The following is a 72,089-nucleotide window of genomic DNA, read 5'->3' as shown; positions in this document are numbered from 1 at the left end:
TATGATCTTAGCAGACGTAACTAAGATCCAGTTGCTGTTCTCACACATTCTGAGGAGTAAGGTACTTCAGAGGGGGAATGGCGTGCAGGTTTTCCTGCAAATAAGGTATGTGCAGTAAAATATTTTTCTAAGGAATGGAATTGACTAAGAAAATACTGCTGATACCGAAGTAATGTAAGTACAGCCTTTAAATGCAGTGAAAGCGACTGGTACCAGGCTGATTGATAGAGATATATGCTAAGGTATGTGCAGTAATATATTTTTCTAAGGAATGGAATTGACTAAGAAAATACTGCTGATACCGAAGTAATGTAAGTAAAGCCTTAAATGCAGTGATAGCGACTGGATCAGGCTTATTAATAGACATACATACTCTTATAAGAATGTGTTTTAAAACGTTTGCTGGCATGTTTAATCGTTTTTTAACATATGTTTGGTGATAAAACTTATTGGGGCCTAATTTTTCCACATGGCTGGCTTAAATTTTGCATAGAAACAGTTATAGGGAAGGTAATCCACAGCTCAGCTGTGGCAGTTTTGTCGTGTCTGTTTAAAAAAATGTCGTTTTTTTTTTTTATCTGTTTTTTGCATTAAGGGGTTAATCATCCATTTGCAAGTGGGTGCAATGCTCTGTTAACTTATTACATGTACTGTAAAAATTTTGTTTGATTTACTGCCTTTTTTCACTGTTTTTCAAATTTTGACAAAATTTGTTTCTCTTAAAGGCACAGTAACGTTTGTTATATTTGCTTGTTAACTTGATTTAAAGTGTTTTCCAAGCTTACTAGTCTCTTTATTAGTTCTAACATGTCTAACATAGAGGAGGCTCTGTGTTTATTATGTTTAAAGCCATGGTGGAACCCCATTTTAGAATGTGTACCAGATGTACTGATTTCATGTTAAACAATAAAGATCATTTTTTGTATTTAAAAACATTATCACCAGAGGATTCTGTCGAGGGGGAAGTTATGCCGACTAACTCTCCCCACGTGTCAGACCCTTTGACTCCCGCTTTAGGGACTCACGCTCAAATGGCGCCAAGTACATCAAGGGCACCCATAGCGTTTATTTTACCAGAGGATTCTGTCGAGGGGGAAGTTATGCCGACTAACTCTCCCCACGTGTCAGACCCTTTGACTCCCGCTCCAGGGATTCACGCTCAAATGGCGCCAAGTATATCAATGGCGCCCATAGCGTTTATTTTACAAGACATGGCAAAGGTTGTGTATAATACACTGGCAGCAGTATTAGTCAGACTACCTGAAATTAAAAGAAAGCAAAACAGCTCTGGGGGTAGATACAGAGCATACAGACGCTTTAAGAACCATGTCTGATACTACCTCACAATATGCTTAGTCTGTGGGTGATATTTGTGACTCAGGGAAGATGATTTAACCTGATTCTGATATTTCTACATTTAAAATTTATGCTTGAGAACCTCCACTTGTTGCTCAGGGAGGCTTTAGCTGCTCTGAATGAATGTGTACAATCGCAGTGCCAGAGAAATTGTGTAGACTGGATAAATAATATGCAGTGCCGGTGTGTACTTATGTTTTTCCAATACCTAAAGAGGTTTACTAAAATTTTTCATAAGGAATGGGATAGACCAGGTGTGCCGTTCTCTTCCCCTCCTATTTTTTAGAAGAATGTTTTCTAATAGTTGCCACCACACAGGACTTATGGCAGACAGTTCCTAAGGTGGAGAGAAGAGTTTCTACTCTAGCTAAGCGTACCACTACCTCTGGCGAGGACTGTTGTGCTTTTTTAGATCCAATGGATAAAAAATGTTTATTCAACAAGGTTTTATCCTGCAGCCCCTTGCACGCATTGCTCCTGTCACTGCTGCTGCGGCGTTCTGGTTTGAGTCTCTTGATGAGGCTTTACAGGCTCCATTGGATGAATATATTTGACAAGCTTAGAGCACTTAAGCTAGCCAATTCCTTTGTTTTCTGATGCCTTTGTTCCTTTGACTAGACTAACGGCTAAGAATTCTGTTTTTTACTATACTGGCGCGCAGAGCGCTATGGCTTATATCATGGTCAGCTGTCGTGACTTTAATAAATAAGCTACTTAACTTCCCTTCAAGGGGCAGACCCTATTCAGGCCTAGTTTGAAGGAGATTATTACTTATATCACTGGAGGAAAAGATCATGCCCTTCCTCAGGACAGGTCCAAATCAAGGGACAAAAAAGGCCTAATTTTCGTGCCTTTCGAAAATTCAAGGCAGGTGTGGCATCAACTTCCTCTAAGGCAGACAACCGGACCTGGAACAAAGATAAGCAGGTCAAGGAGCCTGCTGCTGCCTCTAAAACAGCATGAGGAACGGACCCCTATCTGGTAACGGATCCTATAGGGGGCAGACTTCATTCTTCGCCCAGGCGTGGGCAAGAGATGCCCAGGATCCCTGGGCATTGGAAATTATACCCCAGAGATATCTTCTGGATTTCAAAGCTTTCCCCTCCAAAAAAGGGGAGTTTTTGCCTTTCACATTTATCTGCAAACCAGATAAAGAAAGAGACATTCTTGCATTGTGTACGTGACCCATTCAGTTCCAATAGAGGAACAGGGACACAGTTTTCCTCAAATCGGTTTGTGGTTCCCAAGGAAAGGAAACCTTCAGACCTATTTTGGATCTAAAAGATCTTAAACAAATTCTTTAGAATTCTATCATTTAAGATGGAAACTATTCGTACCATCTTAACTATGATCCAGGAGAGTCAATAGAGGACTACAATGGATTTGAAGGATGCTTATCCTCACATTACGATGCATAAAGATCACCATCGGTTTTTCAGGTTTGCCTTTCTAGACAGGCATTACCAGTTTGTAGCTCTTTCCTTTGGGTTAACTACAGCCCCTAGAATCTTTATGGAGGTTCTGGGGTCACTTTGGCGGTCCTTAGGCCGCGGGGCATAGAAGTGGCCCCTTATTTAGACGACATCCTGATACAGGCGTCAAACATCCAAGTTGCCAAGTCTCATACGGACGTAGTACTGGCATTTCTGAGATCGCATGGGTGGAAAGTGAACAAGGAAAGAGTTCTCTATCCCCAATATCAAGGGTTTCCCTCCTAGGGATTCTGATAGATTTTGTAGAAATGAAAATTTACCTGACGGAGTCCAGGTTGTCAAAGTTTCTAAATTTCTGCCGTGTTCTTCATTCCATCCGCGCCCTTTGGTGGCTCAGTACATGAATGTAATCGGCTTAATGGTAGCGGCAAGGGACATAGTACCGTTTGCACGCCTACATTTCAGACCACTGCAACTATGCATGCTCAGCCAGAGGAACGGGGATTACACAGATTTGTTCTCCTGTTAAATCCGGACCAAGAAACCAGAGATTCTCTTCTCTGGTGACTATCTCGGGTCCATCTGTCCAAGGGTATGACCTTCCGCAGGTCAGATGGGACAATTGTTACAACAGATGCCAGCCTTTTAGGTTGGGATACAGTCTGGAACTCCCTGAAGGCTCAGGGATAGTGGACTCAGGAGGAGACCCTCCTTCTAATGAATATTCTGGAACTGGGAGCGATATTCCATGCTTTTCAGACTTGGCCTCAGTTAGCAACTCTGAGGTACATCATATTTCAGTCGGACAATATCACGACTGTGGCTTACATCAACCATCAAGGGGGAACAGAAGTTCCCTAGCAATGTTAGAAGTCTTAAAATAATTCACTGGACAGAGACTCACTCTTGTCTAAAAGCTATCCCAGGTGTTGAGAACTGGGAGGCAGATTTTCTAAGTCGTCAGACTTTTCATCCGGGGGAGTGGGAATTCCCTCCGGAGGGGTTTGCAAAAGATCAAGCAGGAGAGTGCTTTGGTGCTTTTGACAGCGCCTGCATGGCCACGCAGGACCTGGTATGCAGATCTGGTGGACATGTCATCCTTTCCACCACGGTCTCTGCTTCTGAGACAGGACCCTCTACCTCAGGGTCTTTTCAACCATCTAAATATAACTAATCTGAGATGGACTGCCTGGAGACAGAACGCTTGATGTTATCAAAGCATGGCTTCTCCGAGTCAGTAATTGATACCTTAATACAGGCATAAAAGCCTGTCTCTAGGAAAATTTAACATAAGATATGGTGTAAATATCTTATTGTTATGAATCCAAGGGTTACTCATGGAGTAAAGTCTGGATTCCCAGGATATTATCTTTTCTCCAAGATGATTTTGAGAAAAGGGTTGTCAGCTAGTTCTTTAAAAGGACAGATTTCTACTCTGTCTATTCTTTTGCACAAGCGTCTGGCAGGTATTCTAGACGTTCAGGCATTTGGTCAGGCTTTGGTTAGAACCAAGCCTGTGGTTAAAAATGTTGCTCCGCCATGGAGCTTAAAGCTGGTTCTTAAGGTTCTTCAAGGAGTTCCATTTGAACCTTTTCATTCCATAGATATCAAACTTCTATCTTGGAAAGTTCCTTTTTGGTAACTATTTCCTCGGCTCATAGAGTCTCCGAGTTATCTGCGTTGCAATGTGATTCTCCTTATCTGGTTCTCCGTATGGATAAGGTAGTCCTGTGTACCAACCTGGGTTTTTACCTAAGGTGGTATCTAACAAGAATATCACTCAAGAGATTGTTGTTCCATTCTTGTATCCTAATCCTTCTTCAAAGAAGGAACGTCTATTACACAATTTGGACGTGGTTCGTGTTTTAAAGTTTTACTTACAAGCTACTACAGATTTTCATCAAACATTCACCTTGTTTGTTGTCTATTCTGGACAGAGGAGAGGTCAAAGGACTTCAGCAACCTCTCTGTCTTTTTGGTTAAAAAGCATAATTCATTTAGCTTATGAGACTGCTGGACAGCAGCCTCCTGAAGGGATTACAGCTCATTCTACTAGAGCTGTGGTTTTCACTTAGGCCTTTTTTAAATGTGGCTTCTGTTGAACAGATTACAAGACGGAGTCTTGGTCTGCGTTTCATACTTTTTCAAATTTAACAAATTTGATACCTTGCTTCTTCGGAGGCTATTTTTGGGAGAAAGGGTTTTTTACAGGCAGTGGTAACTTCCGTTTAAGTACCTGCCTTGTCCCTCCCATCATCCGTGTACTTTAGCTTTGGTATTGGTATCCCATAAGTAATGGATGATCCGTGGACTGGATACACTTAACAAGAGAAAACATAATTTATGCTTACCTGATAAATTTATTTCTCTTGTAGTGTATCCAGTCCACGGCCCGCCCTGTCACTTTAAGGCAGGTAATTTTTCCATTAAACTACAGTCACCACTGCACCCTATGGTTTTCCTTTCTCTGCATGTTTTCGGTCGAATGACTGGTAATGGCAGTTAGGGGAGGAGCTATATAGCAGCTTTGCTGTGGGTGGACTCTTGCAGCTTCCTGTTGGGAAGGAGAATATATCCCATAAGTAATGGATGATCCGTGGACTGGATACACTACAAGAGAAATAAATTTATCAGGTAAGCATAAATTATGTTTTTTTGCAGGCATTAGACTTTTTTTCAGCCGGCTCTCCCCGTTGATTCCTATGGGGAAATTGTGCACGAGCACATTACACCAGCTCACCGCTAACGTAAGCAGTGCTGGTATTGGAGTGCGGTAATTAGCTAAATTTTGCTCAACGCTCACTTCTTGTCTGGTTTGTAAAAACCCGTAATACCAGTGCTGTCTGTAAGTGAGCGGTGAGCATAAACTGCTCGTTAGCACCGCACAGCCTCTAACGCAAAACTCGTAATCTAGGTGTAAGTTTTTCTCATAAATGTAAAGAAAAAACTTAAAACATAAGCAGAGGAATCAAACTGAAACGGCTGCCTGAAAAACTTTTCTACCAAAAACTGCTTCCGAAGAGGCAAATACATAAAAACGGTATAATTTAGTAAATGTATGCAAAGAAGATCAAGTTGTTGCTTTGAAAATCTGATCAACTGAAGCTTCATTCTTAAAAGCCCACAAAGTGGAGAATGATCTAGTGGAATGAGCTGTGAATCTCTGAGGCGGGGCCTGACCCGACTCCAAATAAGCCTGATGAATCAAAAGCTTTAACCAAGATGTCAAGGAAATGGCAGAAGCTTTCTGCCCTTCCTAGAACCAGAAAAGACAACAAATAGACTAGAAGTCTTCCTGAAATCTGTAGTAGCTTCAACATAATATTTCAAAGCTCTTACAACATCCAAAGAATTTAAGGATCTCTCAAAAGAATTCTTAGGATTAGGACACAAAGAGGGGACAACAATTTCCCTATTAATATTAAAATTCACAACCTTAGGTAGGAATTTAAATGAAGTCTGCAAAACTGCCTTATCCTGATGAAAAATCATAAAAGGAGACTTACAAAAAAGCGCAGATAATTCAGAAACTCCTACATGCCACGACATTGGCAGAGTACCAATGGGTGAAACGTATCCCCCGTGGCCTCAGAATGAACACTCGCCAAACATTGCTGAAAGACAATCAAGATTATTGTCGCAAGATTGAACACATTTTGAACAAGTGTTCGTTTGATTTAATAGTACTTACCATGGAGTACCTCCAAAAGGATCTGGACAAGCTGAAAGAATTGATCTCTAAACTTGAAGATGAAATCCGACAAACTGTAACCACAGAAGCATATGATAAACTTATTATTGACAACAAGGAAATGCTGACAGAACTACGCAAGAAGATTGAGGAGCGCAAGAGGGTGAAATTCCAGAGAGACAAACTATTCGTCCAATCGGGTATACCGCTGGATTTTCGATCCCCAAGGCAAAGAACACCACGTCACTTCTGGGTTGAGGAGACAGTATCGCCAGGGCGCATTAACGGGTAGCAGCTCGGAGTCGCCAGTGGATTTTTCCCAGGGAGAGGGGGAAGGCAGTCCAGGCGGTGGGGCCATAAACACCACAACCACAATCAAAGGCGTCAAGGTAGCACAGAAATCTGGCAAGACAACATCCCCACAGGGCGACCAGATACAGTTGTCAATATATCGGATTGTCCTTTGAGCGAAAGAGAGTCCGCAATCCTACAGAGAGGTTTATCTTTTTGTCCTTATAGCGATTGTTTTTTTGTTTTGTTTTTTACCTGAGAAGGGACATTTACAGTTTTTTTCGTCATATAAGATTGAAATACTGGCATGCTAACAATTCGCTGTGAGATACCCCTAAGGTGGACTCAAGTAAGCAATGTTTGTCTGTTTTATCTGTAAACACAATGGACACTAAGCTACATAATGAGGTGAATAGTGATATTTTGTCATCAACATAGAAATCTCTCAATCTCAAATATTTGGATTTATTTAACAAAAGCTTTTTTTGTCCCTCCAATATGCACTTTAGCATAGAAACCTTTGAATGGTTAGTGCTGGCAGATTTAGACAAATTACAATTACAGGTTAAAAAATTTAGTGATAAAGCCAAGTTGGTAAATTTTACATCACCGGATCAGGTAGCCCTTAAAACTAACAATAAGGTAATTTTGAAACCATCTGATAAGGATGGGGCAACTGTCATTCTTAAAAAACTAGACTACAAAATGGAAGTATACCAACAGTTAAACATGAAGAACGTATATGTTAGCGTTGCAGGGAACCCCATATTTAAAATCAGTAAAGAGATTCAAATGATTATCAAGTTCGCATTAGATAATGCCATTATCAATGTTAAAACCACTACATTCTTGCAAGTGAAAGATCCTATAACACCGTGCTTTACATCTTACCTAAAATTGACAAGTCCTTGATTGCTCTACCAGGGCGCCCGATTGTGGCTGGGACTAATTCAGTCTCTTCAAATATCTCTATATTTTTAGAGAAAATATTGAGACCCCTGGTGGAACAGTCGAGTACATTTGTGAAAGATACAAATGACTTCTTGTTGAAATTGAATAACCTGCAACTTCAGACTGACAAATTTATTTTGTTCAGTCTGGATGTTGCAAGTCTGTATACATCAATCACACGAGAGTGGTTTGGGTGCTGTCAAACATGCCTTGTACTCTGCGGGTACCCACTCAAGGATACAGATCTTTTTTATTATGCAATTGCTTGAAGTCATTTTGTACAATAATTTTTTATTTGAGGATACTTTTTATCTTCAGTTGCAGGGGACCCCTATGGGCTTCAGCGTCGCCCCGAATTACGCCAATATATATATGAACTCCTTTGAGAAGTTGGTTTTTGAAAAGCCTTTGTTTTGTCAGTGTGGCGCTACATTGACAATACTTTTGGAGTATGGTTGGGCGACTTTGGAACCCTTGAGCTTTTTGTTGCAGAGTTAAATAGCTCTACGACGAATATTAAATTTAAGCTACTTTATAGTGAGGTCCAAATTGATTTTTTTGATGTCTCCGTATTTAAGGATGGTTTCGGATTTAAGACCGATATTTTTAGAAAGGAGACAGACAGCAACAGCCTTTGTCATTATAATAGTGCCCATCATCCCTCACTCATTAGGTCATTACCCAAAAGTCAAATGTTGCGGATTAAACGCATTAGAGCAAATGAATCTCATGTTCCACTTAGACTTACTGAAATGGGTCACAAATTTTTGGAAAGAGCGTATCCTAAGGACTTAAATATTATTGAGGATGTACTACCCATGAATAGGGATACACTTTTGAAACCACAACTGATGAAGAATGTTAACAAAAGCATTACCTTTGTATCCGAGTTTTCCAGACAAAGTCAGGCAGTATCTAGAAATATTCTCAAACATTGGGGTATTCTAAATAGCTGCAATCCCAACAGAGGAGTTTTGACAGTTCCCAATCCCAGCTTATATACGCAGTAAGAGCTTAAGAGATGTATTAATTAAAGCTGACATTGGGTCTGGCAAAAATCCATCACAACATTTGTTCCCCGTTTGGGATGTATTAATTGCAGCTCTATCATCAAAAGCCCATATTTTCTGCACCCCCACCCTGGAGACAAATATCAATTTAAAGGTCATTTCACATGTAATACTAATTATGTGGTTTTTATGATAGTGTCCATGTGGGTGAATTCTCAACACGTATCCGTGACCGTATCACGGAACATAAAAGCAATATTAGGTGTAAGGTTTTAACAGCTCCTGTAGCTTATCACTTTTCATCAGATCAGCCAGCTTCGGTTCCAGATTATCCAACAGGTCAAAACCCCTAGGAAGGGTAGCAATAGGGATCTATTGCTGAAACAGCATGAGACCTTTTGGATTTTCCAATTGGATACTCTGGAACGCAAAGTGCAATTAATAGAAAGATTAACTGGTCTGAATTTTAATAGAATATTTTTGACATTTGCTACATTTATGTAAATTGATTTTCTCTCGTTTTTTCCTTTGTATAGGTATTTAGCATGTTTTACTAGTTTGATTTTGCTGGGCTGATGTCTGTGTAGTTTAAGAAATATACAGGATGTGTTGTAAATATAGTTATCTTCTTTTAATGTATATGTTTCTTAAAATATATTTTTTTCTCTCTAGGAGACTTCATAGCTGTTTTTTACAGATTCATCTATTGTTTCACTAGATGGCACTGTTAGCATTCAAGAAGTTATGTGAAGAACGTAAGGGTTAAGACTAGCTAATTGCCTATTTAAACAGGTGTATCTGTCTGCATTTTTATCACATGATTAAGGGGCATGTCCCCCAAAACGTTGTTTTGGACATAAGTTTATAATAAATAATTTGTTGCAGTATTGGAGACCCTCCACCACTTTTTGACATTCCTCTATAATAAAAAACTAAATTCCTGACTGACATTTAAGGCCTTCAATAACAATGCTCCACCGTATCTCTCAGACCGTGGCCTCTAGTTATCAAAGTCTGGCGCACCTGATCCGACAGTGCAGATCGGCCAGACTTCGCTGAATACGGCTATTGAGCATTGCAACAGCAGCTCACAAGAGCTGCTGGTGCAACGCCGCCGCCAGCAGGGGGGTGTCAATCAACCCGATCGTACTCGATCGGGTTGATTTCCGGCGATGTCTGTCCGCCTGCTCAGAGCAGGACGACAGGTTTTGGAGCAGCGGTCTTTGTGACCGCTGCATCATAACTGCTGCAGGCCCGCCAGAAACACGGAGCTTGATAAATATGCCCCAGTGTCTCCAGATACTCTCCCTCCACTCCTGTTACCTACTCACATTCTCATCTACAGGACTTCTCCAGAATGGCCCCTATTATCGCTCTGCCTTGCTCCACAAAACTACCCCTAGTTTTCAGTTTCAAAGCGCTCCTTAAAACTCTCTACTGTTCAGGGATGCATACAACATAATCTAACTTTTTTACCTCAGTTCCACTCCTCCTTTGTCATCCCCTTGCACCCCCTTAGAATCTAAGCCTACGAGCACAGCTGTTTTGTAGATTGCATTCATGAAAGGCGATTTACAACATTGCAACTCTTGGCAGGGCCATCTACGCATTTGTCTCCTATAAATGTTGCATTTCCACATTATTCCTATGTTTATAGCACTGTAGTATCTGTTGGCGCTCTACAAATACCTGATAATCCATGAATATTAGGTGACATACTCCAACAGCAAGGGTTCATAACACATATGAACAGAAGTTAAAGCTATATGTTTCTAAGACGGACATTTTCCAATCAATATAGCATTTTAAAAGCCTGGGAGAGAGTGTCCAATGACCTATAGTTTTAAACAGACAAAACACAAAATTATTTTATGAATAAAATACAATTTTAAACAACTTTCTAATTTACTTTTATCACATTCTTTGTTTTCTTGTTATCCTTTGTTGAAAAGCAAGCTCAGGAGAGTGCATGTGTCTGCAGCACTATAATGCAGCAGTTTTGCATCAAAGATATACATTAGCAAGAGCACTAGATGGCAGCACTATTTCCTGTCACGTAGTGGCCAGACACGTGCAAGCTACCGATCTAGATATCTCTTTAACAAAGAATAGCCCTTCGCTGCTGCGCTTTTTTTGAGCCAATTGAAATGTGTGTTTATACAATAGAGATATTACGCCCCAATGGATTAAATGTGCATGCGCTGGTTACTTGGCTTGCCGACTGTGCACATTCATGAGTCTTGCACATGCAGTTTTCCTTCAAGGGAAGCCTTGCTTACAAAAGAAGAGCAATAGCGCAAGTCTTTGAGAGTGTCTCGGGAGCGCACTTCTTACCTAGACAGCTCTTTGTCACTAACTGAAACCGGCAATGGAGGGGAGATTGAGGAACATGAATAGCGTGGTAAGAATATAAATAAAAAAATTTAAAACAAACAACAAAACCCAAATGCTCAAGATTTATAATAAAGTTAGTGGTCTACTTAATCTGATAGCGTATTATTCAATATGTATTGCAGAACGCATACATTTACCATAATGTTAACTTCTCTGCCTGCTGTGTGTACAACTCCGAAGCAGTTTAGAAATTGAGTTAATTGTCCCTCTGCACCGTTAGACATGTGCTTCACACATCAACATAGTTGTCAATGCCACACTTTTAGAGGACCAGTAAATACAGTAGATTTGCATTAACAAATGCACAATAAGACAATGCAATAAACACTTAGGGGTAGATTCATCAAGCAGCGGATGCTGCAATCTACCCCCGAAGTTTCCAGTTTGCCGGAAAGCAGTGGTCTGAGGTGGCAGACAGCAATCATGACTGACACCCCCCTGCTGGCAGTGAATGTGCAGGGGGCGGCATTGCACAACCATTTCACCAGAAATGCTTGTGCAATGATAAATGCCAACAGCGTATGCTGTCTGCATTTATTAAGGTCAGGCGGACATGATCCGGTACAGCAGATCTGCCGGATTATGTCAATCCAACATTTGATAAATCTATCCCATAATCTGAACTTCAAATGAGTAGTAGATTTTCTTCTGAACAATTTCAGTTATGTCAATTTTCACACCAATTCATTTTCACAAATGCATATACGTATATTCTGTGAATTCTTGCACATGCTCAATAGGAGCTGGTTACTCAAAAAGTGTAAATATAAAAAGTTTGTGCACATTTTGTTAATGGAAGTAAATTAGAAAGTTGTTTAAATTTGCATGTTCTATCTGAACTGTACTAGCCAACTTAAAAAGGTACAGTGTACCCTAAAATTATCCACCTTTATTTTACCAGCTGGGGTGTATTAAATTGTTTACAAATAGCTAATTTACCTTTATTTTGACATTTATAAAGAAAATTTATGCTTACCTGATAAATTTCTTTTTTGACACGATGAGTCCACGGATCATCTTAAAGGGACAGTCTTGGCCAAAATAAACTTTCCTGATTCAGATAGAGCATGTAATTTTAAACAATTTTCCAATTTACTTTTATCACCAATTTTGCTTTGTGCTCTTGGTATTCTTAGATGAAAGCTTAACCTAGGAGGTTCATATGCTAATTTCTTAGACCTTGAAGGCCACCTTTTCAGAATGCTCTAAAACAGTTTTTCCCCACTAGAGGGTGTTAGTTCATGTATTTCATATAGATAACATTGTGCTCGTGCAGTTGAAGTTATCTGGGAGCAGGCACTGATTGGCTAAACTACAAGTCTGTCAAAAGAACTGAAATAAAGGGGCAGTTTGCAGAGGCTTAGATACAAGATAATCAGAGGTTAAAAGTATATTAATATAACTGTTGGTTATGCAAAACTGGGGAACGAGTAATAAAGGGATTATCTATCTTTTAAAACAAAAATTCTGGTGTAGACTATCCCTTTAATTACTAATGGGATATTCACATCCTGGTCAGCAGGAGGAGGCAAAGATCCCCACAGCACAGCAGAGCTGATAAATAGCTCCTCCCTTCCCTCCCACTCCAGTCATTCGACCGAAGTTAGGAAAAGCCAAGGTGCAGAGGTGTCTGAAGTTTACAATAACCCACAACCTGTCTAAAAGAACATTTAGCAGGTAAGCATAAATTTTCTTTTCTTTTTTAAGACACGATGAGTCCACGGATCATCTTAATTACTAATGGGATTCAATACCCAAGCTAGAGTACACAGATGATACGGGAGGGACAAGACAGGGAACCTAAATGGAAGGCACCACTGCTTGAAGAACCTTTCTCCCAAAAACGGCCTCAGCCGAGACAAAAGTGAGAAGAAAAAAAAAAAAGTTGCAGCCTTGCAAATCTGTTCCACAGTAGCTTCATTTTTGAATGCCCATGAGAAAGCAACCTCCCTCGTGGAATGAGCCGTAACTCTCTCTGGAGGCTGCTGCCCAGCAGTCTCATATGCAAAACGTATGCTACTCCTCAGCCAAAAAGAAAGTAGTAACCATAGCTTTCTGTCACGTTTTCCTGAGAAAACCACAAACAAAGAAGAAGACCGACTAAAGTCCTTAGTCGCCTGCAGGTAAAACTTTAAAGCACGGACCACGTCCAAATTGAGCAGAAGTCGTTCCTTCAAAGAAGAAGAATTAGGACACAAAGAAGGAACAACAATCTCCTGATTAATGTTCCAATCAGAAATAACCATAGGAAGAAATCCTAATTTAGTACGTAAAACTACATTATCACAGTGAAAAATAAGGTAAGGCGACTCATACTGCAATGTCTAGAGCTCTGACACTCTGCGAGCAGGAGAAATAGCAACAGGAAATAAAACTTTCCAAGATAACAACTAAATATCTAAGGAACGCCTAGACTCAAAGAGATCCCTTTGAAGAACTTTGAGAACTAAATTAAGACTCCATGGAGGAGTAACTGGTTTGAACACAGGCCTGATCCTGACCAAGGCCTGACAAAAAGATTGTACTACTGGGACATCCGCCAGACATTTGAGTAACAAAATAGATAAGGCCAAAATTTGACCCCTTAGGGAGCTCGGTAAACCCTTCTCCAAACCCTCTTGGAGAAAGACAAAATACTAAGAATCCTAACTCTACTCCGTGAGTAGCCCTTGGATTCGCACCAATAGAGATATTTACACCAAATCTAATGGAAAATCCTTCTAGTTACAGGCTTACAAGCCAGAATCATGGTCTCTATGACCGAATCAGAAAATCCCCGCTTAGATAAAATTAAGTGTTCAATCTCCAAGCAGTCAGCTTCGGAGGAACTAGATTTGGGTAAAGGAAGGACCCCTGAATCAGAATATTTTTCCTCAACGGGAGTCTCCAAGGAGACAGATGTCATCTACACCAGATCCGCATATCAAATCCTGCGAGGCACGGCCAGAGCTCACCGAAGCCCTCTCCTGCTTGATTCGAGCAATTACCCGAGAAAGAAGAGCAAACGGGGCCAATAGGTATGTTGGACTGAAGTCCAAGGAACCGTCAGAGCATCTATGAGTTAATTCTGGGGGCCCCTGGACCTTGACCCGTATCTTGGTAGCTTGGCATTCTGACGAGATGTCATGAGATCCAATTCTGGCTGACCCCACTGGAGAATCAGATTGGAGAACACTTCCGGATGGAGTTCTCACTCCCCCGGATGAAAGGTCTGCCTGCTCAGAAAATCAGCCTTCCAGACATCTACCCCTGGGATATGGATCTCCTATAGACAACAAGAGTAGGCCACGACCCACTGGATTATTCTGGTTACCTCAGTCATCGCTAGGGAACTCCTCATTCCTCCCTGATGATTGATGTAAGCCACTGAAGGTATGAAGTCCGACTGAAACCTAATAAACTGGACCGAGGCTAACTGAGGCCAGACCAGAAGAGCATTGAAGATCGCTCTCAGCTCGAGAATGATTATAGGAAGGACTGACTGAGTCCAAACTCTCTGAACCTTTAGGGAACTCCAGACTACTACTCACCCTAAAAGGCTGGCGTTTGTGGTCACAATAATTCAAGAAGAACTGCGAGAGCAGGTTCCCTGAGTAAGATGATCCAGAGATAACCACCATGAAAGAGAATCCTTTGTCTCTGGAATTCACAGAGACAAACCCGTATAATCTACATTGCCTGGACATGATTTCAGATAGTCTGAGATGGAACCGAACAAACGGATGTCCATTGCCGCCATCAGCCCGAATACCTCCAAGCACTGAGTGTCCGAAGAGAGTGCAGTACAAGACAATTATCAATAATCCCTCACTTCTCATTGATAGGGAATCTAACATAGATCCCAGAATTACCTTAAACTTAGGACTCAGGAACCCTTCGAATTACCTTCCACTCGTGAGAACGCAGGAAGGATAACCCATGTCTGAGAGCGAACCTGTTTGTTGTAACAGTCTCGCCTGGACTAGGATATCATCTAAATATGGTGCTGCAATGGCAAACCAAAGGAACTTGCAATGATCCCATAGATGGGAATATGCAGATACCCATCCTTTAAACTTGTCAGAAATTGATTCTCCTGTATCAAAAGGAAGGATGACACGAATAGATCCACCTAGAAGGACGGTAATGTTTTAGATTCTATAAATCTAAAATTAGTCAGAAATAAAGACCTTGTTCCTGAACCAAAAAATACCAGCACTCTCTTGTTTAGGATCAATATTGGGGTGCACTGAGAATATCCATGTAGTAATCCAAAAGCAGAGGCACTCGCCGTGTACAAACAAAATTATTTAGATTACAGAGTGAACGTTTTCGGGCTACAACGCCCGTCCTCAGACGCCTTTATTTTCAGGTGTTGTAGCCCGAAAACATTCACTCTGTAACCTAATATATATTTTACTTGTAAAGCATGGCAAAACACCCATAAGGGTCTCAAGGCGTTGCTCATGTTATTGACCTTACTGGAGACCAAACCTGCAACCCTTAGGTTGCTACAGAGCTCAGCCCATAGTGCCTTAGCATGCTGAGCTATATGTCCTAAGCACTGTCTGTCTGAATAGAACCAGACCACGGAAGAGCTAGTATGCTGCCGTAAAAGGTAGTAATACCAACCTGGATTGTCATCTTGAACAAACCCACTACCCCAATATTTATGGGATCCTAAAAGGGAATATCTATCCTCTATAGGAATAGAAGTCTCCTGGTCAGTATGGAATTGTCTTCCAAGACTCCTTGAGAGGTCTTCTACTAAAAACCTCTGTCAATATAGAAAATGTGAATAAAAGGGTAAATACCCATTCACTTTCATCTCTTAGTACCGCTTCTTGGTAGCACATAAAATTAACGACCAAAATGTCGTTCCAGAGTAGCTAAAAAAACTCCTTAGTAATAACCGGAGCAGAGATAGCATAAACCTGAAGATACTATTTCAGCATCAGTGTGAGGAATCATACCGTCAAGACTGAGACCTTACTACTGAAGTATCCCCTTCCTCAAGTAACTTGGAGGGAACCTCTTAGCAAGTAGTTTACAGTGACAGAAACCTCGCTCACTTAAAATTTATTATTCCTCTTGTGCTCTCCCTGCAGCATGGGAAAAGCCGACAACACACCTGACATGCCCAGATGGAAACGATGTCTAGCAAGATAACCCCCAGTCGAGAAGGAAGCGCAGGGTACTGGATGAACGGACACTAAGATTTTAGGACACTTAAGGCTGCATAAATAATGAACATTGCCTGAAAGCTTAAAAAAAAAAAAAAATCTAAGGCAATGTCAGCACTGAAAAAAAAACCTTATTTTTAAAAACAAATCTTATACATGGAGACTTTAATCAAATCACAGAAGTATCAAGGACGTGTGACCATGGCTTTAAATGATAAAGGAAAACATTCTAACCTAGTTCCTTTACAATGTACATGCCATTAATAAGGAGAAAAGGACTACTGGATCTTGAATATCTAACAAATTGTTTATTAAAAACAGATGGTAATGGCAAAAGGCCATTACTCATTACTAATTCTTCTTGACATGTCCGCAGCTTTTGACACAGTTGACCATCCTCTCCTCCTAAAAATACTACATTCAATTGGCATCCGAGACACAGCCCTCTCCTGGTTTGCATCATATCTTTCAAACCGCTCGTTTTCAGCTTCCTTTAACAACATATCTTGTGATCCTATGCCTCTCTCAGTTGGAGTACCGCAAGGCTCTGTCTTGGGTCCTTTGCTTTTCTCTCTTTATACATCCTGCCTTGGAAAACTTATAGCCTCCTTTGGATTCCAGTACCACCTATATGCTGATGATACCCAAACCTATCTTTCCTCTCCTGATATCTCTCCCTCTTTACTCAACCAGATTTCTGACTGCCTCTCTGCAATTTTCTCTTGGATGTCTTCACACTACCTCCAACTCAATCTGTCCAAAACTGAGCTGCTTCTTATTCCCCCCTCTTCGAGACATCAGACACCTGACATTTCTCTGATGGTTGGAGACTCTATTCTCAACACCTCACCCCAGGTCCGCTGCCTTGGGGTCACGCTAGACTCAGAACTCACATTCAACCCACATATACAAACGCTTACCAAATCCTGCCGTTCACACCTATGCAACATTTCCAGAATTCGTCCCTTCCTTACCCAAAATACTACAAAAAATACTTATTCATTCCCTCATCCTGTCACGCATTGATTATTGCAATATACTCTTAAATGGCCTTCCAAAACACAGCCTCTCCTCCCTCCAATCTATTATGAATGCTTCTGCTAGACTCATCCACCTAAGTCGACGATCTACATCAGCTGCTCCACTCTGCCAGTCTCTACACTGGCTCCCCATACACTCCAGAATACAATTTAAAGTATTAGCCCTAACCTACAAAGCACTCAACAGTCTAACTCACAACTATATTTCCTCTCTCATAGTGAAATACTCCCCATCCCGTCCGCTTCGATCAACCTCTGACCTACGTCTCTACACTCCTGTTATCTCTACATCCCACTCCCGCCTCCAAGACTTCGCATGTGCTGCTCCTGTCCTCTGGAACTCTCTACCCCGCTCCATCAGACTGTCTCCAACCTTGTATAGCTTCAGAAGATCGTTGAAAACCCACCTATTCAGAGAGGCTTACCATCTCTCCTCCATCCCGCATCCGAACCAAGCTAATACATGTACATGAACTGCCTGACTCACTGCTGCAAATACAACAGATTAACAAGCTACCCCATCCTTATTTCTCTGCACCCTAAACCTATAGACTGAGTTTTCCGGAGCAGGGCCCTCTTCCTCCTGTGCTAGATTTGTTTAGTCTTGTTATGTTTTGTATTGTATCACAAATCTTTGTCATTGTAAAACCCTATCATTGTACCCAGCGCTACGGAATTTGGCGGCGCTATACAAATAAATGATAATAATGGTACTGTCTCTTTAAAAGTTAAAAACACTTTATTTTTAACACAGAAAGAGTCTTGATGAGAGAGAAAGATCTCCAGACCCCACTTAAACTTTGTAGGAATTCAGACAACGAATGAAAACATAAATAAATAGTTGTTCTGACTACTAAAAGATAATTAGGCATTACGTGAAACACCTATCTGCTATACTTAATAACACAGCAGAGACGGCATCCAGACTACTCAGCATGCTTGGTCCGTACTGAAAGTAAAGCCACTCTGCTGCATGATCCACAATGCAGCCCAAAAGTCATCCAGATCACTTAATACTCTAAACTCAAACTGCTTATGATAATTCTCTCTGCTGCAGCTATGATCACCTCGCAGCAGAGAAGGTATCCTTTTTATTCACTTTTTACAGCGCAGCAGAGAAACATATGAAGACGTTCTTGTATGATAGAAACCTCTCTGCTGCGTAATCACATCGCAGCTGAGGTGGTTTCTGGTGCCCAAAAAAAAATGTCACTCTAACCAACCGGGTAGGAGACAAGGAATGCGCAACAATGGCCCATCGTGGGCGTCTCCAGTCAAACTCCCGGGTAGCAAAAAAGAAAACAGCAGCCGCGTATTTACAAATGATAAGTACAGTCATTTTGCACCATACAAATCTGAACAATCAATCTCTCGGTTGGCAACTAACATGAATAAAGCCAACGAAACTAGCACTGCACCTACCCTACATATCCCTTAACGTGTAAGGATAAACCTCCCAGACGGCTGTAAAGAAAAATAAGCCTTTGGGAGCTGTGAACATGCTAGATTATAACAAAAAACAGAGCCACTTTCCTGCGTCCAAGGGCCTGCAAGCCCTGCCAGATAACTCTGGCCCTAAGAGGGAGGGAGACAGTTTATCTAGTGTCAAATGTAGGGTATATAGGGTGCTAAATTTTCCAGTATATGCTCTCTTCTGCAGCATATCCTTCCCAAAAAAAAAAATTTTTAGCACTTGCCCCAGAAATCTGCCCTGCAGGAGGGCAGCCCGCGAGGTTCTCTTACTCAGATTGGCCTGTGGAACAAAAAAAAAAGTACTGAGTACATTCTCTTCCCTCAGACTTTTACAAGCAGGGCAGCAAACCATGTATGGGAGGCGCAGTGAGAATTATGTCCCACAAGTTCCCATTTGCTTTAAAGCCACCAAAAGCTATACTGCAGACTGATATGGACTAGGGCTACACCCCTGGACAAAGCAGCACACTCTGGCACTACTTTAAAAATAATAAACTCTTGATTGAAGAATCTATACTAACACCTCACTTTACCCTCTTTCTATCACTAACGTAGGCAAAGAGAATGACTGGGGTGGGAGGGAAGGGAGGAGCTATTTATCAGCTCTGCTGCTCTTTGCCTCCTCCTGCTGACCAGGAGGTGAATATCCCATTAGTAATTAAGATGATCCGTGGACTCGTGTCTTAAAAAATAAATAAGTGCTTTTGAACGTGGTATCCCTACCTAACACTGGAAATTTTTATTCTTAAAGTGAAAGTAAAGTTGAGTATATCCCTAGATATGCTTATATAAATCTATTAAAAAACAAAATTTATGCTTACCTGATAAATTTATTTATCTTGTGGTGTATCCAGTCCACGGATTCATCCATTACTTGTGGGATATTCTCCTTCCCAACAGGAAGCTGCAAGAGGATCACCCACAGCAGAGCTGTCTATATAGCTCCTCCCCTAACTGCCACCTCTAGTCATTCGACCGAAGACAAGCAAGAGAAAGGAGAAACTATAGGGTGCAGTGGTGACTGTAGTTTAAAAAATAAAAAACACCTGCCTTAAAATGACAGGGCGGGCCGTGGACTGGATACACCACAAGAGAAATAAATTTATCAGGTAAGCATAAATTATGTTTTCTCTTGTAAGGTGTATCCAGTCCACGGATTAATCCATTACTTGTGGGATACCAATACCAAAGCTATAGGACACTGATGAAGGGAGGAACAAGGCAGGCGCTTAAATGGAAGGCACCACTGTCTGTAAGACCTTTCTCCCAAAAATAGCCTCCAAAGAAGCAAAAGTATCAAATTTGTAGAATTTAGAAAAAGTATGAAGCGAAGACCAAGTCGCCGCCTTACAAATCTGTTTAACAGAAGCCTCATTCTTAAAAGCCCATGTCGAAGCTACCGCTCTAATGGAATGAGCTGTAATTCTTTCAGGAGGCTGCTAGCCAGCAGTCTCATAAGCTAAGCGTATTATACTTCTTAACCAAAAAGAAAGAGAAGTTGCCGAAGCCTTTTGGCCTCTCCTCTGTCCAGAGTAGACCACAAACAAAGCAGCATGTTTGACGAAAATCCTTCGTAGCTTGTAAATAAAAATTTTAAAGCACGAACCACATCAAGATTGTGTAATAGACGTTCCTTCTTTGAAGAAGGATTAGGACAAAGTGAAGGAACAACAATCTCCTGATTGATATTTTTATTAGATATCACCTTAGGAAGAAAACCAGGTTTGGTACGTAACACTACCTTATCTGCATGGAAAATGAGATAAGGGGAATCACATTGTAAAGCAGATAACTCCAAAACTTTGAGCCGAGGAGATAGCTACTAAAAACAGAACTTTCCAAGACAAAAGTTTAATATCTAATTCTATGGAATGTAAAGGTTCAAATGGAACCCCTTGCAGAACCTTAAGAACTAAATTTAAACTCCATGGCGGAGCAACAGGTTAAACACAGGCTTGATTCTAACTAAAGCCTGACAAAACGCCTGAACATCTGGATTAAGGTGTCAATGACCGACTCAGAGAAACCACTCTTTGATCAAATCAAGCGTTCAATCTCCAAGCAGCCAGACGCAGAGAAATTAGATTTGGATGGTTGAACGGACCCTGAAGTAGAAGGTCCCGCCTCAGCGGCAGAGTCCATGGTGGAAGGGATGACATGTCCACCAGATCTGCATACCAAGTCCTGAGTGGCCACGCAGGTGCTTTCAAAATCACTGAAGCTCTCTCCTGCTTGATCTTGGCAATCAGACGAGGGAGCAGAGGAAACAGTGGAAACACATAAGCCAGGTTGAAGGACCAAGGCGCTGCTAGAGCATCTATCAGCGCTGCCTTGGGATTCCTGGACCTGGATCCGTAACAAGGAAGCTTGGCGTTCTGACGAGACGCCATGAGATCCAGTTCTGGTTTGCTTAAAAGTTGAATCAACTGTGCAAATACCTCCGGATGGAGTTCCCACTCCCCCAGATGAAAAGTCTGCTGACTTAGAAAATCCGCCTCCCAGTTCTCTACTCCTGGGATATGGATAGCTGATAGATGGCAAGAGTGAACCTCTGCCCATAGAATTATTTTTGAAACCTCCAACATTGCTAGGAACTCCTTGTTCCCCCTTGATGGTTGATGTAGGCTACAGTCGTGATATTGTCCGACTGAAATCTGATGAATCTGACCGCAGCAAGCTGAGGCCAAGCTTGAAAAGCATTGAATATCGCTCTTAGTTCCAGAATGTTTATCGGAAGGAGTGTCTCCTCCTGAGTCCACAAGCCCTGAGCCTTCAGGGAGTTCCAGACTGCACCCCAGCCCAGAAGGCTGGCATCTGTCATTACTATTGTCCAATCTGGCCTGCGGAAGGTCATACCCTTGGACAGATGGACACGAGATAACCACCAGAGAAGAGAATCCCTGGTGTCTTGATCCAGATTTAGTAGAGGGGACAAATCTGTGTAATCCCCATTCCACTGACTGAGCAAGCAGAGTTGCAGCGGTCTGAGATGTAGGCGGGCAAACGGCACTATGTCCATTGCCGCTACCATTAAGCCGATTACTTCCATACACTGAGCCACTGAAGGGCGAGAAGTAGAATAAAGAACACGGCAGGAATTTAGAAATTTTGACAACCTGGCCTCTGTCAGGTAAATCTTCATTTCTACAGAATCTATCAGAGTTCCTAGGAAAGAAACTCTTGTGAGAGGGGATAGAGAACTTTTTTCTTCGTTCACCTTCCACCCATGAGACCTCAGGAATGCCAGAACAATGTCCGTATGGGACCTGGCGATTTGAAAACCTCCGCCTGTATCAGAATGTAGTCTAGGTAAGGGGCTACTGCTATACCACGCGGCCTTAGGACCGCTAGGAGTGACCCTAGAACTTTCGTAAAGATTCTTGGTGCCGTAGCTAACCCAAAGGGAAGAGCCACAAACTGGTAATGCCTTTCTAGGAAGGCGAACCTGAGAAACCGATGATGATCTCTGTGTATCGGAATGTGAAGATAAGCATCCTTTAAGTTCACAGTAGTCATATATTGACCCTCCTGGATCAAAGGTAGGATGGTTCGAATAGTCTCCATCTTGAAGGATGGGACCCTGAGAAATTTGTTTAGGATCTTGAGATCTAATATTGGTCTGAAAGTTCCCTCTTTCTTGGGAATTACAAACAGATTTGAATAGAAGCCTTGCCCCTATTCCTCCTTTGGAACTGGGTGGATCACTCCCATAACTAGGAGGTCTTGAACACAATGTAAGAATGCCTCTATCTGGTTTGCAGATAATTGTGAGAGATGAAATCTCCCTTTTGGGGAAGAAGCTTTGAAATCCAGAAGATATCCCTGGGACACAATTTCTAACGCCCAGGGATCCTGGACATCTCTTGCCCACGCCTGGGCAAAGAAAGTCTGCCCCCTACTAGATCCGTTTCCGGATCGGGGGCTGACCCTTCATGCTGTTTTAGAGGCAGCAGCAGGTTTTTTGGCCTGCTTTCCTTTGTTCCAAACCTGGTTAGGTCTACAGAACGGCTTGGACTGGGCAAAATTTCCCTCTTGTTTTGTATCAGAGGAAGTTGAAGCTGCGCCACTCTTGAAGTTTCGAAAGGAACGAAAATTAGTCTGTTTGGTCCTTAATTTGTTGGACCTATCCTGAGGAAGGGCGTGACCTTTTCCTCCAGTAATATCAGAAATGATCTCCTTCAGTCCAGGCCCGAATAGGGTCTGCCCCTTGAAGGGAATGTTGAGAAGCTTAGACTTTGAAGTAACGTCAGCTGACCAGGATTTGAGCCATAGCGCCCTACGCGCCTGAATAGCAAAACCTGAGTTTTTAGCCGTTAGCTTGGTTAAATGAACAACGGCGTCAGAAACAAATAAATGGCTAGCTTAAGAGCTTTAAGCTTGTCAAGGATATCATCCAACTGGGTTTCTACCTGTAGAGCCTCTTCTAGAGACTCAAACCAGAAGGCTGCAGCAGCAGTGACTGGGGCAATGCATGCAAGGGGCTGGAGAATAAAACCTTGTTGAATAAAAATTTTCTTAAGGTATCCCTCTAATTTTTTTGTCCATTGGATCTAGAAAAGCACAACTGTCCTAGACAGGGATAGTAGTACGCTTCGCTAGGGTAGAGACTGCTCCCTCCACCTTAGGGACCGTTTGCCACAAGTCCCGTGTAGCGGCATCTATAGGAAACATCTTTTTAAAAACAGGAGGGGGAGAACGGTACACCTGGTCTATCCCATTCCTTAGTAATAATTTCTGAAAACCTCTTAGGGATTGGATAAACATCAGTGTAAACAGACACTGCATAGTATTTATCCAATTTACACAATTTCTCTGGGACTACGATGGCGTCAGTCATCCAGAGTTGCTAAAACCTCCCTGAGCAACATGCGGAAGTGTTCAACCTGATTCTGATATGTCTACATTTAAATTTAAGCTTGAAGTGTCTTCCCTGAATCAGAAAAATCACCCACAGATAGCTCTCCTGCTTCTGCACATTGTGAGGGCATATCAGACATAGCTACTAAAGCGTCAGAGTGCTCTGTATTTGTTCTAGCCCCAGAGCTGTCTCGCTTTCCTTGTAACCCTGGCAGTTTGGACAATACCTCTGTAAGGGTATGATTCATAACTGCCGCCATGTCTTGTAAAGTATACGCTATGGGCGCGCTAGATGTACTTGGCGTCCCCTGAGCGGGAGTTATAGGTTCTGACACGTGGGGAGAGAGTCGGCATAAATTCCCCCTTGTCAATTTCCTCTGGTGATAAATCTTTTAAAGCCAGAATATGGTCTTTAAAATTTATAGTAAGATCAGTACACATTCTAAGAGGGGGTTCCACAATGGCTTCTAAACATAATGAACAAGGAGTTTCCTCTATATCAGACATCTTTAACAGACTAGTAATGAGACCAGCAAGCTTGGAAACACTTTAATAAATGTGAAAAAGCAGAATATAAAAAATGGTACTGTGCCTTTAAGGGAAAAAAAAAAACACAAACTGCAAAAATGTGAAAAAAAGCAGTAAACTCTATGAAATTTTTACAGTGTGTATAATAGACTAAAATAGCATTGCACCCACTTGCAAATGGATGATTAACCCCTCAGGCTCAAAAACGAAGCAGAAAAACGGTAAAACCGTTATAAACAGTCACAAGCAAACTGCCACAGCTCTACTGTGGCTCCTACCTACCCATAAAACGACTTTTGTAGGCACAAAAACCCTTTACAGAGGTCCTATATGTCAGGGGACTCCTTCAGGGAAGCTGGATGTCTCATACTGTAAAAACTACTGCGCAATTAAAGTGAAAGGGCCTTAAAAAACTTTTCCTAGGAGAAATCTAGTCAGCCATGTGGAAAACTAGGCCCCAAATAAAGATTTATCACCCTCAGTAAAAAACGTTTTTTATATATCATGCAAACGTTTTACATACCAAGTAATAAGAGCAAGTAACATGATTACCCTTTACTGCAAGCATGATCCCAGTCGTTTGTTAAATCACTGTAATCAGGCTTACCTTAAATATATCAGGCACCGTCAGCATTTTCTAGACCTTATCTCTCTAGAAAAAAATATACTGAACATACCTCAGAGCAGTTAATTCTGCAGGCCATTCCCCCAGCTGAAGTTTTCCCATACTCTTCAGTTATGTGTGAGAACGGCAGTGGACCTTAGTTACAACCTGCTAAGATTATCAAACCTCAGGCAAAACTCTTCTTCTAATTTCTGCCTGAGGTAAAAACAGTACAACGCCAGTACCGTTTAAAAATAAACTTTTGATTGAAGATAAACTACACTACAACTCTCTTGATACTTCCTTTCTTGTCGAGAGCTGCAAGAGAATGGCTGGAGGTGGCAGTTAGGGGAGGAGCTATATAGACAGCTCTGCTGTGGGTGATCCTCTTGCAGCTTCCTGTTGGGAAGGAGAATATCCCACAAGTAATGGATGAATCCGTGACTGGATACACCTTACAAGAGAAATAACCACTTTCATTCATCATTTTTTATTAAGTTGTATCTATCATTTTTTTACCCTCAAAGCCGCAATACTTGTTAGCCGTTCCTCCGCCTGCATTATAAAAAAAAAAAAAAAATTTGCCTTCAGTCGTGAAGAAACAGCTGTATCCAAATTTCATAAGTCCCCCATGGGCGACTAGCCTGTTCTATTTACGCCCCCATTTTCAAATGCACACGTGGCTATCCTTAAAGTTCATCCACAATCCGATGCGCGTTCACAATAGCCGCATGTGCATTTAGAACTTTAAAGGAAATCCCTTAGTGACGTAACTCAACTGAAACAATATACTTTTCTAGAACTTAATAAATTTCGCTTGCTCGTTAGTCATCGGGGAATTCTCTGCTTACAAACAAATTTATACTATCGCCGCACCCATACTAAACAATAAATCCAGTGATTCAATGTTTAGTATCGGAGTGGAGCTTGTATCATTGCGCATGCACAAAATATTGGGCTCACGAGAGTGTGCACGGCTAATGATGTATAGAGCGGGTGGGACCGCTCTTTCCTCTAACACTTGTAAACCCGGAAGCTAGCAGGGGGCGGAGGAAGCTAGCAAAAGGTACACAATATTAAATATAAATTTCCTAAGTATAGGAACTTTTTTTAAACATAAAAAGTTAGCGACTATCCATTATGGGTGATGTATTTTCAATAGCGTTGTTGGCATAACTAAAAATTTAGTTTCACTTTAAGTATATTGGCTATAGAAACGTTGTGTAACCATAGCAGACAGAAAAGAAATTACACTCCCAGTGCGAGTTAGGAGATAATAAAATGTTATTCTTAAATTGTTCTCTCTAAATATTTGGCTTTAGTATAGACAGATATTGGATAAGCATTTTTGTGTACAGAAAGTGATAAAATATTGAGGAGATCTGATTTCCATGAAACCTCTACCCATTGTAATGGGATGTGGTTTGAAAGAACAAAACCAGTTATATGGAAAAATAAACTAAAAGAAGCAATTTCTCATAATTCTGGGGCCTTGGAATAATCAAGAACTTTTATGATGTATAAATTCAAACAAAAACATAGTCACACATGCTATCCATTCATACACCTCTCTCAGTCTGTTAGGATTTGTAACTTAAAACAGTTAAAATTAACACACCCTCATTGAATAATCCAACAAAGACTTTACTTTTGTTTTTCAGTTTTAATTTTTTTCAGTTTTTTTCTTTTTTTTTTTATGGGCAATTTTATAACCCTTTCCTGACCAGAGATATGAGATGCTCTGCCTTTTCCCTCCTAGTCAAGAAAGGGCCGGAGCCTTTCCTCAGCAATGGAAGAGACAGACAATACAACTCTTACACAAATAAAAATCTGAATAGAAAGAACAAAAAAATGCTGTGGAAGAAATGCAATTCTGGGAAAGTTTCTGAATTAAAGCCGGACTGGCTTAAACTTAAAAAAAAAAAAAAAAAAAAAAAAATTACAAAAAAAATTATATATTTATATATATTTATCTATATGGGAGCCCTCTGGGTATTCTATGGCTCAGAAATCCCTCAATACATTAAAGAAGGCTGGCCAATAAAGAAGAATGTTGAGGGACTAGTCTGGAAATAAAATCTACCCATCTTTCCCACCCACCACCCCCATTCTCTATCCCACAATTTTTCTCCCTCCCTCAGCCCAACTCTCCTCAGGGCTCCCAGCTCTGAGAGGAGAAGTAAAGGGTTGGGAGGGGAGTGGGTTTGAGGCTGACATGATGGGCGCTGGGCTCAGGAAGATGCACTGGTTTCTTTCTGTGAAGGCTGCAGGGAGTATCTCATCACTCCCTTCTGACTTTCCAAATCTCTAAAATGTTTCTCTACCTGCAAGAGATAAAGAAAAATGTTGAGGTGGAGATTTCAAGGGGAAAGATTTTAAACTAGAATGATTAAAGATTGTGACAGAGAGAAGTGTGGTAATGGCTAAAAAACAAACAGTGGAGAAATCAGGACAAAACTCAAAATGACAGGAATATTGTCTAAGCTGAAGAGACATACAACAGCTTATGAAAATGTTAAGAATGCAATGCAGATGGTCTGCAGTGAACAAGGATAAAAGCAGTGGATAAGTGAAATTTGATTGCAGAGTAAAAAAAACAAAAAACACAAAGTACATTACATGGAAATTAAATATCCTTAATATTCATAAAAAGGAACATTTGGCTGCCTTACACCAAAAAAGACTTCCTAGTTTTCTTCATACTTACTACTTTACGGACGTGGTCAAGTGCGCTGCCCTCTTTTCCTTTGCAGTTACCAACTTGATAAGGAGGCGAAATAACAACCTCTTCCATAACTACTATGTTTTTCTCCTGCCATTTACATTCCTTTATCCTAAAAAATACAAAATTAGTGTAAAACAAAAAAGTGTCGCTAGAAACCCAAAATGCCAGAAGAATTACAATGGTTGAGTACAAACCTCAAACCTACAAGAGAATGACCAAATCCCAAAGAAATTGCAGACCATATTCTAGGAGAGATCTGTAAGTGACCCACATAACTGCAGCTGCACAGTACATTACTTTGTCTGATACTTTCAATGCAATATAGCATCCTGATAACCAGATTCTATGTTTTCACTTAATTTAAATCAATATTTGAACTCTTAGGATCCAGGAATCCTGAAAACACAAACTCTGATGTAACTCCATAATGAACTGTGAACACAACCATGTCAACATTTTTTCTGTAAGCTGCATTGCTGTTTCAATGACACCTGGATTCCTAGCATACATCAAAAATGTTCTTAAAGGGATACTAAATCCAATTTTTTTCTTTCATGATTCAGATGCAATTTTAAGCAACTTTCTAATTTACTCCATTAATTTTTATTTGTTCTCTTGCTATCTTTATTTGAAAAAGCTGGAATCTAAGCTAACGAAGAAAAATTGATAGGAGTTAATTACAAAGTTTCATAAAATTGCATGCTCTGAATCCTTAACGGAAAAAATTGGGTTCAGTATCCCTTTAACCCCTTAAGGACTGGGCAGTTCCGACAACTTTTTCACAAACTGTGTTCCTCACTAAAATTATTTACGTACTGCTTGTGCAATCATTGCACAAATGATTGTAAAAGCTTCTCTGGGATTCCCTTTGTTCAGAAAGGCATATGGCTTTGACATTGCTTTTTGGCAATTAGAAGGCGGCTAATTGCAGCTGCGCACCACACTTATTCCAAGCAGTAAATGGGTTAATTAGGTAGCTTGTAAGGTTAATTTTAGCTTTAGTATAGAGGTTAGCCTCACACCCCCTGATCCCTCTCAAACAGCTCTCTTCACTCGCCCATCCCCCCACACACTGGTCAACCCCAAGGGACAGTCAAGTCCAAAATAAACTTTCATGATTCAAAAAGGGCATGCCATTTTAAACAACTTTCCAATTTACTTTGATCATCAATTTTGCTTTGTTCTCTTGGTATTCTTAGTTGAAAGCTAAACCTAGGTAGGCTCATATGCTAATTTCTTAGATCACGAAGGCCGCCTCTAATCTGAATGCATTTTGACCACTAGAGGCCGTTAGTTCAGGTGTGTCAGATAACATTGAGCTCATGCACGTGAATCTACCTAGGAGTTAGCACTTAAAGGGATTATCTTTTCAAACAACAAAAAATCTGGCATTGACTGTCCATTTAAGTACTGGCAGACAGTCTGTCAGTATGCAGTTTTACACTTTTTTTTTTTTTTTTAATTATTATTACTTTCCTTGGTGTAGTATTAACCCTTTACCTTCCCACCTCCCTGATCCCTCCCAAAAAGCTCTCAAACCCTCCCCCTTCTAACTAATTCCCACCATCTTAGGTACTGGTAGCTGTCTGCCAGTACCCAGTTATCCATCAATTTTGTGTTTTTTTATTTAATAGTATTACAATTTTTTCTGTAGTGTAGCTGCCCCCCCCCCATTACCCTACCCCCCCGATCACTTTCCCACGCTCTAATCCCCCCTCTACTATAAGAGCTCCTTTCCCCTCCTCCCCCCTCACTGCCGCTGTTTGCGCTCTAAAAATTCTCTTTCCTATAGCTTAGCAGTCCCACCCACTCCCTCCAGCGATGGGCCGCCCCCCGACTCCACCCTTACCCTCCCACACCACCAACAATTGGCACCACCACTGCCCGATGCAGAGGGCCACAGAGTGGCCCCTCTCTGCATCAGTACCTCTGCCTGTCTATTTCTGCACTGCCCCACTCGAGGGGCATGCAGAAATAGCACAATCTCGCAAATTAGCGAGATCTCGGCAGAAAGGCCAAGGACAGCAGCGTAGTTCAGTGTACAGCACTGATCGTTCAGGGGTTAAGAAAAATAAATCCTTTTCCTGGGCCGATAGCAAAAGGCAAAGCAGTCGGTGGTCCATACAGAAAGAATAGCGCTCTCGGGAATGAACAGCAGCTCAATAGCTTTTTCTATGGCGATTTACCACCTAGGAATAAGCTGAATCTGGAGCTCCATCCAGCACCATGAAAGGCACTGCTTTTTAAGTAAGAAAAAGGATCCATGGAGTACTAGAGGTATAAGGCAGACCTCTGTATCAATGGCATTTTGCTGGACTACATACAAATTTGAAATAAATGCTTAACATTTCTCAGCCACAGCTCTGGCTGTTTCCTGTTATAACCAGAGAAGCGGAAATTTGTATGAAGCACAATAAAAACCTTGTACAAAAGAGATCGGATTTACTTGCAGGATACATCTCGTATGTCTAGGTTTCAAAATATTTTTTTGAAAATACAAGCCAAATACTATAAAAATTGAATTATTGAACTGCTTTGGTCTGCTAAGACTAATAGGCCGCCTACTTGAAAGGCGGTTACTGCCATCACGCACACATTATCGTTGTGGCAATTTTTGACAGCTAAATACCCTATTATTCAAATGGGCTCTAGAGCGACTCCCTTAGTGACTATCTACTGTGTATGACCACACCCTTCAGCAGAAATGGGCTAAGAGTGGTCTTTATCGTATTGCAGGCACTCATAGGCAATCATTTTTTTTTAACCAATGTGTAGAAATTAATGAAACCAACTTGATTTCTCCTGTCTATTATCTCCAACTGAGAGCTAGAGTAGCCAAAGTCATAGGAGTTAATAAGACCGGTATCAATTCCTATCTAGAACATATCTGTTTATCATCGTCCCGTACACGAGGCACCATTTCCAACTTATACACACTGTTTAATATTCCTTCCAATTCAACTAAACTACCTTTTATGCAAAGATGGGAAACCGACTAATTTTAACTGGTCGGCAAAGAAATGGTGCGACAGAGATTGGGTTCCTCTTTCTTAATTTGCACTCATTTGAAGGAAAACTTTATAACGGTTGCGTTCAGGTGGTACTTTCACCCTTCAAGAATACATAACAGTGAACACTAACAAATGTTTGCGCAGCTGTGATGAAAGGAGGTACATATTCTCATATGTGGTGGGATTGTTGCCATGTGTCTAATCGGTGGGTGCAGGCTTCTGCCCTACTAAATGAAGTTCTAGAAAAAAAATAAAAATTTGCTTGACTCCTACTTAACCATTTTTACACAACCCAATACCGGGCCTTAAAGGGACAATAAACCCAATTTTTTTTCTTTCATGATTCAGATCATGCAATTTTAAGCAACTTTCTAATTTAGTCATATCAATTTATCTTCGTTCTCTTGCTATCTTTATTTAAAAATAAGAATATGATGCATAGGAGCCGGCCCATTTTTGGTTGAGAACCTGGGTTATGCTTGCTTATTGGTGGGTAAATGTAAGCCTCCAAAAAGCAAGCGCTATCCATGGGGCCGAGCCTAAAATGGTCTGGCTGCTAAGATTTTTATTCCGGCTTTTAAAATCAAGATAGCAAGAGAACAAAGAAAAATTAATAGGAGTAAATAAGAAAGTTGATTAAAATGTCATGCTCTATGTGAATCATGGGGAAAAAAAATTGGGTTCAGTGTCCCTTTAACTCTAAAACGAATAAACGTGTAGCTATGATCTGTACGATTGTTAAATTAAGCATAGCACGATATTGGAAAACCATAATTCCAAATTATTTAAAATAAGATTAATTTTTATTATCAAATGGGTAGTGCCTCTGCAGATATATTAGATAATAAAGATCAGTTTATATCCATTTGGGAACCATGGATCTTGTATATAGAAAGCAAAAATTAGCGACAAGCTAACAAAAATGACAACTAGGTATAACTTGTAAAATACGGGCACACGAGAATAAGGATTATATACACTAGTTACACCTGGGCTGCACCCCTCCCTATGGGTTTTGTTGAAGTACTGGTATAGTTTGTAGGTAATGGTTAAATGAGAAGTATATTTCGATAATATATATTGGATTACAGAAGCACTTAGTAAAGCTAGATAAAGAAAAATGTAAGATTGGATGACTTATGTCTAGAATATATCTTTTTAACAGTAACGATATGTCCTGAATTTCTATTGTACAAGATTTTTGTCTGAAAAAAACTTAATAAAAACCTTTTTTCATTTAAAAAAAAAAAATAAAATAAATGGAATTATTGGTTTAACAATACACTTTGCTATGCTTTGACTGTAAGCTAAATAGCATTCAAACCAATTCAAAACTGCTACACAAAATTATATATTTATAGAATTTTAGACACCCCAGGGTATTTATGTATAACAGTGCGTTAAATCACACCAGGTAAGGAATAAGAAATGGTCTTATTAGCAGGCAACTTTCCTAAGGGACATTGTAATATCTCCATATAAAAGATATAAAACTTGCATGGGAAACACTATTATATATACTTATCAGAGGTATTGCAGCTTTAAGGGAGAACGGTCTTAGTCCTGAGTGTTAACTGCAATTCAACTCCCTATAACTGTCAGTACATAAACGCTGCTGATGTGATTTACCTTTTAACATTTACACAGGTTACAGTTCATATACCCAGCATGCTGCCTGCCAGGTTTGTTTACTACAAGCTGCACCACAAATATACAGCCCACTAGCAGTGCAAGACACTACACAGTGGTTTTCAAAAGTGAGGCAGGAGCCAGATCATAAGGGGAGGCGCGGGAGCAGTGACGCTTTGCACTATCCTAAGGAAACCACAAGCGGCAACTGACTTTGGCAAAATAGAACTTTTTAGGGGGGTGCTGTTTTGTAAATTTTGTCAGAGGGGAGGCCCACTGATTAAGACTTAGAAAATCTAGAGGAATTTTGACACATTACATTTAACTTTTTTACAACACCAAAAGGCAGAAAATAAAATTTAGGGGTTTAACACCCGAAAAAAATAAAATATGAAGAAAAACATAATTTATGCTTACCAGAAATTCCTTTCCTTCCGGATCGAGAGAGTCCCTGGCTTCATTCCTTACTGTTGGGAAATACAACACCTGGCCACCAGGAGGAGGCAAAGACACCCCAGCCAAAGACTTAAATACCTCCCACTTCCTCATCACCCCAGTCATTCTGCCGAGGGAACAAGGAAAACATTAGGGTACAAATGGTGCCATAAGAATAAAATAGGAGAAAGCTCATAGACCAGAAAAAACGTGCGGGACCGTGGACTCTTCCTATCCAGAAGGAAAGTAATTTACCTGTTAAGCATAAATTATGTTTTCCTTCCTAAGATAGGGAGAGTCCACAGCTTCATTCCTTGCTGTTGGAAAAACTACACCCAAGCTCCAGGACGACACTGAATGTATAACGGGAGGGAACAAAAAGGAAGAGGTGGACCCTAATCTGAGGGCACCACAGCCTGCAAAACATTCCTCCCGAAAGCTGCTTCAGACGAAGCAAAAACATTAAACTTGTAAAAAGTATGTAAGGAGAACCAGGTAGCCGCTATACAAATCTGATCCATAGAGGCCTCGTTCTTAAAGGCACAAGAGGAAGCCACTGCTCTAGTGGAATGAGCCGTTATCCTCTCAGGACGACGATGGCAATAGCCAATAAAAAAAAAAAGAGAACCTTCCAATAGAAAAAATTTAATGTTAACAGAATGCAGAGGCTCAAACAGAACCTGTTGCAAAACCCGAAGAACAAGATTTAGGCTCCAAGGAGGAGCCCAAGATCTAAACACAGGTCTGATCCTAATCAGAGCCTTAAAGGAGGGCCGTAATCTGTCCCCTCAGGGAGCTAGCAGAAAGGCCCTTCTCCAGCCCATCCTGGAGAAAATATAAGATCCTGGCAACCTTAACCACGCTCCTCACACCAGAATAAGTAGGTCCTCCACACCTTGTGGTAGATACACCGAGTAACTGGTTTACAAGCTCGAATAAGAGTATCAATGACACTCTCAGTGAAACCTCTCTTGGCTAAGAGTTCAATCTCCACACAGTCAGCCTCAGAGAATCTAGATTTTGATGAACAAATGGAACTTGCATCAGCAGGTCTCTGCGAAAAGGTAACTTCCACGGAGGAGATGAGGACATCCACACTAGATCTGCGAAGCACGTCCTTTGCGGCCACAATGGAGTAATCATGATTACAGATACCTGCTCCTGCTTGATGCGGGCCACTACTCGAGGAAGAAGTGGTAATGGAGGCAAAAGATATGAGTTTGAACCTCCAGGGCACTGCTAGTGCATCTATTAGATCTGCTTGGGGATCCCTCGACCCATACCTGGGTAGCTTGGTATTGAGACTGGACACCATGAGATCTATCTCCGGCGTCCCCCACTTGCTGCATATCTCTGCAAACACCTCAGGATGGAGAGACCATTCCCCTGGATGGGAGCATTGCCTGCTGAGAAAATCCGCCTCCCAGTTGTCCACACCCGGAATGTGGATTGCTAACAGCGAACAGCTGTGGGCCTCTGCCCACTCCAGAATCTCAGAAACTTCATCGCCAAGGAACTTCTCGTCCCCGTCCCCCCCTGATGGTTGATGTAAGCCACTGAGGTTATATTGTCTGATTGGAATCTGCGATGAACCCAGAAGTGGCCAAGCCTTCAAGGCCTTGAAGAATGCCCGTAGTTGCAAAATATTGATCGGGAGGGAAGACTCCTAAGTCCACAACCACTGTGTCCCTTCCTGGCACCCCAAACAGCTCCCCATCCGGATAGGCATGCGTCAGTCACAATCTCCCAGGATGGTCTTAAGAAGCATGTCCCAGACAGCCACCAAGAGAGTGATCGGCTGAGTAATACAATCTGTTGAGATAGATCTGAATGATCACGGTTCCACTGCCTCAGCATGCACAGTTGTAAGGTCTGAGACGGAACCTGCCAAAAGGAATAATGTCCATGCAGGACACCATGAGACCAATCACCTACATACACTGAGCCACAGAGGGACTCAAGGAGGTTCGGAGGGCAAGACATGCCGAAGTTAGCTTGCAGCGTCTCTGGTCTGTTAGAAATATCCTCATGGGGGGGCGGAGCCAACTACTGAAGTGGCCAGACGTGCTTCTCAGAAGCTCCTTGCTCATAGACCTGAAATTTAAGAATAATCCATTAAAATGGATCTGGGTTCACTTCTACAGAGGCTGAGACCTAACACATATCTTAAAAATAAATGAAGGAAAAGGAGAAACATCGCACTAAGAACAGGCATCCAGTCTAGGTTCTTCAACACCACCATGTGGTTAGCGGCACCATCTAACACACTGAGCGCTCTACACCAGTGAACTGTATAAACCACAGCCCAAATAACTGCATAATCCCCTCAAAGTCTCCGGGTTAAAACAGCAGTTATTAATACTTCGTAACGAAGAGTTGAATTGGAGCTACAACAACATTCTTTTACATTGAGCACATAGAAGCTACTTCACTAAAATCTTCAGAATGGGCTCCTCCTCAAATAGCAATATTAGTATGGAGGCATTGGAGTCATGAGAACAACATACACAGCAGCGTATCGACTGGCACTTTCAGAGTCTTAAGACAAGTCTTACTTCCCTGCTAACCTTACTGACAGTGTCATCGGCACAAGGCATGGATACTCCTAAACCAGAGTGATAGAATCTGCATTCAACCTACATTCACGGCTCAGAAGAACCCTAACATTCTATGAACAACCTCTGTACCGTGTCCTCCACACTGAGCCTGAAAGAACACCAGAGACAAGCTACTTTCCGCGCGGGGATCTGGCAGTGGATCCGGCACCTGAGGAGTTGCCATTCAGGCAGTCACATCACCTACAGTATCCTATATCACACTGCATACATTATCCTACAAAGCCTATCAGCCGGAGACAGATGGAATTCTGAAGGGTCCAAAGTGTGGAGGTTGCTTTAAAGGGTCTACACATCTTAGCCAGTTAACTTCAAGAAGAAAATAGTTCTATTTGAATCATGAAAGCATTCTCACCAAGCTAGGAGGATCCAGAAATGATAATCTTGGGACAGCATGGTCGAGACTGTGGCAGAGATCCGGAGTGCTGGTCTCTGTAGCACTTACTGGACTGTTAGGGGGCCCTTTTGATCAGGGTGGATAGTTTATTTCTATTTTTCCTGCTTGCCTACATAGCGCAAACGAGGGACACTAGCACAGCAGACTGTTACATTAAATACAACTTAGCTTAGTCTTAATAATGCCTACAATTAATGTTTATACTATTATCTGTATGTTAAGGAAATGAGCCTCTTGGTTAATACTACTCTTTCACTGAAAATATAGGTTCCAAACTTCTCGCATATACCTAACCCAGCTTCTATGTACCATATATAATTTTTATTCAACAGTCCTGGAGGTGTACATTGTTTAGAGATCTATATGCAACCTGCTGAGTTTAGACAAAATTTGATCTCTAGATGTTCTAAGTTGCAACGTTTCCCTCTGATAAATGGGTATATCACATGTCCCATACCTGTTTCGGGTAATTCAGAATATCTGTAACTTTAGCCGACACAGTCAAGTGTGTATTTTCCCTTGTTACAAATACCCACAGAAGAAGGGGATTGGGTAGTCAGAGACATACATACAGTGCTCGACAAATCTGTTTAAAAATTAGGAGCCAGTAACAATATTTAGGAGCCAGACATAGGTAATTGCATATAGATATAAAGAATAGAATATATAGAATAAAGTTAGGAGCCAGTGGCTCCCTGGGTTTGTCGAGCCCTGGTGTAAGCGACAAAGTGCTGAATACTGTTAGGTTGTTTGAGTGCTTTACTTAAAACAATGTATACATAAACAGATTTCTTTGGCAAAAAACAAATACAAACAAAAACAAGCTATATGTTTATACAGCTAAAATAGAGGGCATGCCATAAACCGAAAGTGTATTTGGGCAAGTATAGAAATGGGTAAAAAAAAAGCTGAATATATCTGCTAATTGAAAGCTCTTTTTCAATCTCTAAGTAGGAGATATCTCAAGTTAAAAAATAGTATCAAGTCAGTGCTTGACGAATATGTTCAAAAATTAGGAGCCAGACAGTTTGATTTGTATATAGATATATAGAGAATAACCCAGGGGTAAAATTCTAGGAGCCAGTGGCTCCAAGGCTCCTGGGTTTGTCAAGTTTTTTTACTTGCATTTTTCTGCAAAAAGTTCTCTGCATTGTTAGCATGTTAGATAGTATTGGGTCTGCGCCTATTCTATGCATTTCAATCTGCAGTGATTAATAAGCAGTTAGGCACCCTCACCTCAAGCTGCTGGGCAGGAAGATAATAGGGAAGTGCCTGCTAAAACTTGTTGCTCGATAGCTAATGCCTGTTCTGTGTACACAGATCAATTTCAGGCTGTTAAATTGCATAACTTGGCTGCAAAACAAATGGACGGCTCCACCTACTGGCTATTTTAATTAGTGCACTTTGCTTTCCAATAGCAGTCACATGAACATACATACATCTGAAAGGTAGGTGGGTCCGAACTACAGTATCTCTGTTATGCAGTATATTATTCAGCTTTCAGTTGTGTTTATAGTAGATGTTATTTTTACCATTGCTTTATAAGATTAGGGGAGCTCATTTCGTCCTACTTCCTATGTTACCGACATCCTCTGTGTATGCATTTGTTATGTATATATTTATATGTGCACACTATTCATATATATGGCAGTTAGACTCTTAGTATTTATCTCTACTTGAGACACCCATTTAACTCTTAATGGACTGACCTGACTCCCCTACACCTTTCTTTACATTTTAAGGCAAATGGTTTTAAGAGATCTGTATTGTGCTATGCAATAACCTGTATTATATATAAAGCTTTGATCCTGTTAGCTAGACATTCTCCCCCCCTACAAGATTTTGGGCTCTAGAATGAGGCTATAATATCTATGTTCTACTTTGTTAGAGATATAATCTGCTGTGATAGCAGTCTACAGTCTAATTTAAGCACACACGTGTATGTATGTATGTATGTATGTATATATATATATATATATATATATATATATATATATATATATATATATATATATATATATATATATATATATATATATATATATATATATATATATATATATATATATATATATATATATATACACACACACATATATATATATGCTCAGGACATCTTTCACTGTAGTAGCTAATTACTTGACGAGAGATAGTACACTATATTGATGTTACCTAACATCCTTTATGACCTACTACTAGATACCTTTAACAGTGAAATAGTTCAGTCACTACACACCATATAGAGCATTACTCAGAATATCTCACTAATACTAGAACACTTAAGCCCTTTATGTCTGTCACACGTAACTGATAACTCATGATACCTTGATTTGACTCTGTCCCTCCCTTTTCAGTCATGTAAACAGAAAGTCATCCCTCCTAGAATCCACCTCTCTATACATATAACATGACCTTCACTCGTTCCCTCCACCACATCACTGTTATCCTAAAAAGCTCTGCCCCTGTTCCCCCTCCCTCACTTCATGCAGAGCAGCTTTTGCCTGGTGAACTGCCCCTCCCCTATATACCTTGGTCCAAGAGTGACCAAAACAAAAAGCTAACCCCCCTTGCCCCTATTTTATTAAGACTAGATAGCCTCATGAAGTCCTTTATGGCAATGTGGGGAACATTTTCATATTTATATAATATAAAACCGAGGTTCGATTATATCTTGTCCGAACTCTTTACTGACATACTAGTTAAGCATGTTATGAGATGTCACCTCTATTTTATATTATAAATTTCTTTATCTTCACACAGACAATGAAAATACAAGACATAGCTCTATACTTCATTTTTATAGCTCCACCATTCCTCTTGCAACAAACATTTTATTGTATTGATAATTATTCTACAGGAGCACAAAATTGATGTCTAAAGTCGTAACCTCTCTGCTTTTTTTGGTTTGTGTGCTAACAATGTATGTCTTATTACTGTGTTATTATTGTCTATGGACAAATCTTGTTACATTTCTCACAACCTAAAAAAACTCTTTTCCAAGTTTATCTTCCATCCATGTGATCAAAGACGACTGAGAAGGGCCTACGAGAATTCTTCCGCAAAATGAAAGGATGGTGCTTGCACCAGAATATCGTTAAAGTATGGGGCTACTGCAATACCCTGAGTTCTGGCAACGGCTAGAATAGCCCCCAGAGCCTTCTTAAAGATTCTTGGAGCAGTAGCTAGACTAAAACAGAAGGGCAATGAACTGGAAGTGCTGGTCCAGGAATGCAAACCTCAGGAACTGAAAGTGTTCCCTGTGGATTGGAACATGAAGGTAAGCGTCTTTCAGATCTATAGTGGTCATAAACTGTCCTTCCTGAATTAAAGGAAGGATGGACCTTATCGTCTCCATCTTGAAGAAAGTGACACTGAGAATTTTTTTTTTTTTTTAAGCACTTTTGGTCCAGAATTGGGCAGAAAGTTCCCTCCTTTGGGACCACAAAAAGGTTTGAATAAAACTCAAAACCTCTTTTTCAATAGGCACCAGGACAACAACTCCTGAGGATGATAGATCCCGAACGCACCCTAGAAAGGCATCCCTCTTTTCTGGTCCAGTAGACAGATTCAAGAGAAGGAATCTGCCCCTTGGTGGATGAGATTTGAAGCCTATCTTGAATCCCTGAGATACCACCTCCAGAACCCATGGATCCTGAACGTCCTTGAACCAGGTGTCTGAAAAAAAAAAAAGTCTGCCCCTACACGATCCGATCACAGATCGAGGGCCGCCCCTCCATTCCAATTTGTTTTTGGCGGGCTTCTTATTCTGATTGGATTTATTCCAGGACTGAGCCGGCTTTCAAGTACTCGTGGGTTGCTCGAGCTTGGAGGATTGTCGTCGTTGGGATTTGTCAGAACGAAAATTAGAAGATTGTAGTCCCTTGCGGTAGGAAGGCACCCTTGCCTTCGGTAACTATAGAAATAATGGAGTCCAGGCCTGGACCAAATAAAATCTTTCCCTTGAAGGGAAGATAAAGGAGTACGGATTTAGAAGTCATATCTGCAGACCAAGACTTCAACCAGAGCACCCGGCGGGCTAGGACCGCAAAGCCAGAGGCCTTTGCATTTAGGCAAATAATTTGCATGTTCGCATCACAGATAAAAGAAATAGAATTAAAGCGCTGATAATTGCTGTCGAATATCCTCGAGGGGAGACTCCCCCTCAATGAGTTCCAACAAAGAGTTGCACCAGTAGGTAGCCGCTCCGGCAACCGCCGGTTGAAACATCTTTCTCAGAAAGGTTTCCATTGAAAACCTATGCTCAAGGAGGTATAGTAGTATGTTTAGCAAGCGTAGAGATAGCACCATCCACCTTAGGAATGGAGCCCCACAAATCCAGTTGAGAATCCGGACCGGGAACAACTTTTTAAAAGTAGACTAGGGAGAAAAGGAAGAACCAATTCTTTCCCATTCGTTCTTAATGTTCGCCATCTTAACCGGCACAGGAAAAGTCAAAGGAATTTTCCTGTCTTTGCAAACTGTCTAATTTAGGTATCATAGGTTCTTCGGGCAGTGTGGCCTCTGGAACCTCTAACGTAGACAGAACCTCCTTTAGATTTAAAATTGAGCACTTGCATTTTTTATTAAAGGACGGTTCCTCTGCAGCAGGAGGCTTAGATGCCAAGGACTCCGACCCAGAATGTTCACCCTCTGAAGCTACAGGGGTTAACTCATCAGATAACTGGGACATAATAGCTAAATCCGATAAATATTTAGATGACTCCGGGTCAGGAGAGCTATGTTTAACCTTTCTCTTGCATTTGTTAGAGCGAGGTAATTCACTGAGGGCCGTAGACACCGCCGTTTGTAACTGCGTGGCAAAATCCGCAGGAAGAAGGCCCCCTCCAGATGGAGGATTAGATATGCTACGGGGGGGAACTGCATGTGGAGTGGATAATGTAGCATGGGACACCAAGTTTTGAGAGGTAGACGGCTCAAAGGGATTAAGAGCCTTAGCAGGCTTATCTCCCTTCTTAGACTTTATAACTGTGTTAAGGCATGTGGAACATAATTGAGTGGGAGGGAAAACCACTGCCTCTTCACAATATAAACAGGTATGATTAAGTACAGAAGGGAGTACCTTCTAACATGTCAAAGTCCCCCATACCTCAGGCTATACCCACAGGAGGACACAAATAGAAACTTTTTTTTATTATAGAAAACTGTACCTTTATACTCCAATGGCTGGGGCACTCACCAACTCCTAGACCCAGACAGTTAACAGAGGAAATGCTCTTCAAGTTAAAGTCTCAGCCGGAATGTAGGAAATGAACATAGACCACACCCGGTCACATGGAGTGAAAGACAGTACTTTCCCTGTTATTACAAGTACAGCAAGTAATAGGAGCTAACCCAACAACAAACAAGGGGGCGAAAAGGTATATGGGTACAATTATAAACCTATATATAAGGAGAACTAGTAAAGTATGTATATATAATGTTTGAATGACTCAATTCTCCTTTAAAAGGAATTAAAAGAATAAAAAACAAATGTTCTTTGCAAAGTAAGAAATCGTCCTGTGATGGCTGCCTCCTCCTCACCAACTGGTCAGGGTACAACTATAGAAATAAAAAGAAACAGAGGGGCGCCTCATGAGTGGTATCTGATGAAAGTGCAGCATAAACAACAGTAAAGCCAAATGGGTACTCGCATGCTCCGAAAGCACACCAATGTGCTGGTAGGGACAGGCTGCAGATATATGTAGGTGTGGCAGCTCACTCCTCAGTTAGTGCTGTGATGCTAAAAATGGAGTGAAAAACACAGAGAGAAGGCACTACATATGCAGACCATTAAAGATATAACCAGCAGTATTTTCTTGGTGATACAGGTGGGTACTCACATACTCCAAGAGCACACTTAAGTGCTGGTAGGAACAGGCTGCAAATTTTAGGCAGGTGTAACAGCTCACCCCAGATGAGGTCTCTTGGTGCTGTGGGCGTGGCAGTTCCAATCAACTGCACCAGGTTTCAGGATAAAAAAAAAAAAAAAAAAAAAAGACTTGTATGTCATCAGAGGCAGAAGGTAGAGGTATCCACTCAACACGTATGTATAGTAAAATACAAATATTTATTAAAAACAAAAGTTTAAAAAAAACACAACATAACAGTTGTTGTGTCAAATGGATAAAAAGGGTCAACAGTATTACCCCCAATATTGCAACGCGTTTCTCGGTTTAAAACCGTTTCATCAGGCATAAAATCACTCATTCCTACCTCTGCCTTAAATACCAAGCTAACAAACATTCACCTCCTTTCAAAGGGGTGTGTTCTCTAATTGATACCTTGCACCTGTCTCAGATAGCCAGGATTCCTAACATCTAACATAAATATACAAAAAAATCTTACATAAATATACAAAGCATCCCTATACTTATTGCAATCGTCTCCCAACAATGATAATGTATTGCTATATTTGACAATCTGTGTAGATTTGTATATAATAGAAAGTTTGTGCTGACTCGTAATGATGATATAGCCGGAAATATTCTTCTATTCATGTTGGTTTTCAAAAGAAGGGCAAAATTTGCTTGTGTTGTTGATGTGCATATTTGCCAACTTGAATGGCATAAGATTTATGTTACGATCAGTTATACCTAAAAGAATCTGACAGTGTTAATGCAATTTATTTCCGGGTATCGGCTAACTATGGGTTCTCATTGGTTCCCATATGTCAACACGAGTTGATGTATCTATCCATTGGTTGGCGTCATATAGTTTGTAATAAAAAAAGAGTCTCCCTTGACCAATAGTGGTCACGCTGTGTGAGGGTGTGTTCCTATCTATTTAATAAATATTATACCTCTCAATGTTACATATGCAAACCATGTGACTTAGCCAGCTGTTCTCTTGAGCTTTTTCTCTAAAGGGAGTAAGAACCTCCTATTAAGAGTTGTATCGATGGACTGGTTATCGCTGTAAGTTTATACACAAACAAGATAAATATAACCCTCAGTGTAACAAATCACCTCTACATGCACAGATGTTTATGAACAAGAGCTAGTATGCCCACCTATGCTACAATGTCTCTAAAGAGAGATCTGTCGTTTTTTAAAAATATTACCTGGGATTTATATATTCTAATGGCGTGTATAGCAACGTACTTATCAGGAAGTGTATATAACACAAATGTATCAAACCGGCTTTGTGTTAGTGTATTAATGTGTAAGTGAGGGGCGTGTTTATCTATACGTATATCCAAAAGGTGTGTAGCAAATCAACCAATAGATCACCGCCCACAGCCGTCTATTCCCAGACAGCCTTTAATTTGATTTACTTCTACGTAGACCCCAGAGTCCACCAAATTCCGACATAAACTAGACACTACTCCTATGTGTTGCAGTGAAGGATTAGCCGTGACAGAAGTATATGCATAATAAAAACCAACCAAATGACCTAAGACTGTGTCGAAAAATAAGACATGTGTGTACACTTATATCTTGGTGGGTTCGCTATAACCATAATACTAACATGATATACTATCCTATAAAAACAGGTAGCACTATATACCGAGAATAAGGTATCATATATAAGTAATAGGAGCTGTGCAACACTTTCAAAAACAAAAGTGAAACATGTTTGTTCCAGCCAAAAACACAGTATCAGCCCAGGAAAAATTCACACAAAGCAGCATGTAAATAATACACTGATTAACCCCAACAGTTCAATAAACCCCCTTCAGAGGATATTAACCCTGGATCCTATCAAGTTATAAAGGAGCCACACTGTGACCCTGTTATAGCGTTTTATGTGTAAAAATTGAAACAATCTTACCTCCAGGATCCATGCTGTGGAACAGAACACAGCCTCTTAAGTGCGACAGTCTTATAGCAGCACTCCTGACGGACTTGAGTGAGAAAGCAGGCAGTGAAACTCGTCAACACTGATTACTTAGGAGCTGTTAGCAGTAGTCTGGATGGTTTCGCAGAAAAACTTTCCCTGCATCGAACTTTCAGCAACACTCAATGAGAGGTTGACAAGACTACTTAAAACTCCAGTCCTATCTCAAAGGGCATATACCCTTTTTCAGGACTCTCCAAATCTTCTGACACTTCTCTGCCACCTCCTAAAGTGACGAAAGGCAAAGAATGACTGGGGTGATGAAGTGGGAGGAATATTTAAGCCTTTGGCTGGGGTGTCTTTGCCTCCTCTCTTGGTGGCCAGGTTTTATTTCCCAACAGTAAGGAATGAATGAAGCCGTGGACTTTCCCTATCTTAGGAAGGAAATATTACTACTTTATTAAAATAAATGTGACAGTTTTAGTATACATATTTAAGTCAAGCCATTGTTAACATACAATTATTGGGCTTGAAATGTGATCACCAACTGGGGAAGTTTGTCGGTAATAACTAGACTGCCTCACTCCTAAGGCATCCAGTAATTGCCCAGTGAAGCCCGATACCAGCATGCTAGTATTATGCTCCACTTTAAAGTATACAATTACTGTGAATGGCTTGTATACATAGTAACTCATGTTTGAGAGTTACTGTACTGTTGCTGGATAGCCTCATATGCAAGCTTCCAGCAACATCAGAAGATACACGCGAATTGCAATTATCAAGTACCTACACATATGAAAAGATCTCTCTATTTCATAGAAAACACTTATTTTTTATAAATGAAAATAAAGGCTGCTTGGAGAATACATTCCCAGCCAGCTGGCAACATTTTCTGGTCCATGTATGTTCTTTTCACAACCCATGTAAGATCTGAAGAATTGTGATCCCAGCTGTTTGGAGGGGTAGCCTGAGTGAACTAAATGTGATGCTCTTCCAGAATCATTTAAGTTAAATAAATTGCATCTGAGTGAGAGGAACCCCACAAACAGGTAAAGTTAATTAAAATTACATAATGCTGCAATAAAAAACTGCTGTAATGTTAGGGCCATTTTCTTACTCAACTACTGCTTGCCTATAGTATGTGTCAAATCTCTATAAAGAGGTCAAACATATGCACATCACAGCATGGACTGGCTCAGCAACAGTGTTTAGCTCCAAACCAGTAGTGTATTGCTGTTCTGAAGCTGGCTTGTATTTAAAATCCCTTTGTGTGGCTTAAACACATAGGTATATGCAAGCAGTAGTGCAAGAAGAAAATACTCTAATCAGAGCCTTTTCTTATTTGCAGCTTTGATAGATGCATACAATGTTAGCAATCAATGTTTTGCACAATATGACAAGAATGGCAAATTATACAATTGGAATGTTTAAGTTTTATAAGCTTTGTTGGAAAAACCTTGACACATGAAAGCCAAAATGTTTTTCTGATTCAGATAGATAGAGAATACAATTTTAATTTACTGCTATTATGAAATGTGCTTTGCTCTTTTGTTGAAGAGATAACATAATTTATGCTTACCTGATAAAATTATTTCTCTTGTAGTGTATCCAGTCCACGGATCATCCATTACTTATGGGATATTAACTCCTCCCCAACAGGAAGTGCAAGAGGATTCACCCAGCAGAGCTGCTATATAGCTCCTCCCCTAACTGCCATTACCAGTCATTCGACCGAAAACATGCAGAGAAAGGAAAACCATAGGGTGCAGTGGTGACTGTAGTTTAATGGAAAAATTACCTGCCTTAAAGTGACAGGGCGGGCCGTGGACTGGATACACTACAAGAGAAATAAATTTATCAGGTAAGCATAAATTATGTTTTCTCTTGTTAAGTGTATCCAGTCCACGGATCATCCATTACTTATGGGATACCAATACCAAAGCTAAAGTACACGGATGACGGGAGGGACAGGCAGGCTCTTTATACAGAAGGAACCACTGCCTGAAGAACCTTTCTCCCAAAAACAGCCTCCGAAGAAGCAAAAGTGTCAAATTTGTAAAATTTGGAAAAAGTATGAAGAGAAGACCAAGTTGCAGCCTTGCAAGTCTGTTCAACAGAAGCCTCATTCTTAAAGGCCCAAGTGGAAGCCACAGCTCTAGTAGAATGTGCTGTAATTCTTTCAGGAGGCTGCTGTCCAGCAGTCTCATAGGCTAACCGTATTATGCTACGAAGCCAAAAGGAGAGAGAGGTAGCCGAAGCTTTTTGACCTCTCCTCTGACCAGAATAAACGACAAACAGGGAAGACGTTTGTCGAAAATCCTTAGTTGCCTGTAGATAAAATTTCAGGGCACGGACTACATCTAGATTGTGTAGCAGACGTTCCTTTTTCGAAGAAGGATAAGGACACAAAGATGGAACCACAATCTGTTGATTGATATTCCTGTTAGTGACCACCTTAGGTAGGAACCCAGGTTTAGTACGCAGAACTACCTTGTCTGAATGAAAAATCAGATAAGGAGAATCACAATGTAAGGCAGATAACTCAGACTCTTCGAGCCGAGGAAATCGCCATTAAAAACAGAACTTTCCAAGATAACAACTTGATATCAATGGAATGAAGGGGTTCAAACGGAACCCCCTGTAAAACATTAAGAACTAAGTTCAAACTCCATGGTGGAGCAACAGTTTTAAACACAGGCTTGATCCTAGCTAAAGCCTGACAAAAAGCTTGAACGTCCGGAACTTCTGACAGACGTTTGTGTAAAAGAATGGACAGAGCTGAAATCTGTCCCTTTAAGGAACTAGCGGATAAACCCTTTTCTAAACCTTCTTGTAGAAAAGACAATATCCTCGGAATCCTAACCTTACTCCATGAGTAACTCTTGGATTCGCACCAATATAAGTATTTGCGCCATATCTTATGGTAAATCTTTCTGGTAACAGGCTTCCTAGCCTGTATTAAGGTATCAATAACCGACTCAGAAAAACCACGTTTTGATAAAATCAAGCGTTCAATTTCCAAGCAGTCAGCTTCAGAGAAATTAGATTTTGATGTTTGAAGGGACCCTGGATCAGAAGGTCCTGTTTCAGAGGTAGCGACCAAGGTGGACAGGATGACATGTCCACTAGATCTGCATACCAAGTCCTGCGTGGCCATGCAGGCGCTATTAGAATCACTGATGCTCTCTCCTGTTTGATTCTGGCAATCAATCGAGGAAGCATCGGGAAGGGTGGAAACACATAAGCCACCCCGAAGGTCCAAGGTGCTGTCAAAGCATCTATCAGAACCGCTCCCGGATCCCTGGATCTGGACCCGTAACGAGGAAGCTTGGCGTTCTGTCGAGACGCCATGAGATCTATCTCTGGTTTGCCCCAACGTCGAAGTATTTGGGCAAAGACCTCCGGATGAAGTTCTCACTCCCCCGGATGAAAAGTCTGACGACTTAAGAAATCCGCCTCCCAGTTCTCCACTCCCGGGATGTGGATTGCTGACAGGTGGCAAGAGTGAGACTCTGCCCAGCGAATTATCTTTGATACTTCCATCATTGCTAGGGAGCTTCTTGTCCCTCCCTGATGGTTGATGTAAGCTACAGTCGTGATGTTGTCCGACTGAAACCTGATGAACCCCCGAGTTGTTAACTGGGGCCAAGCCAGAAGGGCATTGAGAACTGCTCTCAATTCCAGAATGTTTATTGGTAGGAGACTCTCCTCCTGATTCCATTGTCCCTGAGCCTTCAGAGAATTCCAGACAGCGCCCCAACCTAGTAGGCTGGCGTCTGTTGTTACAATTGTCCAGTCCGGCCTGCTGAATGGCATCCCCCTGGACAGATGTGGCCGAGAAAGCCACCATAGAAGAGAATTTCTGGTCTCTTGATCCAGATTCAGAGTAGGGGACAAGTCTGAGTAATCCCCATTCCACTGACTTAGCATGCACAATTGCAGCGGTCTGAGATGTAGGCGTGCAAAGGGTACTATGTCCATTGCTGCTACCATTAAGCCGATCACCTCCATGCATTGAGCTACTGACGGGTGTTGAATGGAATGAAGGACACGGCATGCATTTTGAAGCTTTGTTAACCTGTCTTCTGTCAGGTAAATCTTCATTTCTACAGAATCTATAAGAGTCCCCAAGAAGGGAACTCTTGTGAGTGGAAAGAGAGAACTCTTCTTTTCGTTCACCTTCCATCCATGCGACCTTAGAAATGCCAGTACTAACTCTGTATGAGACTTGGCAGTTTGAAAGCTTGAAGCTTGTATCAGAATGTCGTCTAGGTACGGAGCTACCGCAATTCCTCGCGGTCTTAGTACCGCCAGAAGAGCACCCAGAACCTTTGTGAAGATTCTCGGAGCCGTAGCCAATCCGAATGGAAGAGCTACAAACTGGTAATGCCTGTCTAGAAAGGCAAACCTTAGATACCGGTAATGATCTTTGTGAATCGGTATGTGAAGGTAAGCATCCTTTAAATCCACTGTGGTCATGTACTGACCCTTTTGGATCATGGGTAAAATTGTCCGAATAGTTTCCATTTTGAACGATGGAACTCTTAGGAATTTGTTTAGGATCTTTAAATCCAAGATTGGCCTGAAAGTTCCCTCTTTTTTGGGAACCACAAACAGATTTGAGTAAAACCCTTGTCCTTGTTCCGACCGCGGAACCGGATGGATCACTCCCATTAATAAAAGATCTTGTACGCAGCGTAGAAACGCCTCTTTCTTTATTTGGTTTGTTGACAACCTTGACAGATGAAATCTCCCTCTTGGGGGAGAGAATTTGAAGTCTAGAAGGTATCCCTGAGATATGATCTCTAACGCCCAGGGATCCTGGACATCTCTTGCCCAAGCCTGGGCGAAGAGAGAAAGTCTGCCCCCACTAGATCCGTTCCCGGATCGGGGGCCCTCGATTCATGCTGTCTTAGGGGCAGCAGCAGGTTTCCTGGCCTGCTTGCCCTTGTTCCAGGACTGGTTAGGTCTCCAGCCTTGTCTGTAGCGAGCAACAGCTCCTTCCTGTTTTGAAATTATGAAAGGAACGAAAATTAGACTGTCTAGCCTTAGGTTTGGCTCTGTCTTGAGGCAGGGCATGGCCTTTACCTCCTGTAATGTCAGCGATAATTTCTTTCAACCCGGGCCCGAATAAGGTCTGCCCTTTGAAAGGTATATTAAGCAATTTAGATTTAGAAGTAACGTCAGCTGACCAGGATTTTAGCCACAGTGCTCTGCGTGCCTGAATGGCGAATCCGGAATTCTTAGCCGTAAGTTTAGTTAAATGTACTACGGCATCTGAAATAAATGAGTTAGCTAACTTAAGGGCTTTAAGCTTGTGTGTAATCTCATCTAATGGAGCTGATTCAAGTGTCTCTTCCAGAGACTCAAACCAAAATGCTGCTGCAGCCGTGACAGGCGCAATGCATGCAAGAGGTTGCAATATAAAACCTTGTTGAACAAACATTTTCTTAAGGTAACCCTCTAACTTTTTATCCATTGGATCTGAAAAGGCACAGCTATCCTCCACCGGGATAGTGGTACGCTTAGCTAAAGTAGAAACTGCTCCCTCCACCTTAGGGACCGTTTGCCATAAGTCCCGTGTGGTGGCGTCTATTGGAAACATCTTTCTAAATATCGGAGGGGGTGAGAACGGCACACCGGGTCTATCCCACTCCTTAGTAACAATTTCAGTAAGTCTCTTAGGTATAGGAAAAACGTCAGTACTCGCCGGTACCGCAAAATATTTATCCAACCTACACATTTTCTCTGGTATTGCAACTGTGTTACAATCATTCAGAGCCGCTAACACCTCCCCTAGTAATACACGGAGGTTTTCCAGCTTAAATTTAAAATTTGAAATATCTGAATCCAGTTTGTTTGGATCAGAACCGTCACCCGCAGAATGAAGCTCTCCGTCCTCATGTTCTGCAAATTGTGACGCAGTGTCTGACATGGCCCTAATATTATCAGCGCACTCTGTTCTCACCCCAGAGTGATCACGCTTACCTCTTAGTTCTGGTAATTTAGCCAAAACTTCAGTCATAACAGTAGCCATATCCTGTAATGTGATTTGTAATGGCCGCCCAGATGTACTCGGCGCTACAATATCACGCACCTCCCGAGCGGGAGATGCAGGTACTGACACGTGAGGCGAGTTAGTCGGCATAACTCTCCCCTCGTTGTTTGGTGAAATATGTTCAATTTGTACAGATTGACTTTTATTTAAAGTAGCATCAATACAGTTAGTACATAAATTTCTATTGGGCTCCACTTTGGCTTTAGCACATATAGCACAGATATCTTCCTCTGAATCAGACATGTTCAACACACTAGCAAATAAACTAGCAACTTGGAAATACTTTTCAAGTAATTTACTATAATATGAAAACGTACTGTGCCTATAAGAAGCACAGAAAAAAGTTATGACAGTTGAAAATTAATAAACTGAAAAGTTATAGCATCAAATCTTTGTAAAAAACACAATTTTAGCAAAGGATTGCTCCCATTAGCAAAGGATAACTAACCCTGATAGCTAACAGTGAGAGAGATCAGTAAACTGTCATAAATTAAATAAAACGACTGCCAAGTGGAAAAAAATAGTGCCCAAAACATTTTTTCACCCAGTACCTCAGAAAATTAAACGATTTTACATGCCAGCAAAAAACGTTTAACATTAATAAATTGAGTGTTATTAAAAAGCCTGTTGCTAGTCCCTGCAAATTAGGCTAAAGTTTTATGCATACAGTATAATTCCAGTGAAGTGCCATTCCCCAGAATACTGAAGTGTAAAATATACATACATGACAGCCTGATACCAGTTGCTGCTACTGCATTTAAGGCTGAGTTTACATTATATCGGTATGGCAGAATTTTCTCATCAATTCCATTGTCAGAAAATAATAAGCTGCTACATACCTCTTTGCAGATTAATCTGCCCGCTGTCCCCTGATCTGAAGTTTACCTCTCCTCAGATGGCTGAGAAACAGCAATATGATCTTAACTACTCCGGCTAAAATCATAGAAAAACTCAGGTAGATTCTTCTTCAAATTCTACCAGAGAAGGAATAACACACTCCGGTGCTATTATAAAATAACAAACTTTTGATTGAAGGTATGAAACTAAGTATAATCACCACAGTCCTCTCACACATCCTATCTATTCGTTGGGTGCAAGAGAATGACTGGTAATGGCAGTTAGGGGAGGAGCTATATAGCAGCTCTGCTGGGTGAATCCTCTTGCACTTCCTGTTGGGGAGGAGTTAATATCCCATAAGTAATGGATGATCCGTGGACTGGATACACTTAACAAGAGAAATCTAGCCTGCACATGTCTGGAGCACTACATGATAGCAAATCGTGCTGCCATCTATTTTTCTTACTAATATATAATATTGTTGAAAAACAGCTGCCATATAATACTGCAGACATGTGCACACTTTCGAACGTACGTTATTGCCGTTTAATAGAGGATCACAAGAAAAAAGTAGTAAACTGGCTGTAATAACTAAATATCGCCAGAAAAAGTCATCTTTGGGGCTTCAAACTGCTGGATCCAGGGTTAACATTGGTTCAGCTCTCATTTGATACCCCCACCTCTGGGATTGTGTGGCGCTTAAGGTTACCGGAGCTTTTCAAAGGCTGAGGCCTTCTCAAAACCCCCCCAGTGACTTTCCTAAGGGCAATCACTGTCGCGCAGCCCACATTGTCGGCTGCTCAATCAACAAATATGGAGACACAACTCCTTCAAGAGTTAGAGAAGCTACTACAATATCACCTTATGCAACTGGAAGAAAACTTCTCTCAATCCGTGCAAACGGTCACCCATATGGTTCTACATGCCTTTCCCATTGCTGCGACACAGACAAGCGGCTCTGAGGGGGAATCAGCTTGTTTACCTTTGGATCCTCTGCCGCAAAAATCTTCACTACAGGATGAATCTGTATACCCCACTAAGGTAGAGGAGGAAATAACGGACCTGCTACAGCCTTCTGGAGCGGAGCACCTCGACATGGCAAACGGCGTTGAGGGCCTAGGCACCATAGCTGTGGCGAAAGCACGCTTAAGTCTTTCAGATCAAGTCGAAGCCATACACCCAGTGTATGATCAATATACAGAGGACATCTCTACAGAGGGTGAGAATACTGTACCTGAGCCAAATATAGGGAGCACAGTGGTGGAAATCACAGGTCCTATAAAACCCAGAGCCCCCGTGACTATTATCCCCGCATCATTTACAAAAGGGACACGCTCAGCCTACTTAGCAATTCACTTAGATCTGAGTCTGGAGGCAGATATGTGGAGCGCTCTGTCGGGCGGCGATGGGAGAGGCAGGCAGTTGTCTGAGAGCCTGAAGGCATTATCAGGGATGTCCCTCAGGAGTGAGCCCGTTAAAACAGGAGTCGGGTAGCTTTCTCCTACTATATCCCCATTCGCTGTCACTTAATGTGTGGGACTGTGACTTTCTTGATCATTTACCTAGCTGAACTGTGTGTTTATGCCTACCCGAACTCTCCACCTTCAAGCCCTCAACCTGAGACTCTCAACTAACTGACGCTGGCAAGCTGATCTTACAAACTATTACATACAGGGTCTTAAAAATTCGACTGAGACCTTTCAGTTCATTTAATGTGCCTGAATTCCCAAGTCTACATGTAAAGTGTTCAGGATCGTTACTATGCTTGCACTAGCTTGAGGCTATAAATTTTGGCATACCTACCTTAGAGAGAAATGTTGTACTAATAGCAAAAAAGGGTTGTTTTATGTTGTTTGTAAATCTGACCTAACTATTGTATTGCAGTCCAGCGCTCTAACTCATAGATGAAGATATGATACTTGTAAATAGTGCCAGGTCTTAAAATCCTGTCATTCAGTGTGAAATCGGACAACATAATATAAATGTCTTATGGTCAATGCAGAACTGTTTTTGTTAGATACCCTGTTTGTGTACATTTATGGCTCTGACCCAGTAATTATGTAAAAACGGTCCCCTATGTATCAAGTTACAATGTTTATCATTTTCATCCATATATGCCAGGCTCAAATACTTTTCTGGCTTCTCTAACTTAGCATTACCTACTCTAAGAGTATCAAAATAGAATGAGGTATGAGCCAAATAACTATATGTAAGTATACCCTCCCCTCCTACCCTAGGCCATACAGAAGATTTACCTGTTCCTAAAAAGCTTCTGGTGGTGGCTTCTCCCCACCCTCCTAAGCCAAGCCCTAACCTGCATGCCTCGCCCATGACCACTGCTCTATCGTCACCTAGTATTTATAAGGTCCTGACATACCCTAAATTGCCAGTCCTCACTGAGGCTCCATATCAGTTATTGTTTGAGGTTAAGAAAAGCATTATATTATATCTAATACTTAATTTGCAAAGGTATATCATGTGGCTCAGTTTTGCCTCTCATATATCCCATAAAATAGGAAAAATGAAGTTCAATAATTGGGACCCAAAAGTGGCCCCCTATGGTACATAGTAGTCTATAGCTTTGGTTTGGTTTGTGTGAGGCCCAAAAGTGGCCCCTTTTGTTATCCAGAAGGCGTATAGTTTCATAGGCAAATATGATGTTGATGTGATTATTTTGCAATGATTTCTTTTTTTATTTCTTTCTTTTTCCTTGTATTGATTATTCTGCAAAACATTGCTTGTATGCCGTGAATTGAACTTCAATAAATAAAAACTATTTAAAAAAAAAAAAAAAAAAAAAAAAAAAAAAAGTAGTAAACTGGGAAGTTTATTAGAATGTATGCTCGATCTGATTCATTAACCCTTTGAGTGCTAAGCACTTTCCCATCTGGGTGCTAATATTTTCTAAGATTTAAAAAAAACAAAATTTATGCTTACCTGATAAATTTCTCTCTTTTGCGATGTACCGGGTCCACGGATTCATCCTAACTTGTGGGATATTGTCCTTCCTGACAGGAAGTAGCAAAGAGAGCACCACAGCAGAGCTGTCTATATAGCTCCCCCCTTAACTCCACCCCCCAGTCATTCGACTGAAGGCCAAGGAAGAAAAGGAGAAACTATAAGGTGCAGGAGGTGACTGAAGTTTACATTAAATAAAAAAAAACTGTCTTGAATAGACAGGGCGGGCCGTGGACTCGGTACATCGCAAAAGAGAGAAATTTATCAGGTAAGCATAAATTTTGTTTTCTTTTGCAAGATGTACCGAGTCCACGAATTCATCCTCCTAATTTGTGGGATACCAATACCAAAGCTTTAGGACACGGATGAAGGGAGGGACAAGACAGGAACCTAAACGGAAGGCACCGCTGCCTGCAAAAAAAAACTCTCCCAAAAATAGCCTCCGAAGAAGCAAAAGTATCAAATTTGGAAAAGGTATGAAGCAAAGACAAAGTCGCAGCCTTACAAACATGTTCAACAGAAGAATCATTTTTAAAAGCCCATGTGGAAGCCACCGCTCTAGTTGAGTGAGCTGTAATTCTTTCAGGAGGCTGCTGTCGAGCAGTCTCATAAGCCAAACAGATGATGCTTTTCAGCCAAAAGGAAAGAGGTAGCCGTAGCCTTTTGACCTCTACGCTTTCCAGCATAGACAACAAACAAAGAAGAAGATTGGCGAAAATCTTTGGTTGCCTGCAAATAAAACTTCAAGGCACGAACCATGTCCAAGTTGTGCAACAGACATTCCTTCTTAGAAGGATTAGGACACAGAGAAGGAACAACAATTTCCTGATTGATATTCCTGTTAGAAACAACCTTGGGGAGGAACCCAGGTTTGGTACGCAAAACCCACTTATCAGCATGGAAAACAAGATAAGGCGAGTCGCATTGTAATGCAGATAGCTCAGAAACTCTTCGAGCTGAAGAGATAGCAACTAAAAACAGAAATTTCCAAGATAGAAGCTTAATATCGATGGAATGCATGGGTTCAAACGGAACCCCTTGAACATTAAGATCTAAATTTAGACTCCATGGCGGAGCAACAGGTTTAAACACAGTCTTGATTCTAACTAAAGCCTGACAAAAAGCCCGAACGTCTAGGACATCAGCCAGACGCTTGTGTAATAGGATAGACAAAGCAGATATCTGTCCCTTTAAGGAACTAGCTTACAATCCTTTCTCCAATCCTTCTTGAAGACAGGCCAAAATCCTAGGAATCCTGATCTTACTCCATGAGTAGCCTTTGGATTCGCACCAAAAAAAAGATATTTACGCCATATCTTATGATAGATTTTGCTGGTGACAGGCTTTCGAGCCTGAATCAAGGTATCTATGACAGACTCAGAGAAACCCCGCTTTGATAAAATCAAGCGTTCAATCTCCAAGCAGTCAGTTGCAGAGAAATTAGATTTGGATTTTTGAATGGACCTTGAATCAGAAGGTCCCGTCGCAGTGGCAGAGTCCATGGTGGCAGAGATGACATGTCCACAAGGTCTGCATACCAAGTCCTGCATGGCCACGCAGGTGCTATCAAAATCACTGAAGCCCTCTCCTGTTTGATTCTGTAAATAAAAGAATTAGCCAACTTAAGGGCCTTAATTCTGTCCAAAATATCATCTAGTGGGGTCTCCATCTGAAGAGCCTCTTCTAGAGCCTCAAACCAAAAAGCAGCTGCAGTGGTTACCGGAAAAATGCATGCTATAGGTTGTAGAAGATTAACAAAAATTTTCTTTAGGAGACCCTCTAACTTTTTATCCATAGGATCAATGAAAGCACAACTGTATTCAATAGGTATAGTTGTACGCTTAGCCAGAGTAGAAATAGCTCCCTCCACCTTAGGGACCGCCTGCCATGAGTCCTTTATGGTGTCAGAAATGGGGAACATTTTCTTAAAAACAGGAGGGGGGAGCAAACGGAATACCTGGTCTATCCCACTCCTTAGTAACAATGTCCGAAATCCTCTTAGGGTCCCGAAAAACCATCAGTGTAAACAGGAACCTCTAAATATTTGTCCATTTTACACAATTTCTCTGGAACGACAATAGGGTCACAATCATCCAGAGTAGCTAAAACCTCCCTGAACAATAAATGTAGGTGCTCTAGCTTAAATTTAAATGCCGTCATATCTGAATCTGACTGAGGGAACATCTTTCCTGAATCAGAAATCTCTCCCTCAGACAGCAAATCCCTCATCCCTACCTCAGAACATTGTGAAGGAATATCGGATACGGCTACTAAAGCGTCAGAAGGCTCAGTATTTGTTCTTAACTCAGAGCTACTGCGCTTCCTTGCAACCCTGGCAGTTTAGATAAAACCTATGTGAGGGTAGTATTCATAACTGAAGCCATATCTTGCAAGGTTAAAGAATTAGACGCACTAGAAGTACTTGGCGTCACTTGTGCGGGCGTAACTGGTTGTGACACTTGGGGAGACCTAGATGGCGAAACCCGATTTCCTTCTGTCTGAGAATCATTTAATGCCAAATTCTTATAAGTCAAAATATGCTGTTTGCAATTTATAGACATATCAGTACAATTGGGACTCATTCTTAGAGGGGGTTCCACAATGGCTTCTAAACAAATTGAACAATGAGTTTCCTCAGTGTCAGACAGGTTTAACAGGCTAGTAATGAAGCAAGCAAGCTTGGAAAACACTTTAATGAAAAAAAAACACAATTTGCAAAAACGGTAATGTACCTTTAAGAGAAAAAAAAGGCATACACAAACTGCAAAACAGGGTAAAATGGTTTAAAAAATTCCGACATTTTAACAGTGTACCCACTAAGCTTTAGAAGGATTGCACCACAAGTAAAAAAGCAATAGACCCCCCAAATGAAAAAACCGGATTGATAATTGTCTAAAACCGGTTAAAAACCCCTAAAGCACCTTGCCACAGCTCTGCTGTGGCCCTACCTGCCCTTAGGAAGCGATAATATGGGGTTTAAAGCTTCAATTAGTCCCTCAGAAGACTATCAGGACCTCATGAGAAGTTGCTTGCTGCTTGTAAATGTAGGCCCCGCCCACTTCACTCGATGTTGCTGGGGCATACATAAAACTAACAAACCCTGCCTGAAAGCCATGTGGGTTATAAACAACCCCAAAGTACCCTCAAGCAAATGTCCCATAAAACGTTACTCCCAGACACAAACGTTTGTCCCAAATTCACATAAACTGAGTGCCCACAAAAAAAATTAACCCTTTATGCAAGCTAGTAAAAACATCTGATAACACTAGGATTACTGCTTACCCTTCCCCTAATGGGGACACTGTCAGCCTTTCTGAGTTAACACAGTCTCTGCAGAAAATATGACTGAACATACCTCATTGCTGTATAGCAAGAAACCGTTCCTCACACTGAAGTTTTCCTGTACTCCTCAGCTTCTGTGGGAACAGCAGTGGACCTTAGTAACAAATGCTAAGATCATCATCCTCCAGGCAGAAATCTTCATCCATGTCCTTCCTGAGAGTAAATAGTACAACACCGGTAGCATTTAAAAATAAACACTTGATTGAAGATAAAATAAAACTAACAGTTTAACACCTCTTCTCTTTACCCTTCCTGCTTAGAGCCAGCAAAGAGAATGACTGGGGGGTGGAGTTAAGGGGGGAGCTATATAGACAGCTCTGCTGTGGTGCTCTCTTTGCTACTTCCTGTCAGGAAGGACAATATCCCACAAGTTAGGATGAATCCGTGGACTCTGTACATCTTGCAAAAGAAAAAAAAAGAATTTTTTTTTTTTTTACAGACCCAAGACTCACACTGTTGGAAAGGTTAGGCGATTACCTTTCCAACAGTTGGTCTTGTGGGTCTGTAGCTGCTTAGATGCCTGAGATACAGGCTTCTAAGCAGCATGCCCCCTCCTCCTATACTTAACATTGTTAAGTATAAAGTTGCGGTGACATCACGTGTGACGTCACCACACATCATGTGAAGCCCCGGTGATGCCTGTCACCCTACAGGCATGATCGCCGGAGTAGGAGCAGTTAGGAGCCCCCAGATCTCCCTCAAGGTGGGAGAAAGCTCATGATGGCTCTAAGCCGTCATTAGCACCAGAGTGAGAAACTCTGTGACGGCTCTGAGCCGTCATTAGCACTCAAAGGGTTAAAGAAAGAATTTAGGGTTTTATGTCCCCACTCCCTTTAAACCAATAGCTTTGCCTCAGGACAAAAACTAAAGTGTTTATGATGAACAAATGTTCTCTCTAGGAGTAGTGGTCTCAAAGAACTGGCCCTGGGGCCATATGCAGCCCTCAAGATAGTTACATTTGTCCCTCCCTTTTAATTTATTAGGCAAATTAATTTGGCCCCATCAATTTTTTTAGGGTTCTAAGAGGTGTAACAAGTTGATGTTCTATACAGGCATAAGATAATAAAAAAAAGACAAGCAGGTCTAATGTAGACCCCCATTATGTACTGCTTGGATAAATATCAATTTCTATTCAGCTGGAGAATGATCACTTCACTTGGCACTCACAAGATAAATATACACTGTGTATGTCTATTGTGTACTATACTTCCTACCATGCACTACTAATTAGGTAAATGTCTCTTCCAGTTTATTGTATACCCAGTTCCAGAGCACTAACTCTGTTCAAGTGTTCCTCCATGGGAGAATACTTGGCCAGTGGCCCTCGGAAACCATGAGCTTGATACTCCTGATCTAGAGAGATAAAATGAGTCAGTTTGCCATATTTAATAGATTTCCAAAGACAGGTGGCCCTTTACAGTTTACTGCACACTGTCCAACAGTGCTGTTCCAAGCAGTCATGCCAGCCATCCAGATGTTGGCGATAAACCCAGGGCACAACCCTTTCAGACCTTGTAAATGTGCACTAGGACTATAGAAATATGCAATGTTACCAATAGCTATGGGTCAGGGCTTTCCTACTAGAGGCACATATAAAACATTTTACATCTTTAGAAATGAACAAGAGAATGAATGCTACTCACGTCTTGTGAATGGTTTGGAATAGCTGTTGTCCATCCAGGGACACCCCAGCACTGATGGCATAAGCCTGGCTCAGCTTTTCTTCCTTCTCTGATCGGGCTCTGCTAGCGAGCTGAAAGAAAAAAAAAAAAAAAAAAAAAAACAGGAGTTATGAAGAACATAGAATAAAACGGATACAACAAAAGCTGGATTTTTTACTTCTACCATCTAACTACATGTCCATGAACGGAGGTCATTTGGACTTTACCTACCTCAGCAGATGAATAAGGTGCTGGAGAAAGTATTATCAGATGAGCATTAAAGGGACATAAAACTCAAACATTTTCCTTCATGATTCAGATAGAAGTAAATTAGAAAGTTTTTTTATAAAATGTTATTCTCTTATTAAATGGTCTTAGTTTTCTTGTTCTCTTTTTTGGAAAAGGTAAGGTCTACAGTACTATATGGAAGCAGTTTTGCTACAGTTATACATAAGCAAGAACACTAGGCAGCAGTACTATTTGTCATGCAGTGCTCCAAACGTGTATGCTACCTACTTAGATATCTCTTCAACAAAGAACAAGAGAACAAAGCAAATTTGCTAAAAGAAGTAAACTTGAAACTTTTTAAATAACTGTATTCTTTATCTGAATCTCAAAGAAAATTGTTTCATGTCCCTTTAAGGACTGGTCAGCAGGAGGAAAAGCAGTAAAGTTGCTTCGGAAAAGATTTTAGTGGTCCAAATCCTTCCATTGGCAGATTAAAAAGGGACAGTGCAGGGTGGATGAAAGTTATAATAAACACCCCCCCCCCCCAAAAAAAAAAAAGTTTATTTAAAAAAGTTTTATTGCTTAAAAAGATAAACACCTTTACTACCCATTTCCCAGCTTTGCACAACCAGCGCTGTCATAATATACTTTACAACCTTTAAACATCTAAATTTCTGCCTGTTTCTAAGCCACTGCAGGCATTAGTATGGCTTTTCACAGCAAGACACTACTTGTTCGTGTGTGCGCCATAGATAACATCGCGCTCATTGTCTAAAATTAAGTCTGTAAATAGAACTGAAATAAGGGGCAGTCTGCAAATGCTTAGATACAAGGTAATCACCAAGGTAAAAATTATATTAAAAAGGGATATGAAACACAAATTTTTTCTCTTTCAAAATTCAGATAGAGCATGCAATTTAAAGCATCTAATTTACTTGTATCAATTTTTCTTCGTTCTCTTGGTATGCTTTGTTAAATGAGCAGCAATGCACTACTGCATACTGACTGAACCCATGAGTGAGCCAATGACAATCAGTATACAAATGCAGCCACGAATCAGCAGTTATAACCTAGGTTCTTTGCTGCTCCTGAGCTTTCCTAGATAAACCTTTCAGCAAAGGATAACAAGAGAAGGAAGCAAATTAAATAGAAGTAAATTGGAAAGTTGTTTAAAAATTGTACGCTCTGTCTAAATCATGAAAAAAAATTTGGGTTTCATGTCCCTTTAATATATTCGTGTTGGCTTGCAAAACAAGGGAATGGGTAATAAAGGGATTATCTATATTTTTAAACAATAAACATTTCGGAGTAGACTGTCCCTTTCAATAGGATTTATTATTATTTTTAAATGGGAATTATTTTTTTATTGTTTCTATTTAAGATACATTAAAATATAAAAGGTTATGCATCCTGAAATATAGATTAGTTTTTAAGTCTATAGCAAGATGCTGTATATTCATGGCTGTAATGCTTACATTTTTGGTAAATTAATTCTATTAACCCATACACAATGTAATACTCTCCCAGAGGTTTGTCAGATAATTTGGGGCATTTTTTCTATCTGAAAGATATTATAACATTATTGGTTTTGTAGTTCTCAAAACTGAATTTTTGTCTGCAGAAATAACATGCCCCTTTTCTTCACAGCAAAAAGGTTATAAAATAAACAGTCGAGAAATACACCGTAAAGGAACAATCATGAAAGAAAAACTTTTGGTTTTCAGATAAAGCATACAAATTGTCAGATTTACTTATGTTATCAAATTGCTTCATTCTCTTGGTATCTTTTGTGCCAAGCAGCTAGCTCAAAGTAGTGCATTGTTTCTGATCCTATGTATGCTTTTTAACAATGGACACCAAGAGAATAAAGCTCGGAAATAATCTGACATGTAAACTTATTTTATTTCAATACTTTTAATTATTTTGCCCCTTTTTTCACGCAACTTATTTCTGAAAATTATAGACTTTCTAATTCTCAAAACGTGTGTGCGCTTGTGTGTATGTGTGTGTGTTTATGTGTATGCTAACACCAAACACACATAAATACATACACATATTTAGACGTATGTATGTATACAAGATGACAATGGCACCACAACAGCAATCTCCCCTGATTTCAATCATTAGTGAGATACCAAAGAGTAGGCCTCTAATATTGGTAAATGAATGACGAATGGTGCTGTGCAGAGGTTCATAGAAAAGTACTAATAGTGGGAAATAGAAACCCACGGAGAAGGCTGCACTTGTAGCACTCTATGCCAAGACTATAGAGGGAAGAACACAAAATAATTAAAATATAACTTAATATGTACATTAAAAAAGGGGCCCAAAAAGATACAAATAAAAACCAACAACAGAGTTGAAGAAATCAATGATCCTGATTGTATTGCCATTAGTAAGTAAACAAAATGAGACAATCAGGAAGGTAAGCTGTGCGGACACAAGAGGGTACTAGTCACTAATATAAGGATCTATATAAGTTCACAGGTAATAAAAAGTGGTTACGTATGAGATGGCTGGATCAATCTGAATAATTGAAGTTAGTAAAAGCAGGTCATATGGAAAAAAAAAAAAAGGCAATAAAACGGGCACGCTTGAGATATATATTATATCAAGTCACAAATGGTAAAAAAAAGGTGTCAGCTGCTGGTGATCCAGTAGTTACAAAAGTGATATAAATACACATGCGAGATACAGAATTGCCACTAAATAGGGTTCAAGATTACACCTGTAGTTGGAGTGTTACACCAATAATATACATATATAGATGTGTTGTGCTTCAACTCGTGTATTCGTTAATACAATACATAGGAATCAACCCTTAATGGATACAATGGTATAATATCCTTGTAAATCGTAAGAGAATTGCAGTGTCTATTGTAAACAATACTGCCACACAGTGGATCTGAGGATGCTTGTTAGAGTTATGGCCAGGGTTATTTCCTTCCGTAAATAAGGTGCATATGAAGATAATAACCCAAGAATATAAACTTAGGATATGCCCCTTATAAAAAGTAATGGGGTTCTGGTCTTGGGTAAAATATTTTCCCCTTTTGCTGGAACAAAATTTTACAGCAAAGTCGCTATTAAAAATGATAAAAGTAGGTCTAGAGTCATCCCCGAGTGCATAATAGGCTGTAGTAATAGCTAGGTAATGGTAACTATCTATAATGTTGTAAACAGATGTTAGTTGTATACAAAAGTAGCAGCCGATTAATAAAAGTGATACGAACAGCTGGTGGTTAAACGTGAAGTTGTAGCCATAAAGCGCTAGTATCCCTTATGCTCTCTTAATAGAGCCATTCATGCCAGGATCTCTATGGGGAATAACAGTGCTATATACAGGATGTCCACCTTGAATAAGTATTATAAATTAGCAAACTCCAACTTAAGAGTTAAAAATAAATAGTGAATTACATTAGTATAAGTTCCACTATTGTGTGCTTTTCACAGTGTTGCTTAGTAAGATTTAATAGAGCTCCGTTAAAGCTGGGTAAATCAAAATCAACACTCTGAGATACATTAGTATTAATATTACTGGAACATCTTTCACAGTGATAAAAATATCTTCTCAGAAATAGTGACAATGTACATGGCTGTCAAGAGCATAACACGTATTAGCCGATTAGTATAATGGTACAAAAAGTGGATTAGAACAATTGATTAGATTAAAGCTATAGCACTCAGTACAGATATCCCTTATGCTCTCTTATTCGATCCGTTTGGTAGTTCTGATCATTATAATTACGGGAAATAGCAGAATGTAATATACGCAATACCTACTCTAAGTTGGTGTTTCAGATAGCGATCTACCACTCAAAGTATAAAATTGGACAGTGACTTACAAAAACACAAATTCCACTAGTTATGTGCTGTTCATAGTGTTACTTGGTTAGGTATACTGGAGCTTCGTTAAAGCCAGGTGAAAAGATGGCACCCCACTGAGATACACTGGTATTATCGTTACTGGAACATTTTTCACAGTAAGAGGTATTATTAAAGGATTACTTTCAGTTATAATTTTTAAGCTAAACAACTAACATATTAAAGTTAATAAACATTAATTAAAACCTAATGACCTATATTTTCTCCAAAACAAAGTTTCATAACGTTCTAAAAGTTATATCTTTTATTCGCTGATGATGTCACATTATCCTGCCCACTATTTTCAGCACTAAGTGTTCAAAATACTTAAACCAATAAATTTGTGTTTAAAGCGCCATTTTGAAACCTAGGTATTGTAAACGGATTGGTACAGAGCAAAGGATACCCACAGAGTGGGTTTGGAAAACAATTAAATTTGCAGACAAGATTTCTGATATACGGTAGAGATATGTTAATGAAATGCTATTGATAAAAAGCGTATTTGGGGCAGTTAGTTAGTAACAGGCATAGAAAATATTTACTTACAGTGGCCCTTTAACAAGATGAATAGCTAGCCTAGTATTATCGCTACTGGAACATATTTCACAGTAGCGTTCGTGTAAATAAAAAAAAAAAAAGAAACAAACAACTGGTAACCACTAAAATAAGTCTTGAATCCTGGTATATCCAGGTTAATCTCATATGACTAGTAACATAAGAGCGTCTGCAAAATGTGTGACAGTGGTATACACATCACATTAGCAGTGTGTGTAATGTTTAAGTGCCGCAACAGGGAGAATCAACTCTGATGCGGAGAACTAGTTAAAAATTAAGGAGCTCCCATTAGTCCAACCATCTGGCGCGTTTCGTCTGTATTGGGCTTTTTCAAACATGTATGTATCTGTTTTAAGCCCTTTGCATGCCTTTTTTCCCCCTAACACCTGAGGCCTCATATCTTTTTCTGCACTATATTTTTGATATATTTTTATTAGATAGTGTTATGCTTGTAACTACTTTGTAATGTGTTTTGTGAAACAACCAGAGCTCTAATCATTCTAGCGTAAATCAAGTTTACTTTTAACTTGTAATCCAAACAGTAAACCAAATGTGTGCAAACACACGCAATAAATAACTTTTCGCTCGCGAGTAACTTAATGCACTACTTGTAATCTGGCCCTAAGACTAATAAAATGTTCAATAGTATGTAATAAAAATGCACTTGTTATTTTTGCCCCTTTTCTCTGTAATTGGAATTAGAAAACTCACAATTTTAAATAATTGAGGTGCGCACGGCAGACTTTACATCTTAACCCTACAGCAGAGAAGATAATACAAAACCATGCTTGTTTTGTCGACAAAATTATAGTGGCTAACTGTTTTCTTCAATAACAGGTATGGATTTGCCCCTCCAAGTGGTAGTGGGGGTAGTCATTGAAAACTGTGCTAACGTAATCCTAATTAACTACATGAGTTATATTGCAAATATATCCTCGGATATTGGTATACACAAGTCCAGTGAGGAAATAGTCTTTGTCCACTATATATAATTAAAAGAAAAACAAATATGTGAAGGCCTAAATTTCAAAGACGAATCTGTTTAGTGTTATAAGGACATCACAGATAAAAGTTACCCACTTTTTACATTACGTTTATAAAAAAACTATATATATATATATATATATATATATATATATATATATATATATATATATATATATATATATATATATATATATATATATATATATATATATATATATAAAAAAAAAAAAGAAACAACCACCTTGTACCAACTCCGGGAAGTGCTGAAATTTGAATAATTCTTTCCAGTTGAGCGAAGGGCAGAAACACATTGCCAACTGAGTACTTTTAGGCTGCAAGCTATCGGGACACTTGGTTGGGTCAAACTTAAAAACTATACTTAATATTAATCATATTTTTTATTGAAATAGTTTTTTATTGAGACCATGTCAAAACAGGTTCACATATACATTAACAAAAAGAATGATATACATGCATTGTACACAAATTTAGTATAATAAAGACAATGGTAGATTAATACTAATTCAACTGTGTCATACATGAAATGTCCAGTTCAAAACAGGTTTCTTAGTTTTCAGGTTTACAAGGCAAGGGAAAACAAAACAAAAAGAAAAAACATTAATGTAAATAACACAAAATAGAATGTCCCTGTGGAAACTAAAATTTATAACTGACATTCCCTAACCAAAATTTTACATATGGATTAGTAGGATCCATTTCCTTTTCCCTACAGGACTAACATACTCCAGTTTAATTGTTATGATACACTGCGTTATCGATACTGGTTAATATCTCATTCCACTCTGGTAATCCAACTTTTCAATGTTTGTCAATGCTTGTCCTAACTATAGTATAAATTTTAAGGAATATATTCACATGGAAATTAAATCTTTCATTTTTCTCATTTAACAATGCCTGAGAAGTCTAAACCTCTATTTGTTCCTCTAATAGTTCCTCTAATAGTTCCCCTAGGAAGCTAGAGACTTTTGACCAAAGTTCCCTTATTTGTGGGCATTCTCACATGTGAATATATGTGCCCCTTTCTGAGTAACCCCTGTAGCAATTTTGAGAACTTCCTTTCAATGTGTGTGTGCTGATTGGATTTGTGTTAAATACCACCTGAATATTGATTTGCATTGTCCTTAAAGGGACACTGAACCCAAATATTTTTCTTTCGTGATTTAGATAAAGTATGAAATTTTAAGCAACTTTCTAATTTACTCCTATTATCAAATTTTCTTTATTCTCTTGGTATCTTTATTTGAAATGCAAGAATCTAGGTTTAGATGCCGGACCATTTTTGGTGAACAACCTGGGTTGTCCTTGCTGATTGGTGGAAAAAAATTCATCCACCAATCAAAAAGTGCTGTCCAGAGTTCTTAACCCAAAAAAGCTTAGATGGCTTTTATTTCAAATAAAGATAGCAAGAGAACGAAGAAAAATTGTTAATAGGAGTAAATTAGAAAGTTGCTTAAAATAGTCTGCTCTGTCTGAATCACAAAAGAAAAAAAATGGGTACAGTGTCCCTTTAAGGTCTGCGCTAAGTAGTCCTTTATTTGAATAAAGGGGGGGGGGGGGGGGAATGGAGTGCTATTCTTCTTCTATAGGTTTCGTTATTCTCAAGTCATGTTCCCACAGTAGTAGATTTGATATTGTATTAATTCTATTTTTATATGGCTAACAAAGTAACTTTATTGACAACCCCGTATTGAAAGTTTCAAAAGCAAACATTTTATAGTTACAAAAAAAAAAAAAAATGCTTAAATATGAAGCATCACACCGAGGAGAAAGCTCATTAACAAAACTTTAGGTGAAAATAAGGAACTATACATTGGTATGGATTGGATTGCCGTCAGTAATGTGACTGACAAAAACATTAAAAAAAAAGAAAAAAAGGTTATAAACAGTAAAGTAAAACACAAAAATGCCTCTGAAGCAATCTACAATTTAAATGAAGCTTCTTTCTTTAGAAAAATTACTGTTCTAAAACTTGAGAAAATAGGTTTGTTTTTTTGTTTCCTAAAAACAATCCAGTGGCACAAGTATAGATTTAGGTAAAGCTGCAAGGTACACACTGTTTGCTATCACTCCTTCCAGATGTATTTATTTACATTTATTTTCAGTCGCCCCAAAAAACACACATTTTTCCCTTAAGTCAGAAAAACTATGGCACACATTTTCCGGGGGGCTGCAAAAACTATCGCAGAGGATCGCATGTAGCACTTGGGCCACCAGTTTGCCATTGCTGCTATAAAATACAATGACAAGAATTGCAAATACTCACCTTGCTAATGTTGAGGGAGGCAAGAGGTGGAGGGGTCTGTGTGCGGTCATGCAGCACTTCCACATCAGATACATATGCCAAGTTAAGTAGTAGGATATCAGCATGGTTTGGTTTTCCATTAGATGAGGGACACTCTGCAGGCATTGTCGTTAAGGAAATAACATTCTAATCTAGAGGCATAGAACTACAAATATTCCCTATTAAAATACTTGCGTATAATAAAGGTCATTACAATAATTAAATTAATCTCACTTGACATTGCTCAAAAAGTCGCTGTTAGAAAACTCCCCCTAATGCTTAGGTTTAAAATTATATTGAAATACAAAATAACCACATAACCAATTACATAATGAAAATGCAATAGAGCTTACTCTTAATGTTCAATGAGCAGTAGTGTTTTTGTTTTTTGACAAATTTAAATTTGCTTTAATTTGACAGCCCTGTGTCAAGTGACAGCCATTAGACAATCACAGACTGACATATGTAAATACTGAAATCTTGCACATGCACAGTAGTAGCTGGGGCCTCAAAGTGTGCATATAAAGATAATGGAAGTAAATTGGAAAGTATTGACTTTAGTGTCCCACAAGGGTCTGATTAGAACTTTCAGTTGTGTGTATATGGACAAATAAGCAATTAGGGTTGCACCGATACCATTTTTTAAGACCGAGTACAAGTACCGATACTTTTTTATGTCATGACAGTTTACCTAGAACATTACAGAGTAATGATTTAAGATGGCTTCTTTATAATTATGAACTGTATCTCAAAAGACATTTTGAAATAATAAAACAGTTTTATGTGCTTGTGGTCACAAAGTTTACAGAACATGTTTATAAATAAAAATATTACAATAACATAATAATAACAATAAATAACAGCTGCAGTAGCTAGGGCTGGAAAGCTACAATTTAAAGGGGGGATTACTGGATGCAATTGGGTTGTAGGGTGCCTATATAACTCATCAATCTAACATTTGTACTTAATACAAAGTAATATAATTTAATTCTGAAAATAATATTGAGGTAGGAGTATCCCAGTAATCCTCAGAGAAATGGGGCATTTGCATTCTACTGACTCAAAAGAAAATAGGGCTGGTCTTCATATTTTTCCAGGGCTGCTTTTTATTCCCAGTCCATCCCTGGCTAAGGTTGTTCCTCAGAGTACAGTATGTTTTGAGCATAATTGTGCAAGAGGAGAACTAGTAGTATAACAGGCAATCTAGCAATTAGAATATGTATTCAAAAGTTAGTGGAACGTTCTTATCCAGGAACAGAAGCATCTCTGCATGTTCAGCTAGAAGTCTGTTTCTGCTAACAGCAAGGACGTTTGACACTAAGCTGAACAGTCTTTCACTTTTCACACTACTGCATGGGTCAGAAAGATATTTTGGGCAATTAAATCTCAGTTTATTAACTGCCCAGTACTTAAGGGGTTTGTCTGAATGACTGCTCTGGTGTACAATAATACAAATAACAGCAATTTGTATTGGCAGAACAATTTTTAATTAAGTATCCACTCCAGCTTAAAAAGAAATGGGAACATGCAGTTTGAAAAATGCCACAAGATGGTGTATGGATAGGAATTGGAGGTATCGGTTTAAGTATCGGTGCATTTGCACGAGTACAAGTACTCATGCAAATACTTGGTATTGGCACCGATACTAGTATCGGTATCGGGCAACCGTATAAGCAATAGAAGGAAGTAAACCGCTTATTTAGATGTATAAGTTTCAAGTTACATTTTTACAAAGGTTTTGATTTTTATTTCAAGCAAAAAAAAAAAAAAAAAGGCAGGCGCCATGTTTAAATGCGACTGATATGAAAGATGAAAGACATTTGGAGTGGTGTCTTTAAGTTAGGAGTTTAGCAAATTCAAATCAAAAGAAACGTTTTAGGACTACCCAAGAATATTCTGAAGAAAAGTCTGGAAAAGTTGCTGAGCAAGAGACAAGACTTCAGAAATGCTACACCGCCATTTATGTTTTGTAGGGCTGCAACAACTAATCAGTAAATTTGATCATAAAAAATAGTTGTCAACAAATCTAATTATCAATTAGGTGGTCAGCGATTAGTTGGTCAGTTGCACAGCACCAGCTGCTATAATCTGCTGATCTACTGCAACTAAGATTGTGCAAAAAAATTGAATTTATTTATTTTGTTTAATCTTTTCTATCCGATTAATCGGACAATAACCATCCGATTAATCGGATAGGAAAAAAAATGTTTGCACAATACCATGTGCAGGAGTTCATCGGATTGAAGCAGCTGGTGCTGTGCAATTTACCAACTAATTGCTGACCACCTAATTGATAATGAGATTCTTTGACAACTATTTTTATGATCAATCTTACAAATTAGTTGTTGCAGCCCTAGTTTTTAGTAGATTTATACTGCCCAGGATCACAATAGGGCCAAGTGTTAACAAAAGTATGTTAAACTTGTAAACTAATGAAAATGTGGAGTAGTTTGTCAGCCATTTTTAAGAGACATGAAAGTAATTGTATTAGTATAGCTAAAAAAAAAAGTTAGCAGCCAGAAGAAAATTGTAGGAGCACTGGCATACTAGTTCGTGAGATTTGTCAAGGACTGAAGTTAATGACAAATTTAGAGGGATAATCTCTAAAAAGCTTAAAAAAAAACAGCGATTACAAAAAAAGTTCAACAAAATAGCATTATATATTATTGCTTAAAGGGATATAAAACCCATTTTTTTTCCTTTCATGGTTCAGATAGAGAATGCAATTTTAAGCAACTTTCTAATTTACTTCTACAGTATTTTTTCTTTGTTGTCTTGATATCTATATTTGAAAATGCAGGAATATAAGCATAGGATCTGGCCCATTTTTGGTTAAAATGATGGTAAACTAAAGCTTATGAAGTTTAAAACTTTGGAAGTACTCCTCAGTATGTGCACAGTGATGCCTGATTTTTTTTTTTTTTTTTTTTTTAAATAAAACTTTTTTCAATGAAAATATTACTTTTTAAAGCTGCTCCGTTACCTGTGCCCCGGCCGCCTCTGTCTGAAGATGTCTGTAATCTCAATTTGACAGACAGGTGCATCGTCCAATAGGGACTGCACCATACGCCCTATGTCAGTCTAGTAGATGCAGTATGCACGCTCCCATGCTGGTGATTCAAGCAGAATTGCCATTATTACAACTATACAAATGTAGTTTTAGCTCCAATCTTACAGCTGCTTATAGTGAACAGTGAATCTTCCTGTCAGTAGCGATTCACTGTTCACTGCAGAGGTCAAAACGGCACCTATTTACTCCTGTGGTTCATGGGGAGACTCTTTAGCACAGCCTTCAGCCCTTCATTTTAGAAGAAAAAATTAGTGCCGTTTTCACTGCTGCAGTGAACAGTTACTGACAGGAAGATTCACTGTTCATGTTCACTATAAGCAGCTGTAAGATTGGAGCTAAAACTACATTTGTATAGTTGTAATTCTGGCGATTCTGCTTGAATCACCAGCATGGGAGCGTACATACTGCATCTACTAGACTGACATAGGGCATATGGTGCAGTCCCTATTGGACGATGCACCTGTCTGTCAAATTGAGATTACAGACATTTTTAGACAGAGGCGGCCGGGGCACAGGTAACAGAGCGGCTTTAAAAAGCAATATTTTCATTGAAAAAAAAAAAAAAAAAACAGGCATCACTGTGCACATACAGAGGAGTACTTCCAAAGTTTTAAACTTCATAAGCTTGAGTTTACCATCACTTTAAAGACCCTGGGTAGTGCTTGCTGATTGGTAGCTACATTTAGACACCAATAAGCACCCTGGAAACAAAAATAAGCTGGCTCCTAAGCTTACACTCCTGCTTTTCAAATCAAGATACCAAAAAAGAAAATAGGAGTAAATTAGAAAGTTGCATGCTCTGTCTAAATCAGAGAGAGAAAAAAAAATTGGTTTCATACCCCTTTAAAGTACCCAATAAATAGGGCGCTTAATATTAGAATAGCTGTAGTTAATTGATCATTTAACATACAACAATATTTAATTTCAACAAGGGGTAGGGGGACTATTAAAATAAAAACCCAATACTTGTTCCTTGCCTTAATTTGCTGAATGTGTAGCAGATAACACAACCAAGTGGACTCATGCAACCAGCGTATTCAAAACGATAACAAAACACTTGACATTAGTCCTCTAAAACAAACTGCATCATATACACTCCTAATTACCATGATTAATTCACACTTCACCCGTCAATTTTAGGACACCAAATACATTTGGCTAACCACTTGCCAGCCAAAGACAATAGCTAAATGCATACTATTAAAATATAAACCCTGCACATAGTCTCTAACCAGGTAAAGGACTAGGTCTTACCTTTCTATGAGCAATTCCTCAAGATCGGGTACAAACCACATGTTTACTACACACATCTATGAAGAAAGGAAGACTACATCGTAGTACAAGAACCACGCATACCAGTTTTACGAACCCAGACTACACAACTCACAATATTCAATAGTTCTCTTTCCTCTAGTGAATTCTAGGTTTCCGCATAGGTTTAGTATATCCGTTTGGACGAATTGGCATCACAATAGTTTAAACCGTAAAAACCGTGCCCAGTATGGGCAACTGCGAAATGACGTTAAAAAAAAAAAAACTCTACCAGTATTTATTCAGTGTCCTTCTATATAAATCGCTTCCACATGCAGCCAAACACTTCTCTCGCTCAAATATTTCCCATGCCATCTATCAAAGCCTTCCTTAAATCGATGATACTCCCTCATTTCAAACACATAAACTCCCACCTCAGCACATTCAGTCTACTGTTTCCCGTTGAATCGCCGTTTTACGTACTAGCACCCATCTATCTACGGCCGTGTCCTCTCTCACTCCTATGTATCTTATCCTCATGCTCCAAGAGTTCCTGTATCCACCTTAAGCCCAGTGAATTAAGGATACTGAGAGCCAACATCTTGCTCTGGTAGTCGAACGCCACGACTTCTCCCTGCAATCGTTGCTCCTGGCACGTCCGGCATGAGACCTGGGAGCCGACGCTGAAGTATTCCCCCGGAGCCGCCATGTTCCTGCCGGCCTACGTGACGTGAAAAGCTGTTCCGACCTCAGCGCGCAAGCTAATGCACAGCGTCAGCGTGAAGGCTGCCGGGAAAATCGCCAAGGCGACCAAATGTGGCCACGCCCAACCCTCACTATAATCGTTCCACCATCTTGTGGAGGGCAATGGGCATTGATTCTTGGGGTTTCAAAGTGGTGGCAATTTGCTCGTAGTGGGCAATGCATTGGCTCTCCGGTTTACGTGGTTGTGGCTACTCTCATCTGGTTATCAATATTAAGAGGTGGTGGCCAACAGCTTGATGTTGTATTGGTCATTTTGTGAACATAATCTTTATGAAGTTAATAGAAACGCCATGCTGTGAAATGCACTTTTAACTTTAATTTTAGTTAAACTTGGGGTTAGGTCTGTGTTTTATTTGTTCTGCTCGGTGATTGTGCAGATGATATTGTTCTGTAGCGTGAGCATTTTAATTCTTGTGATTTTGTTTAATTTTTTTAACTGTTTTTGTTTATATCATACTGGGTATGTACTAACAGGAATAACAAAATGCAATGCCCATAGACTTTAATGGGATGTAAAATGAAGTGTTGAAGCAGCAAAACTATGAGACATTGGTATTTACCAGATATGTTCCCCAGGTACAGTAAATATCTAGTTTATATGTCTCATATTTTTGTTGCTATAGCACTTTTAAATGTAATCCAATTATAGTCTATGGGCATTCCATTTTGTCATTCACCTTTTGTCATTCCATAGGGTTAATGACAAAATGGAATGCCCATAGACTTTAATGGGATGTAAACTTAAAAAAGGAGAGTATGAACTCTCTGAAGCCAGACCCCTGACACGTGTTTCGCTCACGCTTCCTCAGAGTGGTTACCCGCTTACTCTCCAT

The 72,089-nt window shown here is 40.0% G+C and overlaps 1 protein-coding gene across 1 annotated transcript; it reads right to left on the bottom strand.

Moving 5' to 3' along the window:
* Positions 1–26,433: 26,433 nt before the first annotated feature.
* LSM12 (LSM12 homolog) lies at positions 26,434–71,237 on the bottom strand. The gene is made up of 5 exons (XM_053694431.1): positions 71,080–71,237; positions 66,153–66,286; positions 58,217–58,326; positions 27,498–27,624; positions 26,434–27,114 (listed from the first exon to the last, which is right to left on the bottom strand). Exons 1-5 carry the CDS (start codon positions 71,198–71,200, stop codon positions 27,022–27,024), a joined length of 585 nt encoding a protein of 194 aa, XP_053550406.1. The 5' UTR covers positions 71,201–71,237; the 3' UTR covers positions 26,434–27,021.
* Positions 71,238–72,089: the final 852 nt, after the last annotated feature.

Source organism: Bombina bombina, chromosome 1 (assembly GCF_027579735.1).
Source record: "Bombina bombina isolate aBomBom1 chromosome 1, aBomBom1.pri, whole genome shotgun sequence".
Classification (NCBI taxonomy): Eukaryota; Metazoa; Chordata; class Amphibia; order Anura; family Bombinatoridae; genus Bombina; species Bombina bombina.
Note: the sequence above shows the minus strand (reverse complement) of the source record. Positions and strands in the feature narration are given on the sequence as shown.

Bases quoted from the DNA above. Each gene is read 5' to 3' on its own strand.
- LSM12 (XM_053694431.1), bottom strand. From the start codon at position 71,200: ATGGCGGCTCCGGGGGAATACTTCAGCGTCGGCTCCCAGGTCTCATGC. The intron at 58,327-66,152 runs GTGAGTATTTGC...TTTTTCTTTCAG, and splicing joins CCTCCCTCAACATTAGCAAG to CTCGCTAGCAGAGCCCGATC. The intron at 27,115-27,497 runs GTAAGTATGAAG...TATCTCTTGCAG, and splicing joins TTGACCACGTCCGTAAAGTA to GTAGAGAAACATTTTAGAGA.